This window comes from Clarias gariepinus, chromosome 18 (genome assembly GCF_024256425.1).
Source record: "Clarias gariepinus isolate MV-2021 ecotype Netherlands chromosome 18, CGAR_prim_01v2, whole genome shotgun sequence".
NCBI lineage: Eukaryota > Metazoa > Chordata > Actinopteri > Siluriformes > Clariidae > Clarias > Clarias gariepinus.
In genome coordinates this window covers 28,789,651-28,861,739 of record NC_071117.1, presented here as the reverse complement: position 1 = coordinate 28,861,739, position 72,089 = coordinate 28,789,651, and the positions used below count along the sequence as shown (strand labels likewise).

At 40.1% G+C, this 72,089-nt stretch overlaps 3 protein-coding genes across 3 annotated transcripts; 1 reads left to right on the top strand and 2 right to left on the bottom strand.

Moving 5' to 3' along the window:
* Positions 1-33,733: 33,733 nt before the first annotated feature.
* Positions 33,734-39,648, bottom strand: hapstr1b (HUWE1 associated protein modifying stress responses b). Its single transcript, XM_053477258.1, has 4 exons — positions 39,273-39,648; positions 37,851-37,934; positions 34,997-35,257; positions 33,734-34,886 (listed from the first exon to the last, which is right to left on the bottom strand). Exons 1-4 carry the CDS (start codon positions 39,466-39,468, stop codon positions 34,645-34,647), a joined length of 783 nt encoding a protein of 260 aa, XP_053333233.1. The 5' UTR covers positions 39,469-39,648; the 3' UTR covers positions 33,734-34,644.
* Positions 39,649-44,744: 5,096 nt separating this feature from the next.
* Positions 44,745-54,688, top strand: abcg2b (ATP-binding cassette, sub-family G (WHITE), member 2b). The gene is made up of 15 exons (XM_053477118.1): positions 44,745-45,028; positions 47,632-47,691; positions 48,630-48,747; positions 48,949-49,104; positions 49,197-49,354; positions 49,436-49,587; positions 49,683-49,766; positions 50,328-50,473; positions 50,663-50,814; positions 52,280-52,369; positions 52,456-52,580; positions 52,671-52,825; positions 52,931-53,020; positions 53,470-53,522; positions 54,283-54,688. The coding sequence occupies exons 1-15, from the start codon at positions 44,871-44,873 to the stop codon at positions 54,428-54,430; spliced, it is 1,845 nt and encodes a 614-aa protein (XP_053333093.1). The 5' UTR covers positions 44,745-44,870; the 3' UTR covers positions 54,431-54,688.
* Positions 54,689-58,416: 3,728 nt separating this feature from the next.
* On the bottom strand, positions 58,417-65,147 carry fscn1b (fascin actin-bundling protein 1b). The gene is made up of 5 exons (XM_053477201.1): positions 64,247-65,147; positions 62,894-63,050; positions 62,543-62,664; positions 61,692-61,862; positions 58,417-60,915 (listed from the first exon to the last, which is right to left on the bottom strand). The coding sequence occupies exons 1-5, from the start codon at positions 65,070-65,072 to the stop codon at positions 60,710-60,712; spliced, it is 1,482 nt and encodes a 493-aa protein (XP_053333176.1). The 5' UTR covers positions 65,073-65,147; the 3' UTR covers positions 58,417-60,709.
* Positions 65,148-72,089: the final 6,942 nt, after the last annotated feature.

Here is a 72,089-nt window from a genome sequence, read left to right as displayed (position 1 = left end):
TGAAAATTACACTAAACTGGAATTGGTGTGAAAAAAAAAAAATCTTTAAGCAAGTTGCGAAAATGGACCACAGCACTGAAAATGTTCTAAACTGCCCTTTTACAATATTGCTTTAATATCTGAACGTTCATGTTTTTGCCTCTGAGCTTAGAAAAGTCAATAAATTGGATGTGAAGTCTAAAAAGTTTGTATGAAAATCTGTTCTTCCATCTGCAGAAGGACCTCAGGCTGTTACGAAGTCTAACCGTAATCCCTCCAGTGCTAAAGAAGAACATCTACATCCTAATCAGCTGAACAGCTTTCACTCAAGATTGGAAAGGAAAAAAGTCTTCTACCTCCACCTACGCCTGCTCGCGAACGCTTGATTTGAAACGTCTATTATCAGTCCGATTCCAGAGATCCAGACACCTGCTAGAGTGATTACACACCGGCTTGCTCGAGCCTCCGTAATCACGAAATGTTGTGAAAGACTGCTCTACCTCAAAACCATCATCTCTCTCTCTCTCTCTCTCTCTCTCTCTCACACACACACACACACACACATATACACACACTTGTACTTGGTTTGTTTGTGGACTTGAACTCTACCTTCATCACTCTTATCCCTGAAGCAACTGGTTCATCAATTTCCTGTCTAGCAGGAAACAGGATGTCAGGTGAATGACTATGTTTTCCTCCACAAAGCTCCTCCACGAGGTTGTGTGTGCATCCTCTCTTCCTCTGAATGATTCTCAAGGTCTGATGACGCGACCACGCCGCTAGGTTTCATTTCAGATGTTATGACTCATTAGGATGGAGGAGTTCTCTTGTAATGAAGAGCTAATACAGAGAATCTGCTCATCGACATAGCTGCGAACTTTAGAGGTTACACGTGAGTTATACGTGAGGCGGAGTTTGTCTAAAAGAGGGGCGTGTCTTATTTATACTTAATTTGGCTCTGAGAATGAAAATCTTTGCATAATAACAATTGATGTTTATTTTTTAACAGACTCCAGTATAGGCCTCTGCCAAATGGTTGAGGTGTTGCTTTATGGTGAAAGTATAACCACATTTACAAATTTGTTGTTGTTGTTTTTTTTTTGCAGTGATGCAACGGCACACATGTTTCTAGGCAATAGCTCCAGTTTACTCCTCAAAGTATACTGCAAAGCAATTATTTAAATACGCAGCATCATCTGGTGGATTTCTTTTTCACATGGAACACCTCAACCGAGTGGTAGAGATGGCTCGATCAGGTTAAGTTTGACACATTTTAAAAAAGATATAGTGTGATTTAAACAAAATGTTAAAGTAAAACATTAAAGGGTTGAATTTAAGCACATACTGTAAATTGTTTGATATGGGGCCAAGAGAGGAGCAAGATTAAATTTGTTGCCCCCATTTGAAACTTTAAGGCAATGTTTTACGCTGAAATTTATGTTACACTAAACAGTACTATGGAATGCCAGCCAAGTTCAATATTAAATATGTAATCATGACACCTTTTTTTTCCAGATCTCTGTTCTTTTGCAGCTCAGAACATTAGGTATAGTATTTTACCTTCACCTGAGCTTTACATGATATATAATAGGATAGTGAGATGTGATCAAGTGGTAATCTACTGTATGCGCTGGTGAATAAACACTCTGCAAGCCATTTACTTCAATTAAACCATTAATTATTGTGAAATCTAAAAATACACTATTCATGCAGGCATTTCCATTTCCTAGACTCTATTTCTAGATTATTTTTCAAGTTTAAGTTGAAAAGAAAAAGCTTGTGTTTAAAAATGCTGGTTTAGATACTAATGTAAACCATTGTCTCGCAAAAATATGGTGACGTCACAACCAAGCACAAGTGAATTTTATTCATATTCTAAATAAGGGAATAAACAAAAGATACGTATAATTACATAATTTTTTATTACATAAAAAACATTTACATCTAGCCCAGCACTTAGTGCTAAACACTCTGTGGTGGAAACTGCGGAGACAATCGTGTCCCTTCCCTTAGAGAAATATATTGTTTAACGGTCAGCAGAGCAGAACCACACAGATTTCCTCCAGTAGGATCCGGAACAGAAGCATTAACACAATCACAGAGAAGGCCCTGCAGCGCTGGTTCTTTCTATCACAGCTAAAGAAAATTGAAGCCACTGAAACAATCATGATGTTGTCCATCTCTGCCTGACTCGACTCGGCAGGTTTGCGCTCTGAGCGTAAGCTATAGTGCATTATATACAGTGCAGACCTGAATTCATCAGAGTGAGGGTGTGGCAGACTCTTTACACCTGTACCCTTTAGTAAGAGACACACAGCTTCAATCCTCAGGCCACCGATCTTTCTGAACATCCAGAGAACACACACCAAGATATATTTTTTTAGAACACAAAACATATAAACTGATCAGATGTAACATTAAATCCATTAACGTCCAAATGACCTACCGTACGTTTTGGGTTCTCCTTGTGTCACCAGGGTGGCACTGGTATCTCATGGCACTGCATTGGGACGTGCTCTGGTGCCTGGCACAGGGACGTTGGCGGCAGAACCTTTGGGTGCTGTGGGTTGTGGGGATAATCCAATGCACTGTATGGGGCTTGATCAGATTAGGATCTGTGGAGTTTGGAGGGTGGGTCTTGGGGTCTTTGCCTGTTGGGCCCCGTGCACAGTGGGCTGTGGTGCACTGGAGGCATTGAGCTATTTTTTTTTGTAAATTGGTGGTGCATTGGCTTTTCTGTGGGATCGGATCAGATGCCCTGGCCTTTGGTCCGCGCAGGCATGGCGGGGGAAGCCTCGGGTGCCCATGATCCTCTCACTAGTTTACTGGTGTTGCCTGGTGGTGGTGTTTATGCTATGGCTAATTGGTGTCTATGTTATAATACTGCATTTTGCCAATGTTTACTGTTTTTCTGCAGCTTTTAAACAGTTCTTCCTCCACTAGTCTCTCACTTTTTTATCAAGAAACCACAAAGCGTAAACTGCTCTTCTCTGAAGATGTCAGCAAAACGCATTGACTGTTGCGATGTGCTGACATTTCCTTTCATAAGTCCTTGAAATTACCCAGCTGAGCATTTACAAACATTTGGTCTACAGATGGAGGACTGGACTACGCCTCAATGGCCCAACCAGAAATCTGTGTGTGATGCCTAATGAGTGTGCAAAAGGATATTTTCCACATGCTTCCTTTTCATGTGCACAGATTAACAAAATCCAGTTTGGCCATGTTCACGCACCTGAGGGTAAAATGATATTAGCTTGTTTTTATTTATGATAAATAAAGAATGTATTTGTTGTATTCTTATACATTCTTCCTCTCTTATTTGAGTTTTTCACACATACACACACAGGCACACACATATTAAGGGAAAGACTGTTTTATTGGAAGACTTAACAAGGAACATCTCTAATGACACTAGCGTAAGCGCATACTAGCGGTATCACCGCTGTAAAGTAAAAATAAATTAACCTGAACTTTACCCTAAAAATAATCGCAATAGAGCAGTGTTTCTGTGTAGAGCAGAGAGAAAGTGTGTGTGTGTGTGTGTGTGTGAAGAGGCACAGTGTCCAATGTCACGTGCAGACAAACTAGGGCTGATACATAGGGAGAAAATGTATCTTTAACCTCTCTAATGAGACTTTCTTTTGCTTTACATAAGTGCTGTACACACACACATACAGACACAAAATAAAAGATGTTTTACGCACACACAGGTGGTCACAGTGTTATAGTAAACTGTATACGCGTGCACGAATGTTGATATATGCGCACTAAGATCCAGCAGGGGAGTCAATTACCCACAATTCCGCAGCGCAAGAAAGAGAAAAAACCATTGGCCCAGTTGTGATCATGTGACACTTAACGTCAAACAAGAAGCGCATGCTTCATATTCATGATACTCGGTACTCATAAACCAAGACTTGTTCGTTTTCCAAGTCAAAATTTATAAAACATTTTTGCTTGTCTTGCGGAACACTCACAAACCCCGTTACTCACAATCTGAGGTTTCACTGTAATCATATTTTTTCATATAAAAACAATCTAAACATTTATAAAAGACATGTAAATGAAGTTAAATCTAAAATAAATAGACATTAACCTCACTTAACCTTAATTTATGATTCCTCTCTGGACCGGCTGCTTTAAAAACCAAACACAAAGTGGTTTCCTTTTCTTCTTGATGTGCTCCTTAATTACATGTGGCGCAAGTTTTATTAAGCTGCTAATCATTCTTATATAGCGTCGTATACTTTATAATCCTAAATATTTTGCCCCATCAGTTGTTTTGGTTTCGCATTTAACTCTTGCGAGACTTTCTCTCCATATCACAAGGGGAATCGAGATCATGCAAGGAGGTCAGCTGACCACGTTTAAAGAGAAACTGACACTCCATAGTTGTTTGTATGCATACATACCTGTCGCCATTAAGACTGTGAATCCTTCTGTCTCTTCGTGGATACATCAAAATTAGATTACTCACAACTGGGACATTATTACAAGACAACGTTTATCATCATTATGCTCCCGGATTGACTCATAAAGCCGGTGATGCAGATACAATACACCCCGCCCACCTAAATCACCCCCCCCACACCCGCCAAAACAAACACGCATACAGTATACAGTAATAGACATCCATTCACATACACAGTCGTATTTCGTGCCCTGCAGTGAGACACATTTGGGGTTGTTATATTGAGTGTTGTTTTTTTGACCAGCTTCCAAATAATAAGCGAAACCGGAAGTACTTCAATTTAATTCAATTAAATTAAATTTTATTTATATAGTGCTTTTAATAATGGTCATTGTCTCAAAGCAGCTTCAAAAAATAAAATAATTTTTTAGAAAAGAAAATATTTGGAAGTGTGTATGTGTGAGAAAAATGTGTCTAGATAATAATTAGATGAATGAATGATGAATGAAATGTCTCTGATGAGCAAGCCAAGGGTGACGGCGACAGTGGCAAGGAAAAACTCCCTGAGATGGTAATAGGAAGAAACCTTGAGAGGAACCAGACTCAACAGGGAACCCATCCTCATCTGGGTGATAACGGATAGAAATAACATCATGTGTGTTATGCAGGTGAAAGTTCAATATAAAAGAAATTCTTTAAATTAACATGAAGACCAGTTCAGCACAGGGATTTCAATTTGATGTTCAGCACTTGATGTATGATTTCAATTTGATTCTCCAGAGATGGCAGGGATTTAAAACCAGATCTAGCTCTGCAAACCCTCAAGAGACATGGAATTGAACTGGCCAGGGAAAGTGTTTATTTTCACAGAAGGAAAGAACGTCAGACCTGTAGAACCCTGGATTGTTTGCACACAACCAGGGATTATCCTAAGACAATGGGACCTTTCTCTGTTAAATAAATAAAACGTAAAGGTCACCTTGAAGGTTAGACATAAAAACTCCATTTTGCCTTAAACAAACGGGGGAACAGTTTACTGCTTGGATATTAAGGGCTCGCTGACGGATCTCCAAGGGGCGTGCATGACATTCTCCTCTTCCACAGCATTCATGAAGGCAGTGACAGACTGCAATTGGTTAGGAGAATTCCCCCAGGACAGAGTAAATAGGATTTCGAGTCGGCCGTCTCGATGCTCACCAGAGACTTCTTCTGCTCTAGTGAGATTTTTTTTGCTCCTGAATTCCAAGCCATTATTATTTAAAGCCTATCTCCACTACAACATTTGCAACCACAAAAATACCATCTTGCCTCTGTAATTCTATAACTGCGCATCACTTGTCTCTTGACCAGATGATTAAAGACCTGACACGACTGTAAGGTGAATGTTCCTCTGTTCCAGCGGTGGCACAGTTCGTCCCGAGAGCCATCAGATGATGAATGCGACCTGAGCGCTCTCTACAGAGAAGCATACGGCCTGAGACTCACAGATTAATGAACAGTGAGTCAGAAATGATATTTCCCATCGTATGGTCCTGACATTTCTTCAGGGTTCTGACAACACGATGGAGGGGAGCGAAGCCAGGTTCTGGCACTTCTAGAAGCAAAGACTTTGGGATTGTTGTTCAAAGCCAGAGTGACTGGGACTGTGGGGTCTGAAAAGCCTGAAGCGCTTCAGTCAGTAGGTAGAAAAGAGCTGAATGGGACTTCTTCTGGCTCAGTCTTGCTGTCAGTCACAAATCAGCAGCGGATGTAATAGAAGATGGCGGACACGGGGAACTATTACAAATAATAGTTTAATAAGGCAACTGAAAACTCCAGGCAGTTCAAAAAGCATTAGGCATAAATCATGTGTCAAATACGGACCCGAACACGGCCCACACGGGATCCGATACAATACCGAGACGGCCCGAAGTACCCATTACTCAAATTTACATCAGACGCTGTTGCTGGTTATAACAGACTCCGTGCAAGTCAGACTTGTTCGTCTAAAGGTTTTAGAAACAGGTTAAAATCCACTTAATCCAAATATTAAATTGTATTGCCTGCTAGAGACGACACAAACTCGCTAAAATTATACACACTGTTACTGTTCTAATACAATTCTTCGTATTTCACTGCTATTATGTATTTTCTATTAAAGGAAACTGGTATAGCCGGTATTACAAGTTGTTCCACCAGAAGACTTTATACAACCATTACATACATGTTCTGCAAGTTTTGACCCATTTTGATCTTTGAAAAACACACTCATACACGTTACATTATTGTTGCCTAAAATTGTATGATTTTTGCCCAAAGTGGTCCAAAACTTTAATTACTTGTTTTTTTTCTCCCATGTACAGTAGCTGTAGAAAGTTGTTCTGACCTTTTTACTGTACATGTATATTATTTATATATATTGATCAGAAAATGGTTTTGGTTGGGAATCTTGATTAAACTTGTAGATTGGCTTGTCACTGGTTTTAAAGGGGACGATGTCGAGACCTGTCCATGTCCCCGGAATAACGGTACAATCCTGCCTGTGCAGGTTATTGCGAGCAAATGCAAACACTGCAACAATTGACTAGTAACACATCAATTCCCAGAAAATGTCCACACAATCAACAAAGATCAAAGAATAGTGTGTGCATGTGTGCATGTGTGTGTGTGTGTGTGATGTCATTAATGCGTTGTCTCCTATCTGGCTGAAGAGTTGTGCTAATTGCAATCAGCTGGTTTGGTTAATGAGTTGAACAGATATGAGTCAGGACTTTTACGTTCTGAAGCCAGTGTGTCCACCTCTGCAGAAAAATGCCTAAATTCCTAAATGCCCAAGTTCTGTGACCGATTTATTTCTGTACATGACTTTCAGGAAGCGATCGATCAGGCATGGAGTGAGCGAGTGACACCAGCGAGGTCTTTCTGACTCTATGACCAGCCTGATCCAGGAGGATTTGAAGAATAAAGAACTTCATACTACATATTGACTGCCGTAGAGTAACTTTACTGAATAAAATGACTAATTATTATAATTATCTTGAATGTTGTTATAAAAAAAAAAGAAAATTGAAAATGTCTTAAAATGTAAAATTTCACTTTTAACTCAATAATATATTATTTGCGGTACATTCTGTGCCCACTGAAGACAAGTACGTTCATCAGTATCAGATTTTCTCTATCAAGGCAAGCATGTTATAAAATCACACAAACAATATGCTTCACTTTGTTTAAAAATTATCATAATGTCGCCAGGTCAATCATTTATACCTGTTTTAATCTTTTTATATATATATATATATACTCAGCAAAAAAAGAAACGGCGCTACAGGGAGACAGGAAGGACGGCTGATCATCCTCGCAGTGGAAGACCACGTGTAACAACACCTGCACAGGATGAGTACATCCGAATATCACACCTGCGTGACAGGTACAGGATGGCCACAACAACTGGCCGAGTCACACCAGGAACACACAATCCCTCCATCAGTGCTCAGACTGTCCGCAAGAGGCAGTCCATGAGGAGGAGATGCACTGCAGTACTTCAAGCAGCTGGTGGCCACCAGATACTGACTGGTACTTTTGATTTTGAGCCTCCCTTCATTCAGGGACACATTGGGAAACATTTTTAGTTTATGCCTTATGGTGTTGACTCTTTTAGTGTTCATACAAATATTTACACATTAAGTTTACTGAAAGTAAAAACAGTTGAAAGTCAGAGGACGTTTCTTTTTTTCTTTTTTTGCTGAGTATATATATAAGACTATGTCGTTAATTCTAATAGTTTTTATTTATTATTTTGTTATATATAGTTTAGCATAAAAACAGTTAGCACTTCAGAAGGTGCAGTTTACTGTAAATGTACTTTGTGGATAAGAACACACACACACATGTTCTAGTTCAAGTTTCTCTAATACAGGTTCCAGGTAAATGTAAGCCTTAGAACTCATAACCTGAGTTTGAAGCTACTAAAAAAAGTAACTGTTTCAAGAAATGAGACGGTTTTAACAGTAAAATTAGAAATTATGCCTAATTGCTCTAGGAATTCTGTCTAAAGTCCCAGATCTTATAAACAGGGAGATATTACAACGTTATGTAGGAGTATAAATCTTCTAAGTTATTTTTCTTTCACACCCCACAGCTCTTTGCTCAGGTAGTGTGAAGTGTCATGAACCTGAGATATTAGCGAGGTGGTGAACACTGCAGATTCTCCTAAACAGTTCTGCTCTAATGGAATAAATGCGAATCGAGTTCATTGCTGTTCGCTGTTAGTAAAATGTTTGTCGCATTTATCTTCAATAAATAAAGTAAATACAGCACGTCAGTCTGTTGGGTGGCACCTGGTGTCAGTCATGATGCGTTTCCTGGGTTTTATTTCTGATTGGTGAAGCTGCGTGACTGCGCACTTCAGGATACACATCTGAGGTTCAGCACTCAGGAGGATCCGCTTCAGAACCCGGTTTATATCCCGAGGAAAAGATCCGCGCCGAGCTTTCAATCTTCACGCTTTTCTATGATTCCTTGTGTTCGCCTCCTGAGAGCGTGTGCAGAGCGTGACAATCACATCTCCAGAATTCAGGAACTGCATCCTTGTCACGCTCTGAAAGCTCGTACACAATGCTGCAATGCACCGTGGGCGGTTTGTATAAAAAGCACAAAGAACTAATATAACTAAAAGGAAATTTTAATAATTATTATAATTATCACAAACGTGCTGTCTGTCTTGTCTTCCGTATTTAGTTGATCTGTTTCGTAGTTCACCTCAAACTGCTAAAGCTCTCACTTAACACTGACCTTATCTCCAGTTTTCCAGTTATTATATCTATATATCTTCCACTTGCACACTAAAACCACTCTGAGACTTGCTTTGGGCGGCGACGTATCTTATCTCATCTTATCAACTGGTCTTAAACAACTTTACATTTTCCAGCTCTGCTGTTGCCTGAAGCTTGTATATATCATTATTTGCAATTCAGAGCAAACAGACAGCGGGTCTGCTGGAAATGAAATAAAACTGCCCTGAAAAAAGCAGGGAAATTAAACACACACACACACACACACACATTTGGCTCACATAAAACTGAGTTGTGAATTTAGAGAAGATTTCATTAGATACACAAAACTGCAAAAGTGCGGGAATGTTTAATGTGGTGGTTTGGATTCGTAGACTTTATTGATTACTTTGCGCTAAATCATTCGGAGTGGACGAATTCCAAACATAAGTGGATTCCTTTTATTCTTTTTTTATATCTATGAGTGAACTAATACGTTTCAGCAGGATAGCCGCGCTCGACTCCACCACCTGCTGCACTACACACATCCCCTTCAACAAGCTCTAAATAAAGTTCAGGGCAAATCACCGTGCTAGCTAACTAGATGCTAACCTTTATTATGTTACAGGCCAACTTCTACTTCAGGCTAATTGATAAACGTATCCTCTAACCTGTCCACACCTGCTCCATGAGAACTTTAACAGCCAGTAAAATGATCGCTTCATTAGCAGATGTGAATATGATCCGATAAAACCTTCACAAACACCACAGCTAATCCACCCTCATGCTAACACTAAAACAGATTTCTCAGAACACTGATTTGGTGTAAGATCAGTTTTAAGACCCAGCCCTTACTGTACAGTACAATTCACACATTTCTATCTTAATATAAAGGTCAGATGAGGCAATCACGGAATATGAATCTGGAATGATTGACAGCTGTGTCCCGCCCCCTTTCCACTCTTTCACACTTCCATTTTCCTCGATTAAAAGACTTCCTTTTGTCACATAAACAAGAATATTTTCTTGGATTTTAAATAGAATTTCTTTCGTGTGTTGTATATTCCACTCAGCTAACATTATATAATCTTATACGAGTGTTTGTTAACATCACTGAGCAAGTTTTTCTGTTTTCTGTAACAGACAAGCGGCAGCTCTGTGTACAAACACACACACACACACACACACCGTCTGTAGTTTCCATCTCAGACATTCAGATTTTACTGGAAATTTATCACACAGATAATCTATTAAGCGAGTTCCTAGAGATCCTAATCACTGAGGTTGCCAATACTTATGGAGCGTACAGTACTTCCCTCCTCCTGAGGGTGCACCTGTTATGAACCGAACTTGGCAGTGCGCGGTTTCAGGTTTTATTCCCAACTGCGCCATTTGCCGTCCATAGCGGGGGGTCCCCATGGATGGAGGGGTCTCTCTCTCTCTCTCTCTCTCTGTCTCTCTCTCTCTCTCTCTCTCTCTCTCTATCTGTCTCTCTCTCTCTCACTCTCTCTATCTGTCTCTCCCGCGCATTCTCTCACGCCTGTTGCTATGCAACACCGCAGTCAGTCAGTCAAGCATCTTTATAGTACTGGTTATTAGGAGCGAGTGTATGAACGGATGGAAAAATGCAATGTTTTCTCATTGGAATCAAATCAAAGGAAGCAATCTGTTCTCTGAGACATAATTTGATCAAACAATCCCGATCCTTGAACATGGAAAAAGGTGAGTTAGTTACCTGCTATTCAGTCTTCACGTCGGTGTATCCCATGCACAGCAATGTAATAACGTGTGGTCCAGCTGTTCATGATAGAAGTTCAGATCATTATAAAATTCAACTTGCCCAAAGCATCAGGGTTTCGTTTCCCTGTTCCCCCTGCTTGAACTCCGACATTTCAGGACATGCTTATAACCAGCAACTATTAGTGGTAATAGATATAGTTTAAATTATAGTTTACGTGAATTAAGATGAATTTCAAAATGAAGTCAAAATATAACCATAAATGACGATCTTTACTGTAAACAACCTTCCTCACACTACTGTGTGTGTTTTGTTTAGTTTTTTGCTTCAGTCACGTCCCTGCAGAACAGTTCTCCTGATTTACGGCCGGGCCTGATTGTTTGCCCACAGCAATGCCAGCAGTTCCTTCATGAGGCCGGAGGATAAAATCCATGACATGCATTAGACCTAAAATATGGCAGGAAGATAAATGATATGAATCGTCCGCTGCTGCTGCACTCGAGCTACGCGATAAGGCCAGGTCTCGACCCAGATGAAGCGGGTGTAGGTAAAGTTCACATTTCTTCACACACTTCTCATGCTACTCCAGAACGTCATTTCATATGTCGCGCATTTTATATTTGTTACCTGATGTTAAACCCTTATTTGCACTGCCGCTATGAAGCGAGTGTAACTAGCACCTGGGAAGGAAATGATATTTCAAAAATAAAAAAAAATAAATAAAAAACAATAACTTTTCTTTTAACTATACTCAAGTGTCCAAAGGTAAACATGATAAACTTGACCATAAGGCCAAATGCCATAACCAGTTAAAGCTAAATACCAGACAAATCTTAAATTTGGTTTGCTAGTTACATAACCATCAGCTAAAATTCAAGATGGATTAAATTCTAGGTTTGTGAGTTAGATAATGTCCTCATAATCCATTTTGGTATCAATGCTACATTTTAGCAGAAAAACCCTAGTTAATCGAACAATTAAAAAAAGTAGCTAGCTAATTAATCATCTAAAAATGTATCTAGCTAGGTAGTTAAACAAGCTATTTTACAACAAATAGCTAATGAACAAACTAGCTAGAAAGTAAAAATTTATTTCAATTGAGTTTTATTCGTACAGCTCTTACAACAATGGTCATTATCGCAAAACAGCTTTACAGAATCTATTGAAATTATTCAAGGTTGTATGAAATCATGAGTGTGTGTAAATCAGAATGATCAGATCGTCCCTGATGAACTAGCCGAGGGTGACGGTGCTGAGGGAAAAACTCCCTGAGATGGTAATAGGAAGGAACCTTGAGAGGAACCAGACTCAACAGGGAACCCATCCTCATCTGGGTGATAACGGATAGCAGGGATTGATCTGCACTCATACTGTGTGTTAGGAGGCTGGAAGTTCAGTATAACAGGAGATGTGGAGAAGAACATATGGAGTCCAGTTGGTTATTGGAGGCTCAGGTAGACTGTAGAAAACTCCAGTCCTGAACTATCGAGCGACTGAAGTCACGAGTCCTGACTGTCTGTATCAGCCGGGGACTGTCTTTATGGTAATGTGGAACCGTCCCCAGTCACCACACGCATCTCAGACAGACCACACGGGGCGTCTATGTGACCAGATCTCCAACCAGAAGTGGGAATTAGTTCATTTAACAAGCTTATTTTTAAAATATTGACCGCTAGCTATCTTTTATTTACAAATTAAAAATATTGAGATTATAATTCATGACTAGTACATTTTTCTAAAATTACAAGTATTTCTAGTTCAACACAATTCCGTTTTTCTTTGAAAAGAGAATTCTAACTAACAATATTTCATTTTATTTCTCTTTGAGCTCAGAGGAAAATTTTACTGCTCAAACCTTGCTCTCTTTTATAACTCATGATACAGAATTTCAGCCTATTTGTCTGAAGACTGCAACAACAAACACGCCCGTCCCAGGAGAAATATCTGTCATTTCAGCCAGCAGCTTTTTAAAGGGTCTGGTTGCAAACTTAACACCTGACCTGAGCCCTGGGGCTCGAACCAGGGACCTCCCGTTCAGCAGTCTAGCACCTTAACCACTGCGCGACCATCCTCATATAAACCCTACGCCAGCGTTTGCCAGGTGCAGCTGGTCAGGGCCTTAAAATTGTTATTTCCCATAAGGCTCAGAAAAAGTTCTAAAAAAGTAAAGAAATTTTTAAAGTTTCTTTTTGTTGCTTATTGTTATTACTCACTCACTCATTCGCTATAGCGCTAATCCAGTACATTATCCTGAAGCGGGGGGCCTGGAGCCTATCCCAGGGAACACCCTGGACAAGGTGAAAACCAACCCATGGGGCACATACATAATGTACAACAATGAGTTTGGAAACACCAATTAGCCTAATCTACATATCTTTGGACTGTGGGAGGAAACCGGAGTACCCTGAGGCGGGAATCGAACCTGGAGGCACGAAGCCACACTGCTCATCACTACGCCATTTAAGCTTTATTGTTATTAATGATACCAAAAACTATTTGTCAGTCACAGCTGCAGATTAAAGAAAAATACGAGCGTCTTTATTATGAAACGTGTGAATGAATAGTAATTTTATTGCACTACAATAACCAGTAAATCACTTTTGTTTATATCTTACAATGTAGAATTTATAGACCTAATACATAACAAATCAGTCATAAATAAACAATTATAATAAAGTTTTATTAAGTAGTACATGATCTGAAGCTGAATAATGTCTAGTACAATACTTACAGTTATTCACAGAAAATATAATTTGAGCTCAGCCTACAATCAATCATCTGTTCATTCAGCCTGCAAACATAATACAAAATTAATCATTAAAAATTTAATTGCGCGGATAATAATAAAGTCAGATATCGCCGAGGAAAAAAGAAACAGTGGAGTCTGGATGAGAGTTGAGCGAGCGCTTGCGGGGAGCTCTTTATTCGCTCTTCATTTTGAGCTCAGCACGAGAGGCATGAATGATGGAGGGATGAGAATAGATGGAGTTCATATAGAGAGCGTTCTGAGTTCTCTGCATGAGAATGAAAAGAGGTGGAAAAGTTGAGAATTATTATAGAGCAGGGAAAACTTCTTTCTAAAGAAAAAAAACAAGTGAGAGGAGAAAGACAACCTCGTCTCATTTTGGTTTCATTCAGACCTCAGTGTTGTCTAGGAGACGTAAATGATGCATTTTAAAAGCTCTTTGGAAATTTTTTTTTTTTTTTCTCTGGGAAATCTTATAAAGATAAAAGTTGAACATTTGCAAATAACAAAAGATCCTCAGGCAATTTGTGATTCAGAACACGAACAATGTACCATTATTTCTCCAACTCTTTCACTCTCCGATGCATCGCTGATTTCACGTTTTTGTGAGTTCGTAAAGTAAAATAATTTATGTTTAAATGTTGTAAGAAATCTCTTCCAGAAATGTTTCCAGATAGAAGAGGTAATTTTTCTGTTTAAGCATTGTAGGAATGTACAGCGTTTTCCCAGGAGACCTAACTTTGTCATTTCCTGCCTAGCTAGAGGATGATCTGATGTTAGCTGATCATTTTTTTTTTAGATTCGACTAAGTCAATAAAAAATATTTAGAAAACATTTTCCTGCAATTCCATAAGTATAAAATTTCTCAGTGAAGTTAAAGGACATTCAGAAATAATAAAATAAAACACATGCAGTGCTCGGGATTGTTTATGCGTCATGTCTTCTGTTTAGAGTAAACTATCACATGTGAAGAAGAACATATTTAATTTTATTTTATTTTAATCAGCGTAAATCATATTGTTTCTGTTCAGAACATTCAAAAATGAAAAATCTCAAGTAAAGAATTTTTTAATTGAATTATCTGGCTGGTAAAATCCTCATTGTCTCATCATTGTGTAAGAGTGAGGATTTAACTATTTTCTTTTCTAATAAAATTCTTTCATTTTTGTGAAGCTCCTTTGAGACAATGACCATTGTTAAAAGCGCTATATAAATAAAATTGAATTGAATTGAATTGAATTGAACTAGCCAGATCATTCAGTTAAATTGATTTAATTTTTAATGAATTCATTAAATTTAATAAACTTAAATTCTACTAAATCATTAAAAATGGTTGCTTTTAAACAATGACTTTATTTTTAAAGTAGCAAATTTACCTTGATTAGCCAGCAAAGACAAAAGAGGACTATTCCCTAATATATTCTGTTCCAATATATATTTAATTATTAGTTAAAGTCACCTGCACATCATTTTATGACACTATCTCATGTGCTTGCAACATTAGCACTGAACGAGCTTAAGCTAATGCTAATGCAACATTTGTACAGCGTCAGAGGTAATCACGCTTGTTTTTCTCCTGAATTGGTTGTGAAGTCCACCTTCATACACTCTGCATGTGACAATAATCATCAGAACAGAAGCTCTCGGTCACTGGGTTCCTCTTCTATCTGTGTGAGAACGTGTCACGTGATCCTGTAGGTCATCAGATGATCTTTCTGTTTTCACCTCCAACATAATTATTAACGAAAATACACAGAGGCCTAATGTCGGGTAACGCCGCTCCCGCTGTCCGCTGCTGTGAATGATGTCATAATGTGAAGTCACATGACTACAAAAGTTTAATTCATTACTTTCAGCAGGTCCAAACCCAAAACCAGTCCAACGCTCTTCAAGGGAATTAAGATCTAGGACACAAAATATACTGTGAAGAATTTCTCCCAGAAAAGTTGGCATTTGAAAATGTATTAGCACAAAGTAAACATGGAGGAAGAGCGAGATCAGGGTGAAGTTTCCTGGCTGGATCGATGATTGTTTAATGGCGATTGATGAACGCTGCGTAGATACAAAAAACTGCTGAATTTTATTCTCTCCAGAGCCAGCAGTCAATGAGAGCACAGCTGTGTGTGTGTGTGTGTGCGCTGTCAGTGGGACTGAGGGATAGCTCAGTCGGTCTCTCCCTGTCAATCTGAAGCCTTTCTTTAAACTTGATTATTGCCCTCTCAGGTTCACTCCTAAACTCATGCACAAGCTGTTGGTTAAAAATCTAAAGCAGAGCACTATGGGTAATAATTCATCCAAAAATCTGGGTTATGATGGAAAACAATCCTGGTTATAAATTCAATTCAATGAAATTTTTAAAAGCTCAATTAAATATTAAGATCGCCAAAAGGGATTCCCAGGTGGAAGGAGACGCCTTCAGGTTAATCAAACATATTAAAATAAAATGGCATGACTTTGTCAAAATTTAAGTTTTCTATTAGTTAGCTAATGCTCATTGTGTTATGCTATTAAAGGAATGTTGATGAAATTAGGTCCTTATTAGCAATCTTGCCCTCATCTTCATACAGTCCCAGAAGGCCAGCAAAGAAGCCACTTCTCTCCAGGAGAAACATTAGGGACAGGCTGATATTCTGCAGCGCGGCACGGTGGTGTAGTGCTTAGCACTGTCGCCTTGCACCTCCGGGTTCGATTCCCCGTCAGGCTCGATTCCCTGTGTGCATGGAAGTCTGCATGTTCTCCCCTTGCTTGGTGGGTTCTCCTCGTACATTTTCTCCCCATGCATGTTCTCCCTGTGCCTGGTGGGTTCTCCCTGTGCATGTTCTCCCCGTGCCTGGTGGGTTCACACAGAGACGGGGAATCGAACACGGACCCTGGAGATTCAAGGCGACAGTGCTAACCACTACACCACCGTGCCACCTAGTGGTGCACAATAGTGTATAAATAACGAAAGTCAGGGTTGGCGTTGGTTTGCGTAGCTGCTGTATCATCATTATTATATCAGCGTCTCTCTGTGTAGCTGACGTTCGCTGAACTCCTTCTTCAACTTGAAAACCCAACTTTCTTACTAATTGCTCCGCAGAGAATAAGGACTACGGCAGAATGTGGATTTATTAAAAATCATTACCGTTTAATATGGCAGGTCTGCTATCACGGGATCCGGCCATTAAGCACAGGAGACGGAATCAAGACGTAACTTCACTGTGAATAGACTGAAGCGCTTCCACTTAATTACCGTGCCTTAGAGAGAGAGAGAGGAGTACTGTATCTGACAGGCTTTACCTTTTGTCTTTTATTTGATGTTCAATTTTATTTAATGTGTGATTTTGTGTGTGTCTCTGTGTGTGTGTGTCTCTGTGTGTGTGTGTCTGCGCAAGGACATCATCTCTACCAAGGAGTTTCCAGTAGACCTAATTGAGAAAGAACACATTGTCATAACAGACGGAGTTAAGTTTACAGCTCATAAGCTCTCTGCTCATGTTAGCTCTTAAACACACACACACACAAACAAACACACAGACACACACACACACACATCTTTGTACAGACCTCCTACTGATAATCTCACTATCCAAACAAAACAGTTTACTTCTAGGAATTAGTTTTGTTTAAAAATATATATATATTGTGTCAAATTGAAAGTATTTTTCCTAGTGGAGACATTTAGTCCCCTCGGAGATACTAAAACAACCCTGGATGATGTGCACCATCACAGATGTCCCCAAAAGTTTAAAAGCCTCGGGTCCCCATTATGTACATTCCTGGGAACTTACTGTATACCCACACACACATACATACATCCAGGGTCTTTATCACACACTCACATACACACAAACTCCATGAGTAACACACACACACACACACACACACACACAGCCGAACGGTCCCCACAAGGCCAAAATCCTCTGATATTTGCTATTTTGTGCAAGAACCAGTTGACCATGTGTGTGTGTGTGTGTGTGTGTGTGTGTGTGAGTGTGTGTTAGAGACTTACACATCCTAACAAGATAAAGACCCTGAATGCATGTATGTGTGTGTGTGTATACAGTAAGGTCCCAGGAATAGACATAATGGGGACCCGAGGCTTTGAAACTTTTGGGGACATCTGTGATAGTGACTCATCAGGGAGTTTTGACTTTGACAATTTTGTCAGAGAGATGTGACCTTGTGGGGACCCGCCAAATAGTCCCCGCAATGCCAAAACCTTTTCTTGTGGGGACATTTGTTGGTTTTGTCCACAAAACCAACCCACTCACACACATATAATATGGGTTGCCATGAGCAGGTCTCACAGTGACAGTTGCCTTCTTAGGAGGTGTTCAGGTGTGTGTGTGTGTGTGTGTGTGTGTGTGTGTGTGTGTGTGCACGTAGTGTACATGGGAATAAACAGCTGTATCCATGTAATGAGATAAACGATCTCCGGGGGAGTTTCCCCAGAGCCGCCCTACTCTACACTACGTTTCTAAAATTAAATATAAACCGAGGACACGATTCACCAGCTTTGATTTTTTAAGTCATTTACAATCGGTCAGTTGCGCAATAATCAGGTTTTTCAGTGATGGCAGGAAAATTTGTGTAGGGAGTGTTTGTTCTTTAAAGGTGTATTATACTGTACAGTCCGTATTAAATTATTTTACATATTAAATCTTTTTATTTAGTTATCACTGGTTCAGGAACGCTGAAGTAGAACAGTCAATAAGAATAAGCAAATTGTTTCTAATCCCGCCTTAATAAGGGATTATGCTGCTTAACTATGATGATACTACTTAACGACTTCATGCTGTGTCATGGAGAAACCTCACCGCACACAGCTGATACTGCTGTTGGTGTTTTATTCGGACATTTTGTTATACAGCGGATATTGTCAGAAAGCAGCCTCCAAGAATCCTGGGTCTAGAGTTCTTGAGAGAATGCCTCGGGCAGCCCTTAAGCCACCAGAGTGCGAAAGTCCCTGAGCATGGAGCAAAGCAATCGCTAACACAGATCATCATCAGATCTCTACTGGCTTTAATTGGCTCTGAGAAATTAACAGTACGTGTTCGATCTCTCCATACAATTTAATTGAGGAGATGCTGCAGAATCTGACATCATGAAGATATCACCTAATAAGGTACATCTAATTAAGCAATACCACACTAGCCCACACATATCCTTCTGAGCCTGGTGGAACCAACTAACCAAACTGGTGGAACTGGAGAGCAACAGTTATCGAGCGACAGTTATTGTAATTAACAGGAGGCGAGAGTGGTGTTAAACTCTTAGCGGTACTCTATATCCAGAAGGTGAGAAGAATAAACCATGGTGGTGGTGGACAGTCCTGAGAAACTCACCAGATTTACTTTAACTTAAGGGTACTGGGATCGAATCCCAAATAGTGTTATATGTTAAGCCAGTGCACTATGTAGGGTGTACAATCCACCTTGTTCCACACACCAAGTAGTGCCCTTGATCAGGGGTTAGAGAGGGATGTGGGATTCAGCCTTGTGTTAGACGCTAGTTAGCAGTGTAGCTAAGCGTTAGCCGTGAACAGGGCGACTCAGAAGTGACAGACTGTTCGGGCGGAACGAACTGTTATATAATACGCTTTAATTCCCATCCAAATGGAAAATAGCATTCAGGACATTGTATATTAAATATTCTCACAGCTAAATATGAGTTATAAACACTTTATGTATGAATACAACAGTTAATTGTTAGTTAATCCAGTGTTAGTTGCATGTAGTGTTGTTTGGATATCAGCAGAACTGCATGTGTATTTAAATGTGTGACTCGGAATATGCATAAATATTATACAAGCAAAAGTTAAAAATTAATTAATCTGTGATTTTAAGTCCATGCATGAGCTTTCTAAAAAAAAATTTTTTTTAAATGTAACAAAAGATCAAAACCTGATACTTTGTATTATTCTTACAACTGCTTTAAATAAACACAAGATTTGTACAGTTTGACATAGTTGTATATTTTTCCCTAATAAAATGTCGCTGTACTAGTAATCCTCAGAACATCAGAACATCCTTATCTACAGCATTAATGTATTCCTGTCCATTCGCCTCTACTTGTGAATTATTTATCTCCTTTTACTTATCGGATCTGTTAAGTGAAACTGTAGTGATATCTATAATAGATAGACGTCCATGAAGTCTCTGATGTGTGAGGATGATGACAGCTGCGATTGACAGACCAGAACTTTTCCCCATGTGACGAGGACATGCTCTGATAGAGACATTTTCACTCCCAGAACCTCAGGGTAAATCTCAGCGTCATGCTACCACCACCATGTTCCACAGTGTCTCCATTGGGTTGCTACCCAAATGTCCAGACAGTTCAGCGATCTTGTGTCCTACCTGAGCCGTGTCTCGTCTCCATTCTGATGTTTCTTCTGTGAGCAGCTTCTCATCATGCTTGAGCTCCATAACACACAGCTGCAGGGTTTTTTCTACCCCGTACCATCCCACGCCTGTCTGATCAAAGCGAGGACACTTTAATGACACTCACTACATTAGTGGAGAGAGTGCAGAAGAACTGATGAAGTACCATCACTCCACAGAGAGTCCACTTGACCAAAAGTAAAAGCCTCTCCCTTAGAAAGCTACTCTTGTGAGAGAAGAAAATGTTCTTTAAAGGCACTCTAGTGTGAAAAAAAAATATTCTGGATTTGAAATCTTATCGATTCACACACACGCTCTCTCTCTCTCTCTCTCTCTCTCTCTCTCTCTCTCTCTCAGACACACACACACACACAGAGTAAGATGGTCTTATTCTGCTACTAAACTCAGTATACATTATTCAGACGCTCGTCCCGGTCCATGCTGAGAATAAACGGAGACGGAGCAGAAGAAGATTCCTGCGGTCGGAGCGCTCATCCTGAGCAACACACACACCAGGGGAGGACGGAAAGGAAAAAGAAGAGAGAAAAACTTAAGAAACACTTCATGTGCTTTAATACTAAATTCCCACTCAATGCATATTTCTTAGAAGTGTTACCTTCTATTTCATGTGTGTGTGTGTGTGTGTGTGTATGTGGTCCCCACAAGGACAGAAATATCCGGTGATTCCTGACAAACTCCACTGAGGTACTCACAGGGCAAATTTTATCTAAAAAACATAAATAATTAAAAAAAAAAAAATTTAACGACTGCGGTTAATGAGGTAAAGTTTACCGTGGGATAGTTTTGCATTTAATGGCTGTATTTTTGTAATTACATCAGTTATGGGTCTTTATAAGGATAGTTAGACCTCAGTGTGTGTGTGTGTGTGTGTTGGCCAGCTGGCTGAATGTAACCCAGATTGGGGGGAGAAAGTTTCTTGCCAGAACATTGCTGAGTGGCCTGAATGTGTGTGAAGCTGTTAAATGCACTCTCACGCACACACACACACACACACACACACACACACACGCGTTCGTTTGAGACTTTTTTTGGCAGTGAGGGACGGAGGTTTGTTTAAAATGCTTGAGACTAAAAAGATTGTTCAATCAATGAGCATGAGCTCGCAGATTAAAGAGGTCAATGCAATTAGTGACGATTAAATCTTTTTAGAGCTAAAAAAAAAGTGTAGTGTCGCTGGTTAAAGCCCCGACTCTGATCTGTCAGCTAAAATAATTCTCCAGACTGGGAAAAGTAGGAATATCGGGGGCATTCAAAATGGTTCTTATTCTGATTTTTCCTTTGGAGACGACTTAACATCAACAACAACAATGTCAAACGCCAACACATGACTGACACCACTTAGTGGAAACGCACCACACTGAAAAGCAAAACCGTTGCTGCTCTGCTCTTTACGTGGCTCTTCTGTCTCTCCTTGGAACCAGCGTAGATTCACTTCCTCTACAGTAACTTTATTGTGAGAAGTAAGCGTAAGTCCTCATTGTGTTGTGTTTCATGCTTATCGCCATGTTGCGGCCACGTCACGCTAAAACGCGACCGCTGTCCAATCACAACTCAGGTGTTCCTACTGACGCCAGAACCATCACTGCTCCGAACTGCCACATGATACATTCTGAAACTTAAGTTAAAATATTTAGAAGGTTTTATCAAATGATAAAATTTAGTTAGTTAGTGAGGTAGTTATTTAGATAGTCAGTTAGTTAGTGAGGTAGTTAATTAGTGGGTTAGTTAGTTAGGTAGGTAGGTAGGTAGTCAGTTAGTTATTTAGTGGGTTAGTTAGTAAGTTAATTAGTAAGTTAATTAGTGAATTAATGGGTTAATTAGTTATTTAGTTAGTTAATGAGTTAGTGAATTAGTGGGATAATTAATTATTTACTTAGTCGGTTAGTGGGTTAGTTATTTAGATAGTCAGTTAGTTAGTGAGGTAGTTAATTAGTGGGTTAGTTAGGTAGGTAGTTAGTCAGTTCGTTATTTAGTAGGTTAGTTAGTAAGTTAATTAGTGAATTATTGGGTTAATTAGTTATTTAGTTAGTTAATGAGTTAGTGAATTAGTGGGATAATTAGTTATTTAGTTAGTTAATGAGTTAGTGAATTAGTGGGATAATTAATTATTTACTTAGTCGGTTAGTGAGTTAGTTATTTAGATAGTCAGTTAGTTAGCGAGGTAGTTAATTAGTGGGTTAGTTAGTTAGGTAGGTAGTTAGTAAGTTAATTAGTGAATTAATGGGTTAATTAGTTATTTAGTTAATGAGTTAGTGAATTAGTGGGATAATTAGTTATTTAGTTAATGAGTTAGTGAATTAGTGGGATAATTAGTTATTTACTTAGTCGGTTAGTGAGTTAGTTATTTAGTGGGTAAGTTAGTTAATGGGCTAGTTAGTTAATTAGTTAGTAAGTGAGATAATTACTGGGTTGGCTAGTTAATTAGTAAATTAGTGGGCTAGTTAGTTAGTTAGTATTCAGTTAGTTATTTGCTTCCACTTGACCTCCAAATCAATCCAGAGTTTTTCCTACTTATCATGTTTACTCCATCATGGCTGTGGTTTTTTCAAAGATGACTCCGCACTCATCGTTTTTAAGCTATAAGACAAAAACATGTGTGTCTTATGGCTTTAAAAAGGCAGCTCCTGTTCCAGCTCCATCTTCCTTTCAGCCTCTCAGCTGCGTCTCCAGCAGGTCCGAGGCCTGCTCCAGGGTCTCCTGCTAATGGGGTGTGAGTGGTAATAGCTCTACCGGGATCCTATCAGTGTCCAAACTACTACAGCAATGTCTTCTTGATTTGGAGGAGATCAGCTTCTCGGTGAGCTCAGGAGCTTTGTGGAGGAACTTGATTTCTCATCTTAAACTTACAGTGGAATCTTGGATTACAAGCATAATTCATTCCAGAAGCAGGCTCGTATTCCAAAACACTCGTAAACCAAATTGAATTGACAGATAAGTGTTTCTTTTTGTGCGCGCAGGCGTTTTATGTATGTGAAGCTAAAGTACCAGTACCATTAAACGCTGTACACACATGCATACAGACACAACATAAAATGTTTTACACGTGTGTACGGATGTTGTGGGGGAGGAGATAACGCACAAGAGAGAGAAAAACTGTTGGCTTAGTTGTGATCACGTGACACTCAGCGTCAAACAAGAAGCGCATGCATGATACATGATACTCGGTACTCGTAAACCAAGACTTGCTCGTTTTCCAAGTAAAATTTTTATTAAAAATCTTTGCTCGTCTTGCGGAACATTTGCAAACTGCGTTACTCACAATCCGAGGGTTTACTGTATTCTGAAACACATCAGCATTACAGGATGTACCTCACTCTTTATTCCTCACTCATGAATAACTGCTCAGTCCTTCTGTGTTGCTACATACAATCTCTGCCGTCACCTCCAGGTAAGAAAACTATGACCTTGGACCTGGAGACGCCGATTGTCCTCCTTAAACAACAGCTTGTAATAGCTGGAACGTTACTAACAGTCTGTAATATTAAAACATAAAACAGGACGCACAATTGATAAAATCTGACACCTCCATACTGTGGAGATACAGAAATGGCGCGTTTCTGCTGTACCTCCTACAAAGGATGTCAAGACACATGATATTAGGCAGGTCTTCTCCAAATCCAGCAAGCACATTTCGAGTGGATCGGAGTTCTCCAATGAGATCAGGGGGTGGATTCATTTAAAATCACGTCTGGTTGGTGTTGAAGCTAAACACCACGGATGAAGGTCTTTCCAAATCCGCCGTATCTAATGTGTGTGTGTGTGTGTGTGTGCGTGTGTGTGTGTGTGTGTGTTTAATAATGGCTGCTGGCTAAAGCATGACTGAAGGTATAGACATGTTTCCTGGAGTCTAATAAAAATAAAGCAATGCTGTATGACGATTCCTTTCTCTACTATCTCTAGTCTTCACGTAGACATGCTTACGTAATTCTCATCCCTGGCCTTCTTTTTCTTCCTTTCTCTCCATTTCTTCCTTTCTCTCCCTTTCTCTCCCTCTCTCTTTCTCTCTTCCCACTCATCTAGCCTTGGTGTTTGTGATTTGTCCTCACGGAGCGCATTCTGGCTCATCTTTCCGGCACAGATTTTGGTCTTTTTCCGGTTTTCTGTCCATCCTTCCATCTCTACATCTTTCTCTTTTCTTTCTTCCTGCGTCTTCACACCGTCAACCAGCATCAGGTTCACTTTGTGCCCACTCCAACCTCATGAATGTAAAAAAACAGTCTCGTTTAAATGATCCCTGCGTCTATAGAGGGCATTCGAGTGAAAGCGATTGAGCTCCAGAAAAAAAGAGAGAAAGAAAGAATGAAAAAAAAATGACTTGAGAGAGTCTTTCTGTTGGTCGCTGCTGACCCCTAGTGGAAACCTGAGTAATTGTCTGGTTGGTGCTAAAAGAGGCCACACCGTGTTGCATCACGGGACGGTCACATCGTACCACCAGATATGTAAGGTGTTGCTATGGTGATGTGTTTGCAGAGAGACGGAGAGTAAATTCACTAACATTACCCACTATGCTCTTGCTCATATTGGCACCAGTGTGATCCCTTATCTCTATTGTATTTAGTGCTTTAATCTGTTCACCTTCTCATCTGTACACTCTGCACAAGCACATCAAGGTCTAAAGTTTCAACTTTAATGATACCATCAGCATCAATGCAATCGCGCTTATGCATGGCTAACTAGCGGTGCCATGAATGCACCTTAATGCGCCAAGTTAAGTTTTTTTAGTTAATTAAAGCATATTAATTAAAGCTCATTAAAGCTTAAATCTGAGATTGTAACTGCGCTAACAGTGACGGTAGCAATAACGATCATCGTGTGACATCAGAGCGACACACGACTGCTAGCGTCTCACAAACCTAATTCAGGACAAACTCGACTCTAACGGAGTGTATGATGTAACGGAGTGTATGATGTAACGGAGTGTATGATGTAACTCGTCCTGGAGGCAGATTTCCAAACCGCCGAGATGTTCAGAACCCAGTGCGGTTTGGAATACCAGCAGCAACTCGCAGGAACGCAGGAATTAATACAATAATAGCAAGCATGGATCTGAATCTGATCAAATCATGGATTTCATCAATTACATCATGCAATATCAGCCACCGCTGGCTTTTCCAGACACGATGAACACGAGCGTCAGCCTCACGAAGCCCTCGGGTCCGGGCTATAAAGCTGATATCTCCACCGTGTATCGCGTCACACCTTCAGGCTGAGCCGTGTGTGAGTTGTTTTATTTTTAGGCCTTTGTGATAAAGCACAATCTTTCCAGCTTCTGTTGCCTGCAGCCGTTTCTGAAGATGTTGTTCAGTCGAGTTTCAGAGCCAGACGCAATTCTGGGAATTCATCGACATCGAGTCAATCCATAAAGCAGAAGACAAATCAAGCAGGACGTTTCGTATGAGAGGAAGCGGCTTCGGGCTGCTCAGTGCTGTGTCTCCAGACTTCAGTCATAAAAGCACATAAGCACAGTAATGAAGTTACCTTCCACCTCTGCACACTCTGCCTGTCTGGTGAGTGAAAAACCTGCAGTGAAGACGAGGAACAGCCATCAGCAGGGATCACACGATACCATTTCATCACGATACCCGGCTGCCGATTCGCTTTGGATTTGGATTGAGATTCTATAAATATCCTGATTTTATATAAATTTCTTCAAATTGAAATTCTAAACACATCTTCACAAATAATTTGCTTTACCATACAGGAAGCAGTACAGACTGCCACCTGCAGGATCATAAGGGAACTGCAACTGCAAAGTTGAATCTAATCTAGATTAGATTAGATTCAACTTTATTGTCACTGCACATCAGGCCAAATGAGTATTTTAGCAGACATAAAAAAAATCACATTCTTTGATATAGACAGGGAGGGAGCAGGGAGACATGAAGAAAGTCATAAAGTCTGATTATTCACTCTGATTTCTCTAAAAAGATTTTTTCAGGAGGTAGTTATTTTATTCTAATGTTTACATTTTAGAAAATGATGTCTGCCCATTTGTAAGGTTTAAAACTTCATTTTTTTAAACAAAGGTGGAGATGGTGAACCCAGCCCACGCTCTGATTCAGACAGAGACTGAGACAGGGAGAAGGAACATAAGAAAAAAATTATTGTTTTATTTATTTATTTATTTTACATATTGGATGCGATTTATTGTTTTGCTAATTTGGGTATCTAAGTCATATAAAGATCAATAACTAAATATTTAAATTCTGAACAATCTAATTATAATCAGGTGGCTGTTCTGTTTGTACGACTACAGCAGAAGAGGTGGCGGGTACGAGAAAAATACAGTTTGTTTATTTGGGTGTATGGGATGTCCGGGGTTTTTGTTTATTATTTTGTGATTTCCCAGCCTGAAACCGTGTCCCAGTCCGGTCCTGCCTCACATGTACGCTACAAGACAACGTAAACAGGTCACAGTGAAGGAGTTATGTACAATGAGTATGTACAGCATGTATGTATGAATGTACAATTTTATGTTATTTATATTATTTACCATTTTACCACTTCAAATGCAAATATAAATACACACACGATATAAATGTTTCCTTTTTTGTAATAGATACATGAATTGCCACACAGAAGGATCACGATATGTAACTGAATTAATTTTCAGTTTGTTAGGGATCATAAAGACTGGACTCTGGAGTGATGGAGAAAGGTCATGTGACCTGATGAGTCCAGACTGATCCTATTCCAGAGTGATGGGCGTGTCAGGGTGAGAAGGGAAGGACATGAAGCGATGCTCCCATCATGCATAGTGTCCACTGTACAAGCCTCTGGAGACAGTGTTATGATCTGGGGTTGATCAGTTACTCAGGTCTAGACTCAGTAACGTTATGGGGCAATAAAATAAAGTCAGCTGACCACCTGAATGTACTGAATCACCAGAGGATCACATCTATGGAGGGTTTCTTCTTCTTCACGAGGAATCATTTACACACATGAACTTGTCATGAACTTGCAGTGTTCCTCTGTATAACATCTGTCTATACATCGTACACTTACACAGATGATCCAGTACGGTTATGGGTTCAAGGTGCATCTCTGACAGATGTTTGTGAATAATAATTGCTGATAATAGTGCATTTCATTGCTGAGTCCCTGCACTGTGGAGTTCTCTCTACACTATCTGTCTGTCTAGTTGTGGGTGAGCTCGCTAACAAACTGAAAAAGAGAGAAATAAAAGAATACCTGTGACAGTAGCTCATACATCATTAGGTCAATGCCAGACGATACACCAGGGAGTTTTATCTAGCGTCAGAGAACCTAATTCTGAAAATTATTATAGACATGAGGAGAGGAGAAGCAGCGAAAATGAAAAGAATTGTCATCCGTGAAAATATCAGAGATTACCTCTCACTAGAGAATCGATTCAAGATGCAATGTTGAGCAGAAACTCTAACAGCAGCCTCAGAGAGAGAAAGCTCTTTATCTTCACAACAATCAGAACCGCCGAATAACTGGCCGTCTGTTTCAGAAACGCTTTCAGGTCCGTAACACAAGATAAAGTAGGCATGAGTCAGTCTATTATGATTATTTTTTTAATAAACAATAATAATAATAATAATAATAATAACTCACTTTAATATTCTATTCCGTCTATATGAATTTTTACAATAGTTCTTGATGAAAATGATTTAAAAATAATCAATTAAGGTAAAAAATAATAATAATAATAATAATTTCTTGATCCTGAACCCAAAAAACAGAATAAAGAAAAACATCCCTAGTGTTTACAGAGAAGGGTGTGAAAAAGAGTAAATCCCCAGTGAGAGCCGTTCTCTTGGTGAAAGTGGCTTGTTGAGGTCAGAGGTCAGAGTTAAACGGCCAGACTGGTTCGAGCTAATAGAAAGGCAACAGGAACTCTAATAACATCTGGTTACACCCGAGGCCTGCTGAGGAGCGTCTCTGGACACACGACACGAGGAACCTTGGAGCAGATGTGCTTCAGCAGCAGAAGATCACACCGGGCGTCGCTCCTGTCAGATAAGAACAGGAACCTGAGGCTACAGGTCACATGGTCTCACCAACATCAGACACCAGAAGATCAGAAAAACATCACCTGGTCTAATGAGTCTCGATTTCTGCTGGTCGGGTCAGAATGTGACGTGAACATCATGAAAGCTTGGATCCGTCCTGCCGTGTATCAGCGGTTCAGACTGGTGGTGGTGTGGTGGTGCTGGTGTGGAGGAGATACTGGTTCCTGGTACACTTTGGGCCCCTCAGTACCACTTCAGCATGGTTTAAATCCCACAGCCTACCTGGGTGTTAATTACTGACCGCGCCCATCCCTTTATGGTCAGAGGATAACACACCGTGTCACAAAGTTCAAATCATCTCACACTGGTTCCTCGAACATGACGGTGAGGTCACTGCACTTACACGCCCTCCACAGTCACCTGATCTACCTCCAATAGAGCGTCTCTGGGACGCGGTGGAACGGGAGAGTCGCATCAGCCGACAAATCTGCAGCGACTGCGTGATGACATCATGGCGATGACGAAGTGTTTCAGCACTGTGTTGTCTCATGAAGAATTAAAGTAGTTAAAACGGGTCTGACCCAGGACTAGCGAGTGTACCTAATGAAGTGTCCACTTGATTGAGTGTATATTATTTGTAAGACTATCAGTAATCAGTAAGACTATCAGTAAAATCATCCATTTCTATAACAATAAAAAAGGCAAGTTTTATTTGTTAATTGTTACATATGTTTGTTTGTTTTTTACGTCTACTCAATACGTTTAAAATATTTTAAAAAGCTCTCACACTTTCTCTACTCGCTACAAAATTTATTGAGCGAAGAGTTTGTATTCTTCCACAATCGCTGGTATAAACGAATCTCCTGAGGACCGTCGCCCTGGAAGCTCTCGCGTTTATTTTCAGACGGCTACGCTTGTTAGTGCACACAAGGTTAATCGAGAAAGCGAACTGTTGATGCAAATCTGAAAGTGTTAAAGCCTCAACAGCACTAAATTCGGTGCAATCAATGCAGCTGAAAGAAAGAAAGAAAAAAAGAGAGAGAGTAAACGCGCGAGCGCGAGCTGGACCAGAGAGACACTCAGTCTGTGGAACAGTTCACGCTGGTGCGCCGCCATGCTTTTGGATCGGCTTCAGCGTCTGAACAGCGCAATCTGTTGAGTAATTTATCTTATCCAGCTCGTGTCCTCGTTCCAGAAATTCTTTAACATTCTTCCAAAAACTTCAGCGGCGCTCCACCTCTCTCAGTCTGACGAGTGTGTTCAGCTCGGTGTCTCTGAAGACGTATCTTAAATTAACACGCCGCTGCGACCTAGTAGTTTAAAGCTAAGGGATGTTTTAATGGCGCCTCTCTGCCTTTCTTCAAGCTAACAGCGAATCTATAAGGGGCGTTCGAGTCAAAGCGGGACTTGTGATTGTTCAGAATAACAGTTCAGAGAGTAAACACTCCCTTTATGTCTCTATATAATGCCCTGATACACTAATGCACTCATCCCAGTGTCTCACTAGAGCTTGGACACCATCAAGGTAAAAAGTTTCCTCAGTCGCCGGAGCCGTGGTCTGTCTGATCCACATCTGAAAAGCCGGCCTCCCAGGAACTCCTCCTGATGGGCTCGACATTCACAGACGTACAGCCTTCTTTAAAAGGTTCCGATGTCCTGCTGCGGCTGAGAGTCTCATCACCGTACTGTACTTAAAGTCTTCAGCACTTTTGACTTTCCTCGTATTTAATGATTGAAGTGGGCGTGGCCTACACTGAAGTGTGAACGCTTTCTCTGACACTGGAATCTCCTTAACCATAAGAAACTACAGTAACCAATAGTTACCATAGGAACGTAACCGTGATAGAGATTGTGAATTTATTAACAGAATATTATTTAAACTACAGACAGGACTTTTGTCCGAGCTTCTGTTACAGGACGTTAATCAAGACTTGAGAAGCACGGTGGTGTGATGAAATATAACATCTAAAAAAAAAAAAAAGGAACACCACAAACTCACATCCTCGTCTGTTACACCAATGAAGCTTATTCATAGAGACGTTAGAAAGTCTTTTTTTTCCTAGGCATCTAAGCTCTGAAAGAAAAATAAATAAATAAATAAATAAATTCAAAGACAGCCCATGAAGATCCACATCAACATGCGGCGTCTTCCCCGGAGATCAATAACATCGACTTCTTCCAGAAACTCACACAAAACCCTGAGATATGAGATCTTCTTCCTAAAGCGTGCCTGAGCCCCCGAGACGCTTTTGTACAATTTCTCGCATTTTCTCATGTGCGTTTTCCTGAAGGTAATGAAACGGGTGGATTCGTGCAGACTCATGGCATCCATTAGCATTCGCTGAGCGCAAGTCCGACAACGATGGCCAAAGCATCCTGGTCTAAACTTTAATTGAAACTTCTGCTCGGCTTGAATAAATCCTTCAGCCGCGGTTTCTTTGGGAGGAGAATTGAATTTTTTAATCGAACCGGAGAGCCTGAAGTCTTAAGTCAATACAAGCACAATCTATAGAAACTACCCTGAAATAATAAGAATAAGATCATCCCCAGGAAGGAAGGAAGCTATTTCAGACATGCGACCTCGCAGTGAGCTTGACCCTGTTCAGATCGATTCCAGAATCGTGTGTCTGCTGGTTACAGCGATTTATTTCATAAAAATCTGACAAACATTCAACAATTCAATCTTAGAGACACTGAGCTACCTTGGAGTTTCCACGAGTTTATCATTAATAAGCTTTGTACACATTTTAAGGTCAGACAAACTTCCTGTAGAACTTGACTACCTCGCCACACTTCCTGTCCCCAGCTCTGAGCAGGTTCCCCGAGTTCCTCGCGATACTCCCACCACCATGCTTCGATTTAGTAGTAATAAAATTCCTTTTTCTTTTTGCTCAGGAACAAATTAAAATGTAGACACACTATCATCAGTGATCAGTTTTCTTTAATGCTGTACATGTCAGGTTGGGTAAGTATCTACTACATGAGATTTGCCCCTGGTGGTCCGTGAAGGTACTGCAGGTGGACAGATAGAGGTCATTTAAAAAGAAATAAAGAACAAACTTTTGCAATTATGTCTGATATTACCATAAATTATGTATGTAAATATTACATATAAAGTAATTTGAACTAATAAAACTATGCAAATGTAATTTTAATTACTTTAAATTTCAAAGTTCTAAATAAAGGACCAGATGAGCCGCAAAAGCTTGTCAGATTCCGAACTCAAAGCATCACCTCCTGCCTTGATTCGTCCCTCACCTTTGAGCGGAGGTTCCCCGGAGAACGCAGGAGATCCTCGTTAGTATTCCGAACATCTCATGATCTCATTTCCTTCATTATCTCCTCCAGCTGGTGCGATCCGATTAGTTATATTTAACTGAGTGAATCACAGAAATAAGTGATGTTAATTGATGATAATCTCGAGGTTTTATTGTCCGTGTAATTGTCCGTGAAACTTTTAAATGGAATCTCGACCCGTATGCAAACCTGTTTGATTTTTATCTCCGCGTGGTTTAAATCCTTCAGATGTTTTTTAGCGATTTAAGAAGAAAACGCTCAGACATTTAACAGCGCTAAAAAAGTTCTGGACTTAACTCACACGTCCACGTCATTTTTAATGATCTGGGTTCTTCATTTCGCTTCAGGTTAAGAGGCAAAGATGACGTAAAGGAATTAGAGGGAAAACACACTGTGTGTGTGTGTGTGTGTGTGTGTGCTGTTAAAGGAAAGTAATCAACAGCAGGGTGGTGCTATGCTCTAATACATTTGTTATTATACATTTTACCCATCTACAATCATGTTTAAAAGTAAGTGCTCCCTCTTTTTTTTCCTGTATGACATCATCAGTGTCTCACATTGTTGTTGTTATAACATTGCTTCATGGAACATGTCAAGTTCCGCCGTGTGCTCATGTTCTTCTTCAGACAGAAGAGACGTCCCTTTGGCAACCTCTCCAAACAAACTGTACTTGTTCAGTCTTCCTCTAATTGTGCTGTCATGGACTTTAACATTTGACCTGCTCAGTGAGGCCGGTAGGATCTGAGATGTAACTCTTGTGAATAATCTTCCTCACTGTAGAAAGTTAAATTGTTTTCCAAATTAATTGATGCTTCTCTACGACCATTGCTGATGTCTTTCCCTCTTGGACTTGTGTTAACACACACCTGAGTGCTCCAGATCAGCACAGTGCCAAAACTTCTGCTTTTATAGAGGTCTGCACACCTGCTTATTATCAGTAGCACCTGACAGAAAGGTATATGTTTGTGATGGCTTGAGGTTGTATTTACCTAATAATCTAATGACTTTTTTTTTATGTTTTTACAGCAAAAAACAAACAACTAAAATAAAAGTGAGCATGATTGAACGCGATTGTTTTGCTAAAAACAAAGACTTAACTTTTACTTTATAGACAAACCTATAAAAAGCTGTTTGTTTACATTATAATATTATAGTAGCTACAAAGACTCATGTTCTCCCGTTATAGGACCAATGAACAAGTCTTTGCTCACATTATAGCAGCTATAAACAGATGTTTGCTAGTAAAAGTTTACAAACTTATAAACATCATACTGGCCATAATTTTCTGAACACGTAACACATCGCTTACACATCAGCTATTAACAGTAACAGCGCCACCTAGAACAAATAGGACATGAAGTATGCTTCCGTTACATGCTCGCCTACATGTTTAAATCATTTAAAAAATTTTTTTTGCTGTGATTATTTTCTTCTCTCTCATGTAAAGCACTTTGAATTACCATTGTGTATGAAATGTTATACAAACAAATTTGCCTCGCCTTTGAAGATTACATCAAAAGGATATTTGTTAAAGATATATATATATACACACGTGTTGGCATTAGATTCATTAAGAAACACTGACGCTATACCTCATTTACTATCTGAGAGAAAATTACATCACCCAACTGAGTTAGCCGCCTAACATGTTGCTAACCCCGAAATCTGGGGCGTCCGATTTCCCACTGCGTCACTCTGGCCAGCAAATTACCTGCAGTGATATGTTTTAATTTTACTTTTTAACCCTGTACAGAAATCCACGTCTCTAAAGTGATTTGTAAGTGTTTTGCTGAAGTCAATTGACGAGGAACAAACGCGACACGATCCGAGGGTCACATCACTGCGTGCATCACCTCACGGTCACTAGTGGGGCAATAATGTACAAGCGCCTTCTGTGGCAGAGAGTCACTACCTCACAGTCTCTTTAGAAAAATAATTCGGCACTATTATCAAGAAAAGGGGCACAGCCACACCCCTAGCGTGCACCAGACGTACACGGTTTAAACAAGGAAAACCATGTGACCGCAAACGCTTGTTTGCTTACATTCTCACACAGTAAACAACCTCTCATTTCAATACAAACACACAAAAAAAAAAAAGAAAGAAAAACACCACAACCTGTTAATGATAAAATGTATTGATACAAAGCTGACACTGGAGACTCCTTCCATAAATCATCTTTATATCAATGACGATCCTAAAAAAAAAAAAAAAAAAAAAAGAGCAGTGTTTTTGTTGTACACACCCCTGTGAATGTGCTGTTGCTATAGAAACAAAAGCATTATTGAAAGGAGCATAACATCATGGACATAATTCTCAACACAGCCGAGGACCCGAGAGCTACTCTTAACACAGAGCGCCCTCTAGTGGCGAGTACAATGAGTCACGGCCCCCACCCCACTCCCATGATCCTTTGCATTCGATGTGGAAAGCACAGAAGGCGGGGTTTTAGTTAAAAGCTTCATTTCTTTAATGCAAGAATCATCATTATTGTACATTAACAATTCAACGATCTCTGCACAGCTCTTTTTTACAATATGTACCACGAGTCTATGTCAGCACCTACTGTTATTTACATTTCATAATGTTACACCGCAGATGTGCTGAGGAAGAGGAGGAGGAGGAAGAAGAAGAGTGGAAGATTACAGAATGGACTGTAATGAGAAGGATGAGAACTTCACAGTCGAAGAAACAATTTTTTTTTTTTTTTTTTTTTTTTAGAGAGTGACTGAGGGTCGGATCATGCTCGACAGTAAGTAGTGCTTCTGGAGCACTTGTGCCTGCTTCTTCGCAGCGAAAAAAAAGACAAGGAAGGAAAATAAAATACAAATGACATCGTAAATAATATTTAAAAATTAAAATAATAATAATAAAATAAAAAACACTTGTTTTTGTCTTTAAGCCGCAGTGTGGTAGCTGAGCTGGGGCAGTGACAGGCGCTGTTTGGACGACACACACACACACACGCACACACACACTCCAGACCCAAACACACCCTCACATTCATATCTCACACACAGCATTTTTTCCCCGCACGCAGTACGAGTTTTATCAGACATTCCACACAAACATAAAAGTGAATCAATTGGGGTACACGCGTGTGTGTGTGTGTGTGTGTGTGTGTGTGTGTGTGGACATAATCGCATGAAAGGGCACTTTGCACCGAGCTCCGCCTCCCGCTCGGTTCTTTCGATCGACTGGAGGAAAGCGCCGGGTCGCCGCCGCCGCAGGTTTCCGCGTTCCTTCGTATCGGAGTAAAGATGGAGGATGACTGACAAGTGGCTTTTGTTTTTCAGTTTGTTTGCTTTCTCTTGATATCTTTTTTTCCCTTTCCTTCGCGTCGAGACTCGAGACGGCTCAGATCATCCTATTGCGTTTGTGGGTGGGCGAGTCTGTGATGACATCGCCACACTGGGCGGAGCTACGCTTGCGGGTGCCGTTGTCCAGGTGGAGCGCCATCTCCTCGGCGATGAAGGTGTTCAGGTCGACGTCGTGGAGGCCGTTCCGGCGACGCCCGGGGGTGGAGCCGGCGCTCAGGTGCGTGGGCGACCCCGGCGCTCCCGAGCGCATACTTATACTCGCCATGGCGCCGCTCAGACCTGCAACACACACACGGAGAAAGAAAGAGAGAGAGAGAGAGAGAGAGAGAGAGAGAGTGAGTAACGGAAGTCACATGACGTGGAAGCGTGTGAAGTGTGTGAAAGCGCACCGTGCAGAGCGATGGCCTCCCTGAACGGCTGCAGGTCCGTCTCCACAGACGAGCTCGTCTCCGAGGACGGCGCCATGGTGATTCTAGGTGGAGCCCGGGAACTCCGCGGGGGCGGGGCTTTGCCACACAGGAAGCTGATGAGATCTTCGCGCCGGATGGTCCGCCTCCTCTTCTTTACCCAGGCCAGCACGTCCTTGTTGCGCCGCTGGTGGCCGATCTGAATCCCGAGCTCGTAGCTGCGCTGGTGCGATTCCACACTCTCTGTGAACAACCACATCAACATAAACAACACAAGTCTTACAAAGTAAAACAATAAAACACTACGTTCGCCCCTCTCTGATCCGATCGCCCCAAGAGCAAAAATAAATACACCAGTAACACCCAGTACTGGAAATCTCCTGAATTGCAAGAGCGCCCTCTAGGGGCACTCAAACGGAAAAGACTTATAGCTACAGAGAAAACGGATTTTAAGCTGGGATTATATACATATCCTAATTAGATAATACATTCCTCTGACGGTCACATTTTTCAACCTTTAAAAAAATTAAGTAACTAAATGCATCTCTTCCTTATAACATTAGTTCTCTCACTTAAAAAAACGAGTGCGGCGTTTAAACACTACAAACTACCTTCTATGTGTAAATAGTTCAGAGAGCGCCACCTGTAGGAGTATAAGGAAATGACAAAGTGACAGCAAGCGGGCTTCTAGGGCACACAATTTTCAACTAATTAGCGCTAATTGGCAGTGTTGTGAGACTCGTGTAAGTGTGTATAATGAGCGAGTTTGAGACTAATTCTCTCAGCGTTTGGAGAAAATGCAGATCGGAGGTTTTAACATGTGATTTTTGATGGCGTTACATTGTTGCGTCACTCTGAAGCTCTTCAGGCTCCGATAGAATCAATCCATGTATAAAATAGGTCTGGAGTGATGACATCACCCCCAATCTGTAGTAGAGCCACTTGTTACCGTAACCATTACATACTTTATATGTAAAGCCATTACGTCCAGATTCGATTGAACCCAGTTCTTCCGATCAGGTCCTAATTTGCACGTGGCTAGGTTTCGCTCCACGTGTGCGTTTTACGTGCGTAATCGTAGTTCCACACGTGGCCATGGAATTTACATGCTGCTGACCGGGCAGGGAAAAAAAAAAAGAAAAAAACAGGTTTAAAGGTCATGAGCTCACAGAATAGCCACTTGCATTTTAAACCCCCTCTCCCCCCATTTAAATAAAACATCACATCCTCTCTATACGTGTGCGTGATGTAATATGCTGTCACGGGGCCGACTGGGGCACTTTGAGAAACACTACGTTCAAACCCTGTGTGAAGTCTCGGGCAGCGAGAGGCGTTTCCTCGTCATGTTAGAGAAGATAACTAATATATAGCACATGTATCTTTACTATGATTTTTAACTAACTCTCTAACTCAGGAACAAAACCAAACAGGGTTTAGTAACGTTCAGTTTATGATGTAATAATTAAAAAAGAAAAACACCTGATTCAGACGTGTGTGTATATTATGGTTATCATGTGTGTGTAAAACTCATCACCATGTACTGTGAAGCTTAAACACAGCATTAAAACAAAACCACAAGGAGCATCTGCACCCTCACACACAGTCTGAACTTTCTGATCTCTGACCAGACCAGTCAGACAAGCGCCCCAGGGGCATTAAGCAACTGAACCTGGGCAGACAGGCGTCTCTGCAGTGTCTGACACACACACTGATCTTAACGCTTTTACAGGAAGATCATCAACAACAGGGTGGTGTGAGGACCTGCAGCTAAACATTAACTCCTTAGGAAAAAGGCTTTCCTGCTACAAAGTTCTGACACTGGAGACTCCTTTCGTAAACACCATTTTTTTTTTAAAAAGTGTTTATCCTCCAGAATACGCGATCTCGCAGGCGACAGTAATATCGCGGGACGGAGCCTTCACTAGACGCCGACTCGGTCCTGACTGCCGGGCGACGATTAATATTCAAACGTCATGAAAATTCTTGCCGATCTCGTATCACGATGCTACACATAGACACACAACAGCTCAGCATTAACGCAGACATCATCTCCGCGTGACGAAACGAGGTCACTAAATGCATCGATCGGCTTTAGGCGCTTTTAACGAAAGCAGGTCAGGCTGATTACTACAAGACAAGAGGGAAAACAATACGCATCATATTTCTTTCATGAGTCTAGCTTTTCACCACACTGACTACAAAATCACTTAAAAAATGTTTTTCATTTACCAAGGTTTGATTATGTCTCACGAGTTGATATGTCACAGTTCCTCTATGATCCTACAGGTGGTGCTAAAAACACTCCACACTGTGTTGGGTTTCTAAGTTTGTTTAGGATGCAAAATTTTTGATGTGGACGTGAAAAAAATTTGTTTAGGATGTAAAATTTAGGATTTCTTGCACATTTTTTGACAACTGGCACATCTAAAAGCGTCCTGAGTAAAAAAACACCACCATGATCTACAGGAAAATTGCAGAGGTTATAAAAAAATTAATTAATTAATTTAAAAAAAGTTTTGATTGTAAGAGTATTATGCATTAGAGTCAGAGCTACAGTTTCAGAACGATCTAAAAGTTAGTACGTAAACATACAGTGCAGTATGGCTCGTTTAGGAGATGCCTCGTACAGGGTCTTTTCTTTATCTTGTGCTGGTCAGAAATTGAAAATTGTAGCCTGTAAAAGTTATAAAAGACAAAGAAGGAGGCGGGGCTTATCAACATCAACATAACTGTCAATCAGAGGCCCAAGCGGTTCATTATGCTTCCCAAGAGTATGGCTTCGCGCAGACGTGTGCGCCTGTCAAATCGAACCCTCAACCCTTCCAGCCAGACGTACCTCTATAAAGGTTGGTGACGGCAGTAGCAGCGTTCTGAAAAGGGACCCAGAGAGAAAGCCCCTGTTGCTGCTGACACACTCGATCTGTAAGGAAAGAGGGAGAGGAAGTTCTTTACATTTCCCAGAAGCATCACATGACACAATTTCTCCCCCAACTTGTCTGTTTAAAGCTAAGATTTATAATACAGTACTAAGACAGTACATTTCGTCCCAAATATAGCATAAGTTTCAAAAATGTAGTGCACTACGCAGGGCGCGTGCTCATTAAATCTAACGGTGTCGTGTAGGGAGCAGAGAGCAGTTTGGGATACAGCCGGGATACAGCGCTTATATACAGAGACGCACACAAAGGCTGAATGGAAACACGAACAATAAAGTGGACACGATTTATCATGACAAAATCCTGACATGTCCACTTTAAACAAGTATTTATGATTAAATAATAATGCAACTTTTACATTTTTAGTTCTATATCCGGGAACACGACGCCATTTTGTTTGGGAGCAGTGTAGTTTAGTTTTGATCAGATTTCACACAGTGGTGTGTGTTTGCAAGCAAGACTGCGTGTTTTCTCTCATGACCTAAACAATCCTTAAAAGGAGGGTTTTTTTTTTATTTTTTTTTACACGTTCTATAAAATAAAAACTATCCAAGATGAAAATGAGTGTGACATTGTTAGCATTAGAAGTCGGACTGACCAGCACTAACTCAGACACCAGCCCTGATAACTCACTCAGCCAAGCTAAAGCTCTTCATTCGCCATTTTGTTTTTTAAAACTCAGCATTTTTTTTCTTTGACCCGGATTACTGTTAATTATATAAACATGTAGATAAGCAAAACGACACAGTGTGTGCGCTCCAGTCCTGAACATGGAGCTAAAAACGGAGCTGCTTTGGGCAGTAAATCGCCTCAGGTTCTCCTCAGGCTGAGGAACTCCTCCCAGGACTGCGCCATTTTGTTTCAGCGAATGATAGGCGTCAAAAAACAAACACATACAGACAAAAAACGGTGCTGCTTAGCCTGACTAACAAAACAAACCGAATTAAAATAAGGGAGGATTAAAAATAAAACGAAAAAACAACTTCCCAGATGAGCGTTTCCCACTAAATCAAGCTGAGTAATTAGTGACGGCGGTGTTAGCATAAAGGCTAGCGTTACAGGGCAGGGCTTCACTGACTAGCGAGCGACCTTCAGTTATGGATAAAAAAGGAAAATTATTCAGTAAAAACTACTTAGTGTTTGGTTTATTAACAGTTTTAAGGGCACCCTTCTCTTCTTTGTGTGTTCGTGTGTGTCGGTGTGTTTTATAAAGTTTCCCACAGAAGCCTAATGCCCTTTGTTTAGCTAGCATGCTAAGCCGTATCCAGGTTAGCTTAGCATGTATAAAAGATCACCGCTCGCGCTCGGGTGTTGTTTTGGACCTTTGTAGAGCTGCGCGACCGCCGTGGCGGAGTTCTGGAAGAGATGCCAGAGCTTCTGCCGGCTCTGCTCGGGCTCCTCCTCGCTCGGCTCGTCCTGCTCGGCCTCAGCCAGGCACTGCCGCTCCCATTTGGAGAACCAGTGCTCGGGGCCGTGCTCCTGAATCTCCGCTTCGCCCTCCTCCTTCTTCTCCTCCATATTCGCTATTCCCAGGATATATTTTTGTTTTTAATAAGATATATATATGTGTGTGTTAGCTAATATTGTAATATTGAGTCCCGTATCAACAGCCGTGAGCTGTTTCCTCGCCGCCCCGCTCTCAGACCCGCGGCTGCATGGCGCATCGAGTCCACCGGCTGACAAAACAAAACGGCGAGACCAGCTCTCTCATGAAAACAAGTTACACTTTAAGCCCCGCCCCGTCCTGTTTCAACACGCACTGATTCGCCGAGACTCAAACACAGGCGGGGTTTAATCAACCCAGGCAACCTCTTGGCCCCGCCCTTATCACTGTACCGTTATGAGCTCTAAATGCGCCCACATTCTGATGTAGGCGTGGCTTAGCCGCAACACGCGCGTGAATCCCGCCTACTGAAGCCAGATTCGACTCTTATTCGCTAAACTGTCTATTATGGGTGGGGCTTAATGTGATGAAAACAAGCTGCATTCTTTTTCCCCTTCTTTATTAATAACAAAAATGATAATTACAATATTGAAAGAATGAAATTATGACAAATAAAAGATTCAGGTGTAAAATTATACATAAAGATTTATACAGTTATTTATTCAAAGTTAACTGAACAAAAAATTAACAGAAGATACACAGTATAAGAAAACTTAATTAAGAATATGTTGTTGTTTGTCTTTCAGGTGCACCCTTCGAGGGCGCGGCACAGCGGACCATCTGATCCACACAACAACTTGGCACAGGTTTTTATAACAGATGCCCTTTCTGATCCACGCCTCCCATTTTATCTGGGTTTGGACCGGCATTGCATCCAGTGGCAGGGAATCGAACCTCGGGTCTTCCACATGGCAGGCATGAAACCCTACCACTGAGCCGCCAATACCCCTAACAACAAATATGTAAATAAATAATAACAATAGAGAGACAGCACAATGGAATAGTGATTAGCACTATTACCTCACACCTCCAGGGCACAGGTTCAATTCCTTCCTCAGGTCTGTGTGCATGTTTTCCCTCTGCTTGGTGGATTTCCTCCGGGTGCTCCAGTTTCCCACAGTCCAAAGACATGTAGATTAGGCTAATTGGCATTCCAAAATTGACCATGCTGTGTGTGTTTGTGTGTGTTCCCTGCGCTGGATTGGCACCCCATCTAGAGTGTACAACACCTTGTGCCCTTAGTCTCTTGGGATAGGCTTCAGGCCCAGCACGACCCTATATACAGGATAAACCGGTATAAACCATGAGTGAATGAGTGAGAATAAACCAACAAACTAAAATAATACTAAAAAAAAGGAAAAGAAATTAACTAAATAGGGGGAGGGGTGATCTGTGTTTCACTGATTTCACTTTTAACATCAAGACAGTAATAACCGAAAGGATTTGTGGTTTTATATTAGATTTAACGAATGTAAGAGTGAAAATGGGTTTTACAGAAGATAGTTTAAGAAGTGATTTAGAAAATGTACATTTACTGTATGAATGTAGAATTTGTCCATTAAAATATAAAAGTTGACAATTTGTCCCATGACTTGTTTGTACTATGGGGGAAAAAGATAATTATATCCTTTAACATGAAATTATATAAGAGTAATGATTAAAAAAAATATTTATATAATTTTTAAGTTTCCACCAAAACGCTTGTACCATATCACAAGTTAAACAAAAAACATAAGCAATGATGTCCACATACTCAGTAAATGTAAAATGAACAGGATATGAAAACAAGCCACATTTGCAGCTCTTAACATCTCCCCAGACCACATGTACTAATACTGAACGATGCTGAACATCAGATATAATATACTATATATATATAGTATATATGTATAGTATGTATATATATTGCTATATAAACTCGTATTATATTTTACCCTTTACATTTATTGTGTATATAAATAAGAGTAATGAGAATGTGAATGTTAAACTAATTTTAAATGTGTTAAATATATGAAGATATATATTTATGTTAAATAAATAATTTCAGACTGCTCTCTCTCGGTGTGTGTGTGTGTGTGTGTGGTGTGACACAAGTCTTTGGTTTCACTCAATAGGTCTTTGTATTTAAGATTTGAATCCAAAAGGCATCATAGGTCTTCTTTAATCAGCAGGTCTTCTTGAGTTGTGTTTAATCGACAAGGCGTTTGTTACAGACTTGTTGCTTGAAGACCAAGACTCACCAAGACTTCTTGATTGAAAATAATAAGTTACAAAGACTTCTTAATTCTTCTTAAAGTTTTTGAGATTAATCATAACATCTTTAAAAAAAGTCTTCCGAAGTATTTGCCTTCAATCAATAAATCTTTGTAAATCTTTGATTTTAATCTGGAAGTCTCAGTAAGTCTTCTTCTTTAATCACCAATTCTTCCTAAGTCTTTGTAAGTCTTTGGTTCTAAATCATCAAGTCTTAAGTCTTCATAAGTTGTTGTGTTCAATCAGCCGGGCGTGTGAAGACTTACAAAGAGTTGGTGATTTAAGACAAAGACGCACAAAGGCCTAAGAAAACTTGTTCAATTCAATCCACAAGTCTTCATTAGTCCTCACTTTCAATCATCAAGACTGTGTGACAAATGTCCTCACAACAATATAAATACCTGACACTTTTGTCCTTTGAGGGGTTTTTTTTTAAACAAAATCCTGTGTTCATGACTAATTGTTTTCAATACTAATAAAAACAAAGGATACAAAATGTTTCCTTTTAATCACCGAGATTAAGATTAGGACTAGGCTTAGGTGCAGCATCAGAATCAGCATAGGTCCTCACAAGGACAAAAATAAATAAAACAAACATCAATCTAAAGTCTAATGATGGGAATGATTTTTTTTTTTAATGGAACAATCAGGATAGAAAGTACAGATACTTGACAATCGATCTGTTCGTCTGTATTGACCAACACAGATGATTCATCTTCATCACGAGGCAGTGCTCGGTCCTGGTCAGGGTCACGGTGGATCCGGAGTGTATCCTGGGAAGCGGCGGGGGCGAGGGTGAAGGTGTGAGATTTACTGTCACTGTCGGGGGGAACGAGATCGGCGCTGCATCTCAGAGGCAGATAAGTGCACTTACACACAGTACATACACATCCTAAACTCCCAGAATGCCTTGCAGGCACCCACCAGTAACATTTATCATAAAACACTTATCATACCATCCCTTCTGCCTTCCACACACACAAACACACACACACACATCTACTGTACGTATGTTAGATATTGCAGTCACATGATGTTAACTCATTCCAGAGTCTCTTTATTTCTGCTCCACTCTTTTGGATGCTGTTTTTTCAATAGATCTTTTAATACAGCAGTTACAGACCTGGGGTTTTGCTCTATCACATACACACTTATATATAGGAGTGTTCGTGTCAAAGTGGGACTTTTGACAGTCCTGAGAGTATAATCTCCCTTTATGTCTCTATATAATCCCCTGCGACACTAATACACTAATCCCAGTGTGTCACTAGTGCTTGGACCCCATCAAGGTAGAAGGTTCTCTCAGTCTGCCAGAGTCATGATTGGTGAATGAGTGTGTGTAATGTTCACACTGACAGCTGCGTCTCTTTTTTCCGCAAGTCAGCGATGCAGTTTTTCAGTGATCGGGCGTCCCACTCTCTGAATGTTCACAGGAACGACTGTGGAGAGCTCTGAGCCACTTTAATTGGGATCGTTCATTCACAGACGTACGACCTTCTTTAAAACGTGTGCATTCAGGGACCGTATTCACAAAGCTTCTCAGCCCTAAAGGGTTGCTCCTAGGGATGAAATCCTGCTTAGATTTATGACATTTTCTTGGAATTTTCCCTTAAATTTAGGACTGAATCTTAGTTAAGATAAAAATGATTTATGAAACTTTTTATCCCTAAAAACAGCTCATAAGATTAAAATTGTTAAGAGTAGAGAGGAGGACTTTTAAGAGACTTAAGAGTTTCTAAAGCAAAGGACAAAATGGTCCTGCAATCATTTGAATTGGTAAAAGGTCGTCCATTTTGCTCCCATCAATCTGAAATGGTATAATAAAAGTAATAATAAAATCAGTCTGGTAAATAAATGTAAGAACTTTAATATAGTAACTACTGTGTGGAAATTAGTTGCTTTAAAAGTCGACACATTTTCAACATTTTGCTGTTTAATTATCTTTAAGATATTTAGTCTGTAACGAACAATTTGCATAAAGTAGCCTGTAGTCACAATTTCATTATATACAAACATTATGAGATCATGTATTCTAATTTCACAAAGAGTGTATAACAAGACCTTTACAGAAGTCAGAGTTTTTTTTTTTTTAATCAACCAATCACAATCCTTGACTTGCTGCATCACCCCTAGTAACGGGGTCGACCACACCCCCTCACTAAGATAAAGGGTTTTGTACTTTCCTTCCTAAGCGTTGCTCTGAGAAGTTTCCTAAATCACTTTTAGTCTAAGACTCCCAGCTAGGACTTTTTAAGCTAAGATAGGAGCTCTCTGAGAGAATTCTAAGAAGTTTTATAAATACAGGCCCAGATGTTTTACTGCGACTAAGAGTCTCATCACCGTACTGTGATTGAAGTCTTCAGTAAACGTCAATCACTTTAACGCCTTCATTCACCAGAAATGTCACCACAAGTCCCGGTTTGACTCGAACGTCCATGGTATAAATGTGTGTTTATCGTGTAGTGGATGTTTGAATAAGGTGGTAGGATGCACAGAGGCCTGTGTCTGAGGAGATCAGAGCGGTTCAGGTTATTAACAATCAGTTGTAAACAATCATGAATCTCTCAGCAGGAGGGTTTTGTTTCTATTTAATACAGATCAAACATTTTAAATCGAACACAAGCTAATAAAATCTGGTTAATTCACTAATTAAATATGTTTATAACTGAAATTTCTGCCTTTTTATCAAATTTTATTAGAACTAGAATCATAAGTATTATGATATTTTGACACACATGAGGAATTTAATTCATTTTACACCTTCATCATGAGTCCCAGTTTGACTTGAACGCCTCTTTGTAGAGTAATATTTTCATCCACCAGATGAGGAGAGTGTGATTTTTAAGAATAGTGCAAACAGCTGTGTTATAAGGGCAGCACTATGGAACACGCTGTTATTGGAAAATGATAATAAAAAAACCTCTTCAGATGTGATCACGCCGCCGTGACGCTGGTGAACCCCTGCTGCTCTCTCTCTCAGTCGTATCACAGCGTTCGGGCTTCATCACCTCCTGCATGAGGTGCTTTATATCACATTAAACAGTATGTGACGTGAAGTGTGATGTAACACACCCTAGAAGGACTTTGACTAGTTCACACGGCGGTCATGGGACTGGCGGAAATGTAACTCACCTGCTCCGATCAAACCTTTCGAAGACTTTCTTCTTTCCCTCTACGTCTCCGATACACTTTTGCTTTGTTTGTGTTTTTTTGTTCCCGTGTCATGGATCCGTTTCCTCTGCGAGAACGTGATGGTGATAAAGTAAGTGTGAACGTACCGGGACCGACTCTGACCTTCCAGAACATCTCTTATGTTGTGAGAGAGAGCCGAGGGCCGTGCCGCAAGAGAGCGCCCGAAAGAGAGATCCTGAAAAACATCAGGTCAGTGCGAACACCAAGCTGACAGAATTACTTGTTTATTTATTAATTTAATAAACAAAGTGATCTCCATCTTTATTGAACTAAATAAAATCTCACAGGCTCTATAATAAAGTGCCGAGTGCTGAGGGGACGTCCCACGTTCGTAGTTGATTCTGACGCCTTAATGAAAGATTTTGGTACAGCAGGTGTAATCAGCTCCTGGAGATCAGTTCTCTAGTTTATTCACTCACGTTAAACGTACAACAAAACTTCTAGTGGAGATCGATGATAAACTCCAGGGAGAGAAATTTCCACCACACTCACTTCCATTTCCAGTTTATAACCAAAGTCAAATCTATTAATAAAGCACATTTAAACATAACACAGTCGATACCAAAGCGCTGGACGACACCAAAAACAGCAGCGGATACAGTGAACAGACTGATGGAAAAAAATAAATAAAATAAAATCCAAATAAAAACAAAACAAGGAAACAATAAACATAATAATAAATCGACCTTTAGTGCATTAAAACAATCAAGCAATAAGACAATAAAACAATAAAACAGTAAAACAATAATCCAGATCCAACTCTGTGTACACACACTGCTCAGACACACAAAAAACTGGATAATTACTGCAGTGATTAAGGTAACATGTTATTTAACCCTGTGGTTAACCCCCAGGTCCTGTGGGGGCGTGGCAAAGATGTCCCTCTGTTTCAGAAAAGTCACATTATTGTCCAGCATCAAGCAAAGAAAACAACTAAGGAGATGAAAAAAAAAATCAGGTTAATAACTGCAAAATACATCATTAAACCCTGGAAGGATAGCGGTGACCCGTCATGTGATCGGAATAACATCCTGAATGAGTGTGATGGAGATCACTTCAACACTTAGAGAAATCAAATCACGGGACTGGGACTAAACAGCTGTGTGTCCATAAAAACCCACTCGTTATTGAGACTCATCTGGAAAAAAAGGCTTCAGTTTGTTAGGGATCATAAACACTAGACTTTGGAGTGATGGAGAAAGGTCATGTGACCTGATAAGTCCAGACTGATGAGTCCAGACTATTTCATATATATATATATATATATATATATATGAAATATTAGAGTGTATGACTTTTTTTGGCTAGGCAGTGGTCTCAAACCTTTAATTTCAACATAAATCGTTGGATAAATACGTTATCTTCCTGATCCTTCAACAAAACTGAGAAACTTTTATTCTTACACATTATTTTGAAACAATCCCTCTTCCTTTATTACATCACAAAATCCTCATTTAAATATTCTACAAATAGGATTTCAACATTTCTCTCCTTGTAAACAAACTTGCCCGGCCCGTATCTCAGAAAGCGAATTATCTACAGTAATAAACTTAAGGGTTATTAAAATAAAGTTTATCGAAGCAGGAATCTTAAAATATTCACAACTCAAATCACACGAAATGTGACACGACACCTGATCTGATGCAGCAGGTCACAAATAATCTCTTTCTTTGTGTTACACTAAAACAAAGAGGAAAAACAATAGGTGTAAACACACACACACACACACACACACACACTCATTACTGACTCATACTCTGGTGTTGAATCCCATTTTACAATTCAATTGTGTTTTGTGGAGATATTTTACGGATCTTTTACTAAACTTTAATAAGTAACATCATAGTACTGTGACTGTATTCATTGTGTTGTGTTTATTTGTACTCATTTACTGTACAGTGTGTACTGTAGACAGGTATTCAGCTTACATATGGGGTAAAATATACTGTACAAGCATACAGCGAGCATGTGGGACTTAAACTCATAACCTGCTGGTCACTCAGAGCAAAACCAGTACCTCCATTAAATCCAGGAACTCAAATGGATAAAACACAGTCTTGTTGCTGATTATATTTATTTATTTATTTATTGTTATACATACTGTACTGTATAATGCAGAAAATGTGTGTGTACCAAAGAAGCTACTTTTGAAGTTTAACGTTTTTGCAACATATAAGTGACTGATCTCACTTCCCAAAAAAATGTAACGATGCCAACTTCAGACATTTTGAAGAGATGATTTTTTTATGAGCTTCAAAAACGGTCATTTTTCATTATTTTTTATTATTATTGTACTGTCTCACTATAAACAATAAATGTTTAATACGCAAATTGTCTGTAAAAATTGTTGCGTAAATTTAAGCATTCCATTTTTTGGTAAAATGTTTAAAGGGCAAAAAATCTGTAGTGTCCGTAACCATGTCAAAATTTACATTTTAATATCTAGAATAATACACTTTTTCAGGGTTGTGTCTTTTCATGTAAAATATAAATTAGCCGAGTTTCATTTGAATGACAGTTAAGATCATTGAAATATTTTAATAAAAAAAAAACACACTAAAACATAAAAGGTCATCAAATCTTTATCTGATAAAAATATAAATGTGTGTGAATAATTACGAAATGCAGCATGGATCAGGAGATAAGGAGCATTAAGTATTATGAAAAATAGTGTTATGTTATCCCGTCTGAAAATTAACTTTTTTACCAAGATGTTTTGGCTGAAAGTAAAAAATGTCCTTACAGTCCTGTATACCTAATTTATTTTATTATACTGTAATTTGTTATTTCAGTGGCATGATGAGAACAGGACTGAACGCCATCATGGGTGCGACAGGAAGCGGCAAAACCTCGTAAGCTTCAAGCTCTTTTCGAACTCCATTTATGATAAAGATTTTAAAGCAAAACCTATAACACTGTAAATTTATTCTAACAATTAGAATGTATTGTGTTCTAATATCTATTGTACTCCATATTAACAATATTGATAGAAACACATCTCTACAAAACCCAATTTTGATTCCTCATGTCCTGTAAAGTCCTACTCTCTGTAATGTCAAATTTACAGAACTGTGCATAAATATTCACCCCATCTGAACTCTTCATCATTTGTAAACCCAGAAAGTAAAATCAATATAATTTTATAATTCTAAACAAACAATTCTTTTTGTTATTTAATTAAATAAGTGACATTCTTATATATATTCTAGATTAATTGAACATAAAGTATTCTAAACTCAAACTACTTCAAGTCTTTAAAGCTTTAGTTTTGATGACTACAGCTCATAAAAAACTGCAGTACCTTAAAATACTTTATTATTATTATGATTATCGACCCTGCACAAGCAGGATAATCCACAGGAAGTGCTGTATCGAAGCGTAGTCATGAAAAGTTGACTGTAAGGGAAAAAGTGCACAGCTTTAAAGAAAAGCGTTAGAAATCTCCTACACCTTGCGAGAGCTTCAGGAGGAGAGGCGCGAGGCTGGAGTAAGAGGCTCTTGATGCACCAACTCCAGCCTCATTCCACTCCACTCCTTGTGAAGGTCTCCCAAGGTCTTAGTATCGAGCCAGTCCTGAACCAGAAGCGTCCTACCTGGGCTAAGGAGAATAAGAACTGTACAACTGCTCAGTGCTCCAAAGTCCTCTTTATGGATGAAAGTCAATTTTGCTTTACATTTGCACTGACATTATTCATCATTTTACTGTATGTTTAGTAAAACGCAACATAAGGGTTAAATATACACCTGTGTGTGTGTGTGTGTGTGTGTGTGTGTGTTTGTGTGTGTGCAGGCTTTTAGATGTGATCGCTGGAAGAAAGGACCCTCGTGGTTTACGGTCCGGTCAGGTCTTGGTCGATAACAAGCTCGTCACTTCTGACTTGCGTCTCATGTCAGCTTATGTTGTTCAGGTGAGCGAGGTCCTATTGATAATTATAAATTCAGCTGACGATTGCTGGATGTGTGAGATTAAAGCTGATTAAAGAATTTTTTTTGATGTTAACGAGTTTGTTAACGCTGCATGATGAAGCAAGAGGATTATGGGTAAAGAAGGAAACTGTAAACTAAAGAGGGGGATGTTGATAATAATACCTCCTGATGTCTGATGTAAGGACGACATTCTGATGGGAACGCTGTCCGTCCAAGAGAACCTCATGTTCTCCGGGCACCTGCGCCTGCCGCGCCATCAGTACTCCACCGCCGACAAACAGAGGAAAGTGGCGAGCGTTATCCGCGAGCTGGGCCTGGAGGACTGCGCGGACACCAAGGTAAGATCAGCTCCTGGACTTCTTTATGATTTGTGTGTATGGTGTTTCTGTACTTTTATCATCATTTTATCAATTCTTCCTCTGGTTATTAGATCGGCACTGAGTTCCTGAGAGGTGTGTCTGGTGGAGAGAGGAAGCGCTGTAGTATAGGAATGGAGCTCGTCACTTCGCCGTCGCTCCTGTTCCTGGACGAGCCGACGACTGGACTGGACTCCAACACGGCTAACAGCATCATGGCTCTGCTGCACAGGTACCGCAACATCAGGCAGCCAACAGCGTCTAGACCTTCAACTTGAAGACGTGCTAGCGTGCTTGTTTTTTTTGTCCCCAGACTGTCCCGTAGTGGCAAGACGATTATTTTCTCCATCCACCAGCCGCGCTACTCCATCTTCAGACTGTTCGACCACCTGACCCTGCTCCACAAAGGACAGTGTGTCTACGCCGGTCCTGCTAACTGCGCCATTCAGTACTTCAATGACTTGGGTGAGTGTCAACTGTCTATCACACTGTCATCTCTAATTAATACAAAGTAATATTTATTTTGTTTGTTTGTTTATTTGCTTGTTTCTATTAAACAGGCTATGAGTGTGAGGCTTTCAACAATCCTGCAGATTTCTTCCTGGACATCACAAACGGAGAAGTGTCTCCTTCAGTTCCAACAGGTTAAACATTAGATCTAAAACAGTAAAAAAAATCATTCATTCATCTGTGAAATGGTAACGTATAAAAATATTGCAGAAGGGACGTTCAAATTAAAGCAGAATGTCTCAATGTTACCCGTCAAATTTCCGCTCGCTGAACTTTCACAATGTTTTCACTGCAGTGAGCTCCGAGCCACCTCGGCCGGGATCGTCATTCACAGACGTACGTCCTTCTGTAAAGTGTTTTCAGATGTTTTACTCTGGCCAAGAGTCTCATCACTGCAGTCTTCTGTAAATGTCAATCCGTCAGGTTCAACTTTAAGCAATTACCAAAGGACTAGCAAAGTTTCGTTAAATTCTGTCCAGCCAGTTTTGTGTGATGCTGTGACTAAATCTGGCAGGACAGACATACAGATATACAGATATGCGTTCTGCGCCGTACGCCTGTTTCAGTGCACCATTATATACACATACTATCTTAAAAAGAGGTTTCAGATCACTTCTGTACTTTCTGCTCTTTGTGTGTGTGTGTGTGTGTGTGTGTGTGTGTGTGTGTGTGTGTGTGTGTGTGTTTCCTTATAGATAAATCCCTGGCAGAGGTTTATAGAGACTCTCGGGAATGTGCTGCGCTCACTGAGGAGCTGAAGCAAATCACAGTCCCGTCTGATTGTGTAATCACAGGAGCGACACCATCATCACTGTCTTATGTAACACCGTTCTTCTATCAGGTGTGTGTGTGTGTGTGTGTGTGTGTGTGTGTTTTTGTAAAAGGAAGTGAATCATCAACTAATGCTTTCCTCTATCTGAAATGACCACATGTTGAACCGGCGTTATCAAAACACCCGGGGTGTGTCTGAGGTCATGAATCCATAAATGAATTATCCTGTGTGTGTGTGTGTGTGTGTGTGTGTTATCAGTTAAACATCGTGTGTCAGAGGACGGCGCTGAACTTATTGAGGAATCCGCAGACCTCGTATGCACAGTTGGCGCTGAACGTCCTGTTCGGGGTGATGGTGGGACTCATTTACTTTCAGATGCCTCACACGCTACCTGAAGCTCTGCAGAACAGGTACACGCCCAGCTTCCTGTCCATCTGTCCATCCTTCATGTAAAAATATAAGAACACCGCATTAAATATTCATATTATTTATTTGGAAATGTCAACATACTGTATTGATTCTTGTTAAGGTCTTAGGGCCCAAGCGCTAAGACATCAGCCTCATGTCGTTAATGGTGTGTGAGGGCCCTCTTGTTCTTCAAAAAATTTCTTGTTTTTTCCAGCATCTGTTGTTTTTTTGGGGTCTTAACATGCTCAAAAACGTATGAAAATTGGCAGACATGTTGGAATCTGCTGCCATTAGGATGCCTGAGAGTCGCGTGGCCCGGGGCCATCAGGGGCCCCACATGAGATTTTTTGCTGCATAGCTCATACACACTTTCACGTATGCACATGAAACTCGGTAGACATTTAGAGCCGATTGAGCTGAACAACGTCCTGGGCTTAACTCTATAGGAAGTCAGTTATTTTGGGTCGTTCACCAAAACGCACCTGATGGATTTTGATATACTCCTCCTAGGGAATTTATACGATCGTCACCAAACCGGGTCGATCTGATCTAAAGACATTGAGGACGCAAAATTGCGAAGGGATTTTTTATATCTCAAAAGGTTCAGTCTTAAACTTATGATGTAAAAATTGTTTAATAACTTCCTAAGTAACATCACATTGAGTGACATCATAGTCTGATACTTTTTTCCAGCAACTGGGGCTTTTTGGAAGTCTTAATTTAAAATTCCCTAATTCTAAAATTACTGTCTTAATGGTATTGGTATGTTCCTTTAAATGCATGTGCCCCCTGTGCCCAGTGCCCTTCTGGTGCACCTGGGCAGAGATGGCACAGGTGCTTGTATCCGATGTGATGCTCCTGTAGGTAATTCGAACCATTTTATGTATGAATAATGTGGGTGCTCTAACTTTTTAGGACAAATGAATACAAATGAATAAAAGATCAGAAATCAATGTTTTATTTTCTGATAAAGAAATGGACATTTAATGGGGTGTACTAATTTTTTCACATGACTGTAGACAGTAACACTAATACAGGAGGCGCTGTAGAATTGTTCAGTTCTCAATTCTGATTGGTTAGAAGACGTTTAAATGTAACTATAAGTGGACACAAAGTATCTCATGTGGTTCTTTTATAAATACAATGTTACACTCTAATAGTTTACCAACTCGACCGAGGAGAGCAGTAGGAGGAATAAAACACCTCCGGGCTTCACAGCATCCTGTCACTGATTAGTTTCTGATTATCGCACACCACCAAGAGTGTTAATTCCTTACACGTACCTGCTCTTTATTTGTTTATGTACAAACTATGTGTAAATATGTCATTAAGTACAAAAATGATGAGAAAACAAGATTAGATTAGAAATTAAGTAAGAACATCAGCAGTGTAGTATAACTGTGTGTGTGTGTGTGTGTGTGTGTGTGTGTGTGTGTGTGTGTGTGTGTGTGTGTGTTTGGGTTTTAGGACTGGAGCGTTCTTCTTCCTAATCATCAACATGGTGTTTGGGAACCTGTCGGCGGTGGAGCTCTTCATTAACGAGAGAGCGCTGTTCGTGTGAGTGTGTGTTTGTGTATTTTAATTTTTTGTTAAAAGTGTTGTGTATGTATGTGTGATTGTGTGTGTTTGTGTGGTTTCCACAGACATGAGAATTCAAGCGGTTATTACCGAACCTCTGTGTACTTCCTGTCTAAAGTGTTTGTGGATTTAATCCCGAACCGCATCATCCCTATCTTAGTTTTCTCCTCCATCGCGTACTACATGATGGGTGAGTCGAAAACGCCTAATCCTTCATTCCCATACCATTTATGTATGTATTTTATGGAATATTAGAGTGTGTGTGTGTGTGTGTGTTGAGGGATGAAGCCAGCGTTTCTGGCGTTCCTGTGTTTCTCCCTCACCCTGTCTCTGGTCAGTCTGGCGTCTGTGAGTCTGGCTTTCCTGGTCAGCGCCAGCGTGAGCTCCTTCGCCATGGCCAACGTTCTCATCGCTCTGCCCTTCGTCTTCATGATGGTCAGCGGTGGTTTTATGTTCACACAGCTTTGACGTTTGTGTTATAATATATTATATTATATTAGTTTATATTAATTATAACACTAAGCCCCACCCCCATGGCAGGTGTTCGGCGGCTTCCTGGTGAACCTGAACTCCATGCTGAGCTGGCTGTCCTGGCTCCAGTGGATCAGCATCTTCAGATACGGACTGAACGTAAGGAGTGAAGAGAGATCGGATCAGACCAGATTGTGATATGCTTTCCACGATGCCATGTGACAGTATAGTGAAGTAGAAAGTACAGATATTTGCTGTAGAATGTATTGGAGTAAAAATTAAGATATAAAAAAGGATCCACTAGTGAAACTACTCAAGTGAAGTACAGATGTGTGAAATACGTACTTAAGTATTAGTCATGAATTTTGGTGGAATTTACGATTCTTAAAGTTTTTTTGGAAGGAGTCTCCAGTGTCAGAGATAAGAGCTGTAACTTTAAGTAATGCCTGGAATTCTCACTGTGGTGCTGTGGTGTAAGATGAATAAAACACTTCAGTGCTAATGCTAACCGCACCTCCAACACCTTTTATTACTCCTATTTTATTCCGTAGACATAGTGTTATATCAGTTTGCTCTGAACAATATTGAACTGTATTTTGTGATTCCAGGCTGTAACCATCAACGAAATGACAGGACAGGTGTTTTACAATAACATTTCCAGGTAAGTCCTGCTATTAGCGTAACTATTAGCGTAACCTAAATCACAGGGGCTGAGATGTGAGATTTTGGCGCATGATGCAGTCAAAGTCAAATCGACTCAAAGATACCTTTAGACAAACTGTGATTTGGAAACCAGAACCTCCATAGGTTTATACTGAAGACTTGCTTCATGCAGAAAAAAACAAAACAAATATATCTCCCCCTTAAACACGTCAGACTTCATCCATTTTCATCCAGGCCAATCATTCGAGTAGAAAAAGGTGCATCATTCATGGGTTTAGGACAGATTTCACAGAGGAACTGGACGAAAGAGAAGGTTTTTAGGTATTTGAGACAGTAATAAAAATGACTTTACTCCCTTTTTAATACATTTTGCCATCTGCACTAACAAGCTCTCCCTGAAACACAACACTACACTGATCTGCTGCACCTCACTCACAGTAAAGCGCAATCCGCCCTCTTCCACATACACAAGCACATAGACTCCTGTGATTGGTTAAGATAAGATACACCTTTATTCATCCTACAGTGGGAAAATTTCTTTAATAGGAATAAATAATAGGAACGTAAGCCCCACCCACCCGGATAGTTTGGGTTGTTTTTGTTCACGCTGTTTAAATGATGTTTAACTGGAGATCATTTAACCAGATTATTCCTAGACATTTCGATCTCTTAAAGCATTAGTGATGCGTGATGCGGCAGTGTAAATAAACACGGTGATGGATTGTAACTGAGTCTCCTGCATTCTTCATTTGCTGAAGTCTAACAGGAGAGATGTACCTGCAGTCTCAGAGCCTGGACTACAGCGCCTGGGGGTTCTGGCAGAATCACGTGGCTCTGTTGGGCATCACGGCGGTGTGTATGACGCTCGCCTACGTGCAGCTCCTCAGGATTAACCGCTGGAAGTGAAATAAAAGCTAACACTGGACGAGAGACATGATCATAAATCATCATCTTCATCATCATCATCATCATCATCATTTTACTGTTCTGTTAAAGTTTCCGGCGAGGAGCAGCGAGAAGACATCGTGGAAAGACACGCTGAGTTTATTAACCAGTCAGTTTACCTTTAATGAGCATCTGAGTTATAATTTATTATTGTTAATAAAACTCTTCTTTACATTTTTTTACTTATTTTAATTATAAAGCTTTTTTTATAATTACTTTTACATAATTATATAATTATTTAAAATTACTATTTAATTATTTATCTCATGTTATTCTATTTAGTTTTTACTCCTTCTCATTAAATAGTGTCTGATTAGTGCTCTATTTTCCTTTAGTGCTTTATCAGTTTATTTCTACTGTTTTCAATGCAAAGTTTATTTATTTGTTTTTGTAAAAAATAATGAATAAATAAACTGTAATCATCCACTCCAATTATAATGAAAAGTAAAAGGAGAAAAAGCTCCTGGCAACCAATAAAAAAATTAAGTGGCTTTTTCCAACTCTTAAAAAAAACTATTATACTATTTTTTTATCTAGTAATTACAGTCAGTTTGTGATTAATCACAATATTAAAATACTCAGATTTACTTGTATTATAAATATGTTTGATGTTGAAATAAAAATGCAGGACAAACTGATGTAATGAAACAGATTATACACTTTTATAATATCTTAAACATTAACATTTAAGGAAGGCGGCACGGTGGTGTAGTGGTTAGCACTGTCACCTTGCACCTCCATGGTCCGGGTTCGATTCCCGTCTCTGTGTGCATGGAGTTTACATGTTCTCCCTGTGCTTGCTGGGTTTTCTCCAGGTACTCCGGGTTCCTCCCATAGTCCAATGACATGCAGATTAGCATTCCCAAATGGGCTGTAGTGTGTGAATGAGCGTGTGAATGTGTGTATGACCCACGATGGATTGGCACCCTGTCCAGGGCGTACCCTGCATCGTGCACTAAGTCTCCTGAGATAGGCTCCAGGTCCCCGCGACCCTGAATACAGGATAAAGCGGTATAGATGACGATTAACATTTAAGTAATGTTTAACTGAAATCTATCGAATGGGTCTGGCGCTGCATGCAGTGTCTGGGTAGTACGGGGGTGTGGCAACCCACTGATGGGCGGGGCTCGAACCCACAACCCACACATCTTACATTTAATGTATTATTATTATTTAAGAATGGTTTACCTTAAAGATCACTCGTGCTCATGACTTTTATGACTCATGGTTTTATCCAAACTTCCATGTAAAAGCTTTTTATAATGATACTTATTATTTATATACAGTATAAAATTTATATATATATTATATATATATAATTTTATTCTCTTTAAACATTGCTGTCTTGTATTGAGACATTTATTCTAATAATTTTTATTATAACACTACTGTAATTATAAATAAATAAATAAGATCATACAGTAAGATGATATATTCACTTCACAAACACTGATTTACAAGTGAAAGCTAGATGTAGCCACTAGGTGGCAGCACGTGATTAAATTCCTCCAAGATTAACACCTCTCTCTCCCACTCTCTCTCTCTCACACACACACACACACACACACACACTGGTGTGGGTTTGGCCAGTTAGGATGAGGATGACTCTGCAAATGTTCTCTTCATGGAGATGATTTTCAACTGGACACACACTGTCTCCTGTGTGTGTGTGTGTGTGTGTGTGTGTGTGTGTGTGTGTGTGTGTGTGTGTATTTTATGTTAACACATAGGCACATCTGGTAGACATTATTACCTCCTGTCAAGCCTCCTCACTCTGTGTGTGTGTGTGTGTGTGTGAGTCACTGCAGAGAAATGGCATGACCTGGGACTGTAGTGTTCTAGTAGATTCTCATGTTCCATCCTGTCCTATATCATCAATGCGACCTAGAGACAGAGCGTGAGGAGGAGGAAGAGATGAAGCAGTGTGTGTGTGTGTGTGTGTGTGTGTTCATTTTATTACGCAAATGCTTACTTTCTCACCCACAACTTTGGTGACTTTGCACTTGCTGTTTCCATGGCAACACCTTATCTAGAGTCAGATCGTGGGAGAGAGACACAGAGAGAAAGAGAGAGAGAGACAGAGAGAGAAAGAAAAAGGGAAAGAAAGACAGGGAAAAGAGAGAGAAACAGAGAGAGACACAGAGAGAGAGAGAGACACACAAAGAGAGGGAGAGACACAGAGAGAGAAAAACAGAAAAAGGGAAAGAAAGACAGAGAGAAGAGAGAGAGAAACAGAGAGAGACACAGAGAGAGAGAGACAGAAAAAGGAAGGAAAAGACAGAGAGAAGAGAGATAAAGAAAAAGAGAGACGCAGAGAGAGACATAGAGCGAGGGGGGGGGGGCACTCATCCACGTTAGCATGCTAATCTCCCACGCTGCCTTCTCACCCATACTGACAGTTTAGGACGCGCCCTCGCTAGCTCGACTGAATCTCATCCCCGAGTCTCAGCGCGTACAGACGAACCTCAGACCAGGACAAGACACAAAGTCCACACGGAGAACATGTTCCGAGTTTGACTCGAGCTTTATTTGTCTTTGACTTTACAAATGGCGCATGGAGACAGAAAACCCCCGAGCGTTTCTACGCTACTTTCTTACAGCAGAAAGGCACCGATCTCTTTCCCCCCTCAGGTACATTCAGACGAGATTAAAGCTTTTAGATGCAGCAGTGCAAAAAGAAACGAAGGATTATCAATAAACTCCACCGGAAACACTCAACACAAAAGTTTGTGATCCTGGGGCTAATCGCTAGCGGCGCTGATTTCCCGTTATTCCTGTGAGAAGTTAGCGGGTGCGTGTCACACTGTTATTGTTGATACTGTATATTATTCAACAGTAAACAATCAGCTAGGCAAGTTAGCGTTATTAGCTAATTAACTATTAGCATGGTGACACTGACAACGGAATTAGCGTTTTAAATTTAAAGCATTAAACACTAAAGCTCCGCCGCACTGAAAGACATGAGGCTAGATCTCACACCGTGATGCTAGCAGAACAGCATTGTGGGTAATGTAGTCTGTGAAAGACGTTTAACCCAAACTCAGAATTTGATTATAAAATGTGGATGTTCGTTTTTAAAGGATACACTCGCCTTGTGTGTCTGTTAAACAAATGAAGGGTGTGATTTGTGTGTATGGAAAAGCGCAGCAGTGCTTCTTCAGAACTTCCTCTAAGCCTCAGCAATGCTATTTTAATACACGACCTGGTTACGCTAGCCGCCTTTCAGGCTAAAAACGTTTCTGGTTCAGGACACAGCCCTCATCTTTGAAGGACGAGCTGCTGATTTAGGCCTTGTTCACACGGGCGTTAAAATCCAGCATTTTTCTGGCGTTCGTAGCGTCCGGTGAGCGCGCATCAAGCGCAGAGTGTTTTCTACACATAGGAGTCAATAAGAGTGTTCACACGGGCTTTGGTGACGTGCGTTTGTCCGGCTGCGCGCTTATACGGCATTAAAAAAACGTTGCATGCAGCTTTTTCTTGGCGTTTAAAACCCAACGAACGCAAGGAAACCGCTTCTAGTGCGTTTTTTTCACGTTCATTTTACGCTTCGGAGGACCGGATATATCCCATGATCCTACATGCTATACATATGGAAATGCGGAAAAGGGCAAAATAAAAAAAATTAACTGTTGAAAAACTTACGCGGAAATTTTCGCATTTCTTTATATACCACAAAAAAAAACTTCCTTTAATCCGACTTTGTGCAGTCAGAGAGTGAACCCGGAAGCGGCGGGCTTTTATATCCAGATCCCGACACACTGCCCCCACAGGTTAACACACAAACTACAGTTTGGGCTGCAGGCTGACGTTAGACAGAGAAAAACCAACGTCGGTGTAGAAGTCAATCAAGCGCCACCACAAAATGCAACATAAACGTCTAGGACGTTCAGAGCGCGTTCGTTTATCCAAAAACTTAACGCCCGTGTGAACAAGGCCTTACACCCACCTCGACCGCGGCTTTTAACGGTCATGGTGCTGATGATAGCGCCTGAGGGTCTACCCATAATGCATTGTGCTTACGCTTCATATTGTTATTTCCTTAAGTCAGAACACTCCCACATGACAAATGGGTTGGCTCTAAAATGTTTAAGGTTACACTACATATAATATTTACTCGACAGGCCATTGATCATTGGCATCAAAGACGAGTGTGTCAGTCTGGGGAAACCTGTCAGAATGAAAACATTCTCTTTAGAACTTACTCTGACACCTCCACCTACAACTATACTAGTAAAAAAAAAAAAAACACCTGCAGGTGGCAGTATTGCAGCAGCCGAACAATAATAAAAGAAATAATCTTACAAAAAACATTTGCAAATATTAGCAAGTTTGAGTTTTGTATGTTCTGGAAACGCTATAAAAGAAAATGTGTCAATTTTAGAGCTTTTAATATTTTTAAATTTTTAGTGTATGTAAAAAAAAAAAGCGTCTCGATTCTGCATCTAAGACGATCCTCTCGATTGAACAATAAAAGACTGTTTAAATGGCGAAGAAATGAGCTAGCAGTTAGCGGGTAAACAGGTGAATTAAAACATTTTCGCACCACTTTGGTTGAATTCATACTGCTCAAAAGAAATTAAGGGAAAACTCAGTTCCATCATATTTAAATATGTCAAACTAAATTAAAGTCAAACCGGGACTAAGTATTCACTTTTTATTTGGAGCACATTTTTTTTTATTTCATTTGCTTCTTTAGCTGCTAGCCAAACATGCTAGCCTGTGCATTTCTTTGCACAATGAACAGACCTGTGTGTCTTAGTAAATACAGAATGGTCAATCAAAAAACGTATGATATATTAACAACAACAATGTAACAGACTGATTTTTTTTAAAAATGTATATTTTTTTTGGGGGGGGAGAATGCAAACATTGCATAATGCGAGTTGTTTTCTACAGACTGAAAAACTAGAGCTATACATTTTAAACAATCGTTGGTTCCAATCGATATGTTTCATTAAATTAATGGGATAGTTTTTGATGCAGAATCGAGTTATGTTTTAAAATTTTTAACATAAATGTAAAAATATAAAAAAATTTAAAATTGACAAATTCCTTAAAACCACAACACAGCATTTGCTGAAAATACAAACCTGTTACAAAGTGTGTTATATAAGAGGCGTGTAATTTAAACAATAACAAGGCAAGTTTTTCTTACTTGTAAGACCTCCAGCTGCGTGAGACACATCAGACATTAAACAGTAGTACGGCTGAGTTGAATTGAATGGAACATTGACGCCCAATCGTCTACCTGTGACGCCTAATCGTCTAACTGCAGTTTTTTGAAAATATTTTCGAAGTATCCATTAAGTAAAGTAATGATAATAAGCGATGAGTCTGAGGTTTAAAAGTATAATGACGCTGCTCACGCTTTCACATCTGGGCTTCTCACACGCCCTTTTGGGTGTGTCCAGGGGCAGAGATTGTAGGATTCATCTTTAAACACAGCTTCTATTTAGGCCATGCCCACTTCGTGTTTAAAATCCAGATACTGACGGTTAGTGAGACAGAGGCGTTACACTCCTACAAGTCAAGATGGATCGTTTCTATTTTACAAACTGTAATGATGTGAGTTTTATTTTTAGACATGTGGATGGAAAAAACGATATTTCGTCGCTAGTTCCCAATGCATAAATATTGTACTGCGTAATTCGACATACTTTTAAGTGTGTGTGTGTGTGTGCTTTTTTAAAATTAGATTAAATCTACACTAATGCGGTTGTTTTGTGCTTCATATTCACATTACGAATCTTATTGATATCGTCTACACATTATATTAATGTCTGAAATAGGTCACATGACAACACGGCAGATAGCTGTAACCGTATGTTCACGCTAACAGGAGACAATCGTAGCAGCTTATATAGACCTATACACCTACTGGATGTCTAAAAGTAAACTTGTCTTAAAGAAATTTAAACACATAATTTTTTTTGCACATTTCTTGTACAAGCTGTGTTCTTAGATTAAATTAGCGAAGCAAGCTAACTGTAATAGCTACATACAATCACCAGGGGCGCCAACAATCTCTTTCCTAATTCTTTCCAAGCTTTTATTTTATTCCAAGTATTTCTGTAGACATTTAACAAGACATCAAACTGTGTCCGTTTTTTTATTTTTCGAGCATCAAGCTGTAAACTGCGAATAGGAACTAAACACGGATGCAGAAAAACGAGCAGTCGCCTGTGTGACGCTAGTGTGAACATACGGTTAGTCACTTTCAAAAGCATGTGTGTGTGTGTGTTAGTACTCCCACAGCGTAGCGTTAGCGATGCCCTGTGCATTAGCCTTTAACACCCCAGCATGGTCTCCCTTCAGATAAAGGCCCTGTTGTGTCTTAATGGCCACTCGGTTATAATCACAGAACTCAAACAGGAAGTAGACTGGAGTGTCGCTGCTGCTCACGACTACGCCATTGGGCTCCACCATCCAGTACTTCCCTGTGGAGTCTGAAAGAAAGTGAGAAAGTAAAAGAGTGTGAGTGGTTATTTGCTTTAAATACAGTGGCATCTCAGCATACGCACGCCACGCATCACAAATTTTCCCCTCAGAACTGAAACTTTGCAAGAAATTTTCCTCAGCATACAAGTCGCGTGTATGTCCAGAAGCTCAAGTGAAGAGAGTTTACACTTTTCTGTGGGTTTCTTTGCATTTAGTGTAAGATTTAGTGAAGACATTGCACCATGGGGTCTCATGAATGTTATCAAGAAGAAAAGGGAGCTGTGTTCAGTTTGGTTTTTAAAGCAGTCGGTGCCAAGAGGAATCATAAATTAAGGTTAACTAAGGTTTAGTGTCTATTTATTTTATATTTTACTTTATTTACATGTATTTTATAAATGCTTAAATTGCTTTTATATGCAAAAATATGACTATAGTGTTGGAAATTGGTAATATTTGTAATATTTTAGGCTGGCTGGAACGGATTATCTGTATTTACATTATTTCCTATGGGACAATGTGTTTCACAATACAAAATTTCACCTTAAGAACTCGCCTCGGATTAAACTTGTATGCCGAGGTACCGTTGTACAGTTAATCAGCACTAAAGCTGAAGTTGCTAGCATGTGCTTTGTTTTGATTCTGCCCCACCTTATCATTGGCTTGTTTATTTTTTACTTTGGTACTCTTTATCCTCCTTTGTGTGTACAGACTTAAATATTATAAATCTTAAATATTGGACCTAACCACAGGCTAGTTTCTCTTACATTAGCTGGTTGAACTTTACCTCGAAAACAGTACGCGTTGTTATTAAACTCGAGCTGGAAGACGTCGTAGGAAGAACGGTTGCAGTCCAGAGTTCCGGTGCCTTGCTTACGACATCCGATGAAGCCGTCTTCTCCACGCAGAACTATTAGCGGGCGATTGATAAGTTTCAGAACGAACTCCTCCTGTTCACCTAAAAAGTCACCACAAACAGCATCAGTCACCACCTGCTGTGCGCTAGCCACGCTTACACAGTATGACTTCTGGGATTCCTCGAAACATTCAAGAACGGCAAGGTTTAGTAGCTGAATGCAAACATTTAACGTATGATCAACTACTCAGCTAGCTAGCTCAGTTACTACTCTAGTAAACTTTTGCTTAATTACGATAGTCATGTGACTACTTTTATTTAATGATATTTCTTTGAAGAGAAACATCAAAGGATTTTTAAAAAGCTTGTAAGTTCTACATGTTACAATGTTAACTACTTTTTTTTTAGGGGTTTCCTGATTCCTGGTAAGGTAAACAAATAAACCTTTTTTTTTTATCACCATGAAAATTTTTTTTATTTGGGATTAAAACATATTGACAGAAGAATTACCTAAAAGACAAGTGTTTAGACATTTGATAATCATTTCTGTTGCACTTGTTAACTTTATAAACCATAAACCTTCTCAGTCCTCTGGGAAAGTAAAAGTAAAGTAAGCTTAGCTACAGGATGGATGGAGACAAGGTATCAAATGCTGCTGGCTTTTTTCTAACAATTTCTAATTTCGTTGAAAATTAGTTGATTTTTTTTTTTGCTGGAACAAGAATTCTTGCAAGCATTTGTCTGCTTTAACAAAGTGTATTCACACACACACACACACACACCTGCAGAGTCCACAGAGGCGGTCAGCTGACCGTTCTTCTTGGCAGCTAAGTACTTGCCGTTACTGGCCTTGAGCGTGACCTTCGCTCCTTTCCACTCCAGCTCGAAGAAGCAGCTGGCTGATCTAAAACAGACAAGCGCAGTGATTTGCATAATGTTTATGTAATGAATAAACCACTTTGGGTAGCGTAGCTACAGGAAAATTATAGATCACATCATATAGAAAACAAGTGCTACGTTGATTGTGTTTCAGGTGTGTGAGAAATGATAATATAAACATAGTTGCTGTTACAGAATGTTAATCAGACGTATGCTAAATTATTCATTAGATGAATTAACATCCAGTTCCTTACTTTTCAGACGCGGTGCACTGAATCGCTCCGCTCGGAGTCAGACTCCAGTATTTCCCGTTGCAGGCCCTGAAGGCACAGCGCTTCGACTCGGGGTCCACCTCCATCTGGAAGACTTCCTGGTCCGACTCTGCATCCTGATTGGCCGACAGATCGACGCCTGAAATCAGCACAATCTGATCAGACAGACGCAGGTCTGATCATCTGCTACGGTGTGTTTCTACACGTTCTGTAGAGCTCTGAACTCTCTAAAACTCTCTGATTCTACAGTTTAATAGGTTGTTAACACCAAATAAAACTGATGAGGGTGTGTGACTCCGCCTACTTCCAAAGACACAGACAGTGGGGATTAAACAAGCAAAATAATGAGACAGCAGGAGTAATAAATCAAATAATCTAATTTTAATCTAAATTACCGATCTAAAAACTAAAATAAATAACTATATATATATATATATATATATATATATAATTTATAAAAGATTAATAGACATAATATAATATATTAAAATATTCAGTTATTTATCCACTAAAAGATAATTTGGAGAGAAAATAGAGCCAAAAAAAATTTCTTCTACACATAAAAAATAGTAAATAAATTTGTTTACTACACAAAAAGAAGAGATTTTCAACCCATAAGTATTTGTTTTATATATAGAATTATAATTAACATGTATGTATATATACATAAACTATTATTATTGTTATTATTACATATTACTAAATTATATAGAGAGAAAGAGAGAGAGAGATTGAATTAATATTAATGTTTTCTATTTTAAGCACATTCCTGGGGTTTTTAACACTAGCACATATGAGGAATGTCTACAACATTTAAGCTTATTTTTGTTCAAATTCTGATTCTGTAGCTATTTGTTACTTTTTATTACTACACCACTTTTCATTTTTCTCAATTATGATTTTGGCCGGAAATAATAATAATAATAATAATAATAATAATAATAAACATTAATTCTGAACCTGAAACACACATTAACTTCACTGGTGATTAAATGTAGAATGCAGTATGTAATGTATATTTTTTTTTAAGGTACTGACCAGACACATGAGAGAAAGGCAGAAATCGGGATGGTGTTGATGAAGTGATATGAAGTGATATGAAGGTGATTTACATCTTCTTATCCTAAAATGATCATATGAGAGAGGGAGAGAGAGAGAGAATTAAAAATAAAACGGTTTATACTGTATAAAGTTTAAAGAGCACTCTATGATGATGATGATGATGATGATGATGATGACGAAGGGGTAGAGGACTAAGAGAGCCTTGTTAAACCCTGGTTAGAGTTTAAACAGAGGTCTATAATTTAGGGGTAGGACACTAAAAGACAGTCGCACCCTGGCGCATGGACACGTTCCGGTCGTTACTGGCGGTGAGCACCACCTGACCGCGGCTCCTCTCCAGCACCATCGCCTCGTCCTTGCCCCCGCGGACGCTCTTCCCCGCCTTGACCGCGCCGCTCGGACCGGAGGGCGCCAGGTATTTCCCGGCCGCGTCCCGGAACGCCACGGTGCTCGCGCCGAACTCCAGCGTGAAGCCGGTGTCGCCCCGCGTCTCGGGGAGCAGCGCGCCAGAGCCGGAGAGGAAGCGGCCGCCGGCGGTCTGCAGGTGGTAGCGGCGGTCCCGGTACACCAGCGTGAGCACGGAGCCCACGCCCCACGGCGCGTCACGGTCCGCCGCCAGCTCCGCGCGCCCGGGCTGCTGCGGCTGCGCGTGCAGGTAGCGTTTGCGCGCGACGCTGTACAGGTTGACCTGCGGGTGCGTGGCCAGGTGCACGCACCACTTCTCCTCGGTCCCGCCGCACAGCACGCGGTCCTCGGTGCCGCCCAGGTAGCGCGCGTGCGCCTCGGAGCGCAGCGACCAGCGGCCGTCCGCGTGCGCCGTCACGCAGAAGCGGCAGTCCGGGGCGGGGCGCTCGCGCTCAGCCGTCACGTTGCCGTCCTTGTCGGCGGAGAGGTACCGGCCCAGGTGACTGCGCAGGAGCACCGAGCCCGAGTCTCCCGCCGGGTCCGCCGGCTCCAGGGTCCACACCTGCTTCTTCCGCATGGACGTGGCGCACGCGCTCACCTTGAAGCCGAACGCCTCCGCGGTCAGGTACTTATCCTCCGCGTTAATCAGGCCGAGCTGCACCGCCGCGCGCTCTCCCGAACCTCCCCACGCCATGACCTTTCACAGATGTTCAGAAACGATGCTGGAGTCCAGGTGGGTGTGAGACCGTCTGCTGCGGGTCCGTGTGTGTGCGTGTGTGTGTGTACTGGTGCGCGTGTCCGTCTGCTCCTATGCGTGTGTGTGTGTGTGTAAGAGAGAGATGCTCTACCCCCTCCTTTCTGCTGGATCATCTGTAGGCAACCATGAGCGCGCAGCATCTGTATGACGTCATCAGTTGCCAGGATAAGAGAAGTGCACACTCCCGACTTTTTTGGGGGGGGAGTGTGCACAACAAACAAACAATTTGTTATCTATCCCCAGTGTCTGGGTTCGATTCCCGGCCAGGTTCAAATCCCACCTCGGGGTCTGTTTGTGCTGGTTCTCCTTATGCTTGGTGGGTTTCCTCCAGGTACACTGGTTTCCTCCCACAGCCTAAAGACATGTTAGATTAGGGTAACTGGTGTTCCCAAATTGCCCGTAGTGTGTGAGTGTGAATGTGTACCCCGCCTTGTGCCCTTAGTCTCCTGGGATAGGCACCAGACCCACCACAACCCTGTATGTGGGATAAAGCGGTATAGACGATGAGAGAGTGAGTAAGTGATATACTCATTTTACCTCAAAGATGCATCATTCTCCTGCAGAAGTCACTAGGAGGGTGTGTCAGATGTCAGAAGAGTGTGTAAAGTATTGATTAATTACATTACTGACCTACTGTCAGAGCTGCTCTTACAAAACATTAACAAGACAACAAGAACAACTTAATAATAATAATAATAGCAATATGTTACTGAGCAACGTCAAAGATGCGCAAACATTACTGTCCTGCAGATGTCACTAGAGAGTGTGTCAGATGTCAGAAGTGTGTTAATACTCTTTTCATACATATAAATATATGCAGGGTCACTGGAAGCCTGGAGCCTATCCTAGGAGACTTTGGCACTGGGCACACACACACACACACACACACACAAAACGGGCAATTTGGGAACACCAAGTAGCCCAATCTGCATGTCTTTGGACTGTGGGAGGAAACGGGAGTACCCAGAGATAACCCACCAAGCACAGGGAGAACATGTACACTGGAAAGGAATGGCATGGAATTGAACCCTTGACCCTGAATGAGTTAGGCCACAGTGTTAACCACTACACCGCCATGAGACCTCGACAGCAATGTGGTCTAAAGTAATGCACTGTGTACTTCGACACGGCATAAACTGTGTTTATGTAGATAATCTGATAGCCTACAACAGATCTGTACAAGATCCATAACAAACAAATGTATTATTTTGCATTACTGGTTAGATTTAAACCTATAAATTCTTACAAGCAATTTAACCCCTGTCTTAATTTTAACTTTAACCTACAGTACACAGCTCTCCTTATATTTTTATTGCTCAGAGATCAGTCTAATGCACATGCAGACACACCTGAAGCAGGTAAAGGATATTTCTGCAGTGCTCATACCGTCCACTGGATTCCTTTATCAGGGTTTATCCGTTGCCTGGAACTGGGACAGAATCAGAAATGCTTCATGTCTCTAGAGAGAGACCTAAAATTAAGATTTCTTACAGTGGCCTACTTAGTTCTCACATTTCTCACCCACAGGCCCTGAAAAGCAAAACAGTATAATAAGAGGATGGGGGTGATATTGATATAAAGTATAATAGATATAATAGAATTTCCAAGTCAGTGTGTGCTGATAAATAAGAGAGTGCTCAGATGAATTAAAATTAAAATTTTAATTTTATAAATTAAAATCGTTTATAGTTTAACCTCATTACAACTTACTGGTCTGTGTGACATCACTCTTTTCCCACGTCACTGCAGTCACTGTCTTATAATGTTAAAAAAACGATCCGAATATATTGAGAGTTCAGAGGGTTGACCAGTAAGTCTTATGTATATTAGCATGCAGTTGGTTAGCAGGTTTTAAAATAATTCAATATTCCTCTACAGCTGCATGTGTTTTACTTCATCTTTATACATTATCTATACAGCTTTAAACCGTTAGGTAGCCGAGTGAGCTAGAGGAGCTAGACAGATCTTTTTATGCTTCACTTTTCAAAATGGACTTATGGAGTCATTGCCTGTTTTGTTCAATATCTTTAATTGTATATATGTTTATTTTATATATACTCTAATTTTATATTGTGTGCTGGTAAATGCAAAGTATTTGTACAGTGTGTGCTGTACAATTCTGGGAAAACTACGACACAGTGCAAATCTACTGCAGTCAAGGTGTTGCGTAACCTTTACACTCTGTTTATACTACAACGCTGCTGCATTCTTGAATCGGATTGGTCAAGGTATTGAATTGTTCTTAAAACATTGCAAGATGGCTGTTTTTTTTTTGTTTTTTTTGCAATAGTTATTTACAGTAATAACGAGTTATTTCCTCCAGAACCATTTGCTTTGTGTCTGTTCCCTCAGTTTGCAGAGCTGTGCGGCTATGAATCCGCCTTCTTTTCATAAGGAATGCTATAGTGTATGATTTTAAATTCAATTAAATGTTTTATTTCTCATGTACACGACCATACACAGTAGGATATGCCGTGAAAGGTAGCAAATGCCAAATTGCACTGGAAAAATTGTGTACAATATAAAAAAAATACAAATATAGAAATAATAATATAACATTTAAAATAGAGATATATAAAATGTATGATGTTAAACATTGTAAAATGTGTAAATTATACAGAATGTGCGAAGTGAAAAAGCGCATTACAGGGAAATATATGGCATTATTTTTCCATTCTGCTTTTGAGTTAACAACACACACCTCTCTCTCTCTCTCTCAGTGGTTTTGTTGTGCAAGCCTTTTCATTTGTAACCTCTCTCTCTCTCTCTCTGTGTCTTTAAAAGGCAGTAATTCTTCCTCTTTGCCTTTTTAAACAGTACAACAGATTTACCTGTGGACTGATGAGAATGGAGCGCTCCTATTGGCTGGGACGCCTGTGACTGCTCACATGGACCCACCCTGGCTGACTTTCTGCCTTTTTGGGGGATTGCAGTCACCTGTACCTGATAAGGAGAGGAGAGGTGGACTAACTGACTTCCTGACTGTGCTGTGTTTTTTTTCTTCTTCCTTTTCTGTGTCTATTGGTGTGTTGTTGCCTTATTAGGACATAACCAATTCACTAATCCCAGTACTAGCATGAACTATTATAAAGGGCTGAAACACAGAGAGTGGATTAACCTGGTATTATCTGTTTTATAATAATAAAAGCATAATATATATTTAAAAAACGTATGCATACTGTAAATAACATTATTTAAATTAGTTTACATGCATATCAAAGACACATATCAAACTAAAAACACGAATAAATTAATAAATAAAGAATGTTTTTTGTTTTTTTCAAAACGACTTCAGACAATGAATTTCCTTCTTTCCAACTTCCGCTTACTATAATCACGTGACACCGGCGGTGCAGCGCTCCTCGTCACGTGACTTACCGAGCATTCGCCATAAAAGGACATCAGCTGAGCATGTTTTTTTTTTTTTATTCTTCCTTTTTTTTTCTTTTAAAGAGACAGTACCCCTTTAAAGCAAAACGTGTTCCCATGGAGATGTGTGTCATTTAAAGTCATTTTCTTCCTCCTTAGTTCCTCTAAGAGATCCACAGAAAAGCAAACGTTAAGAAGCATTTTTAGTTTTTACTTGTATTAGTGGAAAATCTTTGCCAACATGTTACTTTAAACTATTTTGTAATAAGACAAGGTGGTGACATTGGCATAGTGGTTAGGAACTGGGTACACTGGTTTCCTCCCACAGTCCCAAAAAAATTTAGGTTAGGCTAATTGTCATTTCCAAATTCCCCGTAGTGTGTGTTTAAGTGTGTGAGTGTGTTTATGTGAGTGTACCCCGTCTCTTGTCCTGTGTCCCCTGGGATAGACTCTGCACACAGGAGAAATTCAACAACAAATTGTATTTATCACATACACAGTTGTGAGCGAAATGATTATATGATCGCCCATGACCTAAAATAATATAATAATATAATATGAAATAAAAAAAACATTATACAAATATAGAAAACTTTTAGCTATAAAATGTAAAATTTACAAGATTTACAAGTAATAAAATAGAATTGAAATGGAATTGAAATATAAAAGCAATGTTCAGTCAAGAGCAGAACAATGTAAAAAAAGTGTAGACCATTAATGTGCAACATGATGAGTGGTGTATGAGACAAGAGAGTATTTATGCTATTGTTGAGCGAAAAAAAGGAAACAGGTCAGAGTGTTTAGTCCTGTGTGGTGTTGTGATTGACAGTTCATAAAGAAGAAGCTCCTCCTCCTCAGTCTTTCCATTTTGGCCTTCAAGGAGGGGAAGCGCTTTCCTGACCACAACAGAGAGAACAGTCCATTGTTGATGTGGCTGAGGTCCTTCACCGTCTTCCTGGTCTTGGTCCAGCATGCAGAGTGCAGGTCAGGGAGCTCGGTGCAGATGATGCGCTCAGCTGATCTCACCACCCTCTGAAGAGCTCATCTGTCCTGCATGGTGCTGTTCATGAACTCAGCATCGGAAGCTGTCTGATACATTGGTAAAGCGGTACAGGCGATAAGTGAGTGAGAAGTTGAAGCTCAAGTCTGTGATCTAACAACACACTAAAATAAATCAGTGACACGTGTGTAAATAAATGACATAAAGGCATAACAAAGAGCAGAGAGAGCTTTGCATGGGGCTCTTCCCACTGTGACATACGGTATTTAATGAATATAATGCTGAGTGCTGTGCTGTTAGAGGAAAATAATAAACAACATGGTAGTGGTGCTGTTAAATGGGCTCCTGTTAAACAGGGTCCAGGTTTGAATCACACCTCAGGGTCTGTATGGAGTTTGCATGTTCTCCCTATGCTTGGTGGGTTTCCTCTGGGTACTCCGGTTTCCTCCCATAATCCATAGACGTGTGGTTTAGGCTACTTGGTTTTCCCAAATGGCCTGTAGTGTGTGAATATAACAGTCGTGAAAATGGGAATGAATACAAAGGTCACCATTGGCCTGAAAGTAGTTTAGCTCTGGTGTGCAGTTGTTAAAGCAGCTACAGTATAAACCACCTTCCCCTCATCAGCCTCTTGTGTGAAACCACAAAAAGTGTTAAACTCCATTGTAATGTCTACTGTGTATCTAACACTGTTATATACATAATGCATTAATTATGTTAATACAAATCTGTGTAAAAATGACCTGAAGGACTCGACTGCTGCGACTACGGGGTTGAAGTCCCCAGTGTAGATTCTACAGACTGCATCGATTCTCTTTCCACATCGGAGGAGTGACTTCACATGTTTCACTTCCAGGTAGAATGAACATCAACAACAGTCTCCTGTCATCAGATCGACTCTGTCTCTCTTTCTCTATACCTGCTAATTGTGACTTCTTCAATTTCAATACTTTCTGCTTCTAGCATTTTTCTGCATAAATAATTAACCCTTTAAATCCCTTAACAGATGCAACAGTGAGAATAATGAGATGCACTGTACTCTGACTATATGTATATGCAGGCACTTTTTACTTACTATGTAATAGCTTAGCAGTTAGCATTCAGCATTTCTATAGGCGCAGGTTCTATAATGTGTGGGGTTGCTGGGGATCAGTGAAAATTTCGGACTAAACAGTCTGAAACTGAACTGAGACTCAGGCTTTATGTGGTGAGACAGGGTCACCGTGGTGCGCGCGCATTTCTCATGAATGGACTTTAATGCCTTCTCTAAATTTTACCATGTACTGTAACGCTAGAAACGTGCATACACGTACATAAATACACACACCTACAGTTTCTCTTTGTTTTTAGAAAGTAGTTATTCACCTTTTAATTATATGCTACTTTAAAACTAAAAAGAAAAAGTTATTCTCAGGCGCTGGATATATTTAAACGCAGCTAAAAACCTATTCTGAAAGGCTAAACTGATCATACTAGCTAATGTGACGACTCAGGGTAAAGCTGTATTCGTGCATTCTCCTCTTATACACTGATATAGCATCAGCAAATAAACTGAGTGTGATCTGAAATTTTTTCACTCAAATGTATTTTTCTACTTCAATTATTGTTTTTGTAAAGAATTTTACTTAAGATTTCTGGTGCTTTTACCTCTTCTGCTGCACAAACATGGATTTATATTTGGGTTGTTTTTTGGGTGGGGGGTGTGTGTGTGTGTAAGGAGGCACAGGATGCAAAGGTCACTTCACTATTGTTGTGCGATTTAAAGGTTAAAAGAAAAAAGAACTGCATACAGAATGCTGCGTGCTCAATTTTAGCCCAACTTCCTCTTTCGTTTCGAGAGAGGAAGATTAGAGGAGGTTCCTATTTCAGATTTGCTTCATGACTTTTCTTTTGCCTCGCCCTCCTTGAAAAAAATCCTTAAAAGGCCTTCGGTCCTTTCCATATTATAGATTCTCTGAGTGCTGATACTAGCCGACTCCCACACTCCCACACACACACACAACACACACATTCATAGAGAATGACATTAGCACAAAACCCTGAAACTGTAACACATACCAAAGGAGAGTAGAATACCCATCATACTTGGATACACACACACACACACACACTTATGGAGAATGCTAACGAAAGGCCTATCCCCATTCTTAAAGCCATACAACATCACCCTTAGTCATCTGTATGATCTCTTTACAGGCCAGCGATCCACTCGATTAGCTAAACCACGCTGTGTGTCTGAGTCACTGTGTACGATGCAGGATGTGATCCTGTCAAGGGCATGGCATGTTTGCTTGAATAACGTAGATGCAAACATAAAATTTGTCTTACTTCATCGAGCATGAATCTTGCCCTTCCAACTCCTGTAGTGATCCTGCCACACCCTCTCTTCAACATATAATTAAAATGTACCAGTATCAAGTATTTGCCCTAAAAAGGCTTCTATGAAATCCAAGGTTGGAAATACGCTGATCTTTATTTGTGAAGTTTTTAATGACCTGACCCCTTAGTTTTGATAACATGTACAGGGCGGAATGGTTTCATGAATTTTGAATTCCAAATATAAAATAAACTCATTAACTAATAAC

What these genes read in the sequence shown, in the direction of transcription:
- abcg2b (XM_053477118.1), top strand. Translation starts at nt 44,871, where the DNA reads ATGGATCCGTTTCCTCTGCGAGAACGTGATGGTGATAAAGTAAGTGTG. An exon ending in TAACACCGTTCTTCTATCAG is followed by an intron (nt 50,474 to 50,662) that starts GTGTGTGTGTGT and finishes GTGTGTTATCAG; the next exon opens with TTAAACATCGTGTGTCAGAG. An exon ending in CCTGAAGCTCTGCAGAACAG is followed by an intron (nt 50,815 to 52,279) that starts GTACACGCCCAG and finishes TTTGGGTTTTAG; the next exon opens with GACTGGAGCGTTCTTCTTCC.
- hapstr1b (XM_053477258.1), bottom strand. Translation starts at nt 39,468, where the DNA reads ATGGAGGAGAAGAAGGAGGAGGGCGAAGCGGAGATTCAGGAGCACGGC. An exon ending in GGTCGCGCAGCTCTACAAAG is followed by an intron (nt 37,935 to 39,272) that starts GTCCAAAACAAC and finishes CTTTCCTTACAG; the next exon opens with ATCGAGTGTGTCAGCAGCAA. An exon ending in CGTCACCAACCTTTATAGAG is followed by an intron (nt 35,258 to 37,850) that starts GTACGTCTGGCT and finishes GGTTGTTCACAG; the next exon opens with AGAGTGTGGAATCGCACCAG.
- fscn1b (XM_053477201.1), bottom strand. Translation starts at nt 65,072, where the DNA reads ATGGCGTGGGGAGGTTCGGGAGAGCGCGCGGCGGTGCAGCTCGGCCTG. An exon ending in GAACGTGTCCATGCGCCAGG is followed by an intron (nt 63,051 to 64,246) that starts GTGCGACTGTCT and finishes TGCTGATTTCAG; the next exon opens with GCGTCGATCTGTCGGCCAAT. An exon ending in CAGTGCACCGCGTCTGAAAA is followed by an intron (nt 62,665 to 62,893) that starts GTAAGGAACTGG and finishes TGTCTGTTTTAG; the next exon opens with ATCAGCCAGCTGCTTCTTCG.